The 72,089-nt window shown below is 36.4% G+C and overlaps 1 protein-coding gene and 1 pseudogene across 1 annotated transcript; one reads left to right on the top strand and one right to left on the bottom strand.

The window, feature by feature from the left end:
* The first annotated feature begins 25,940 nt into the window (after positions 1-25,940).
* Positions 25,941-50,727, top strand: LOC112824924 (26S proteasome complex subunit SEM1). Its single transcript, XM_073898854.1, has 3 exons — positions 25,941-26,139; positions 44,353-44,446; positions 50,526-50,727. The coding sequence occupies exons 1-3, from the start codon at positions 26,064-26,066 to the stop codon at positions 50,566-50,568; spliced, it is 213 nt and encodes a 70-aa protein (XP_073754955.1). The 5' UTR covers positions 25,941-26,063; the 3' UTR covers positions 50,569-50,727.
* Positions 50,728-56,341: 5,614 nt separating this feature from the next.
* On the bottom strand, positions 56,342-56,442 carry LOC112825351 (small nucleolar RNA U3; annotated as a pseudogene).
* Between the last annotated feature and the right edge of the window lie 15,647 nt (positions 56,443-72,089).

The following is a 72,089-nucleotide window of genomic DNA, read 5'->3' as shown; positions in this document are numbered from 1 at the left end:
TTCCTACTATCTTCTTTTTTTTTTTTTTTAACATATAATGTATTATTTGTTTCAGAGGTACAGGTCTGTGATTCAACACTCTTACACAATTCACAGCGCTCACCATAGCATTTGTTTAATTTTTATCACTCTCCATCCAAGCTAGGGAGCTCTTCCCTATCTGACTCTGATCCAGAGCACAGGATGGTTCCTTGCTTTTGAGTTGATACGATTCTAACACCTGGACCTAATCTTCTTCTATCTCCCAGGAGCTCCTCACAGTTTCAATGTCAGGTTCTAGGATTCCTCAACCTTTTTTCTTTCTCTTTTGGTATCATCAGAAATGGGTTAGGGGAAAGCCAGCCCCTAGAGCTACTTTACTCTCTTAACAGAATCAGCTAAGTATGGCCTGGGTACTCCCAACTGTATCCCAGTCCTCACTTACAAAATATGTCTAAGAAAATATGTTTGCCCAGAAATGTGTTAAGGCTGAGTTTTTAATCCAGAAAGCTGTACTTCTACAATGATAGAAGAGGGTATTTCACAGGCTTGAGGTGGCAGTTTTGTGCCAAGGTGTATAGTTTTTAGAAAGAATATAGCTGGGCCACCTGGGTGGCTTAGTAGGTAAAGCATCTGTCTTTGGCTCAGGTCATGATCCCAGTGTCCTGGGATTGAGCCCTGCATCCAGCACCCTGCTCAGCAGGGAGCCTGCTTCTCCCTCTCCTCCCCACTCCTGCTCTCTCTTGCTATCTCTGTCTCTCTCTCTCTCTCAAATAAATAAATAAAATATTAAAAAAAAAAAAAACAGAAAGAACATAGCCAGGGCAAGACAGTATGACAAGCTTTGATAAGTACATATACCTCAGTCATATTTTTTGGCCTCCAGTAACCCTGCAGAGAATTTTTCATTCATTTTCCTCTTGCTCTCCTTCTTTTCTTCTCCTCTCCCCACTCCCACCCCGCCTTCCCTCCTTCCTGCCCTCTTTTTCTGCATGTGAAATAATCAGAAGCTGCTTGCCTGAAGCAATATGATTCCACACAGTGGGACACAGGTAAAAGCAGATTTGCAGCAGGAAGTTTGGTGGAAGGGCAAAGAAGCACTTTCCTCCGTAGTCGGAGGATTATGTCTAGACAAGGATGACTGATTTGACTTCCAAATTAAAATATTGCAATGCAATTTCCCCAACAACAATAGGTGATTCTTATAAGCAAAGCATTATATGGTTCTTCTTTGCTCTTCTAATTGTAATGTCCCCTCTGATTTCTTCCATTAATGTGCTTCTTACCAGAAGCAAGCCAGATAATTGAGTAAAGACAGCCAGATTAGTCACTCCAAATTACCTATACTCTACAAAAGAAAAAAAATTACCAGAAATCGACAGTCAATTTTTATTTTCTCTCAAAGTAAAAATGTGCAGGAGACTATTCAAAAAATGTTATTTTATTTATATTCTACATTTATGTAAATTCACAAGAATAAATGGTTTCCAATGACATCATCCTCCCTCCTAAGTAGATAATTAACTGACTGGTACACTTTCCAAAAGAAGGATTTTACCAAATAAGGACCATTGCGAATGCAAATGCACAAAGCGAACACTCGCTGAATAGAAAAATAAGTCTACCCCCAGAAGAGAAAGAATATACCGAAGTAACTGCTTCTTAAGAATAATAATGTTATTCATTTACTTCAGATTTTCTTATTCAGATATTCTCGATTTATTCAATAAAGGAAAAAAGGTTTTTAAAGCTATTCTTTTGCATTTTTAACATATAAATTTATTTCATTATAGCCAGAACCTATTTCAACCAATTAATTTATCCTTCAAAAGTATGTCATAATCATTCCCTTCCTTCTTTCTATACCACTATCTCATCCCTCTCCCCCGTATCAGTTACTATTGCTGTATAACAAACACACCAAAACCCAATGGCTTAAAACAATTACTTAGTATTTATCATGTGTTTGTGGGCTGCCTGGGGTTAGCTGGGGTTCAACTGCTTCCCACCTCTCTCTCTATAGACTAACTAAGACATGTTCTTCTCTTGATGACCGCTGAAGTAAGACCAATCACACAAGTGCTTCTCGAGTCCTACTACCATTCTAGAAGCCAAAGCAGATCACATCATCAAGTCCAGAGGCAAGAGGTGAGAGATGTAGGGTGGAAAAGAGAGGGAATGAATATTTAGAATAGTAATTTAACTTACCTCATCTCCTTATTTATATATTATGATACATCAACCTCTTAACTGCTTTTGATGATGTAGAACCATCCCTGTCCAATGTTTTCTGTATATATTTCCCAGATCAATCTTTTTTTTAAGATTATTTATTTGAGAGAGAGAGAGAAAGAGAGAGCGCATGAGCAAGGGGAGGGGATGAGGGAGAGGGAGAAGTAAGCTCCCCACTGAGAAGAGAGCCCGATGTGGGGCTCGATCCCAGGACCCTGAAATAGTGACCTGAGCCGAAGGAAGACACTCAACCAACTGAGCTACCCAGGCACCCCCCAGATCAATCTTCTTCAAAAAGCACTTTTATTATGTCATTCATTTGCTCTAAAATCATGAATAGGTCTCAATTTCCAACTGTACTATGTCAAAAGCCCTGTCTTTCAAAACCCTTCATAATTTGGCCATTCTCCATTTTCTCAGCATATATCCTCCACTCTAATAAAGCTACACTCTTCAATATTTTATGAACATTTTTTACCTATTCTCCTCTAGGTACTTTTGTTCATACAGTTTTTCCCACCATAAATGCCACCTTGTCTGCCTGGTCCTAATTTCGTCTTCTCCACAAAGTTCCTGAGGTAATTTACCCTAGCTTGTATGCCTTTTATGCTATTGAATCAATGTGTTACTTCTCCCAGGGGAAGATTTGTTTTTCACTTATTGATTCAACAAGGTTTTACTTAGTATTTACTAAGCATTTCCAGGCATTATAATAAATGTTGGAGATAACACAGGGAAAAAACCCTAATCCCTATATAACAACAAATTGGATAACCTAGAAGAAATGGATAAATTCCTAGAAATACCCAACCTTCCAAGACTGAATCATAAAGAAATAGAAAGCCTGAATAGACTGATAACAAGTGATAAAATTGAATCAGTAATTTAAAAACTCCTAAAAAACAAAAGCCCAGGACCAGACCACCTCACAGGTGAATTCTATCAAACATATAAAGAGTTAGTATCTATACTTCTCCAATTATTCCAAAAAATTGAAAAGGAAGGAACACTTTGAAGCCAGCATTACCCTGATACCAAAACCAGACAAAGACCCCACAAAAAGAAAATTACAGGTTAATATCCCTGATGAATGTATATGTAAAAATTCTCAACAAATGAATGGATGTGTATATATCCATTATATGTATGTCTACACACACACACACACACACACACACACAATGGAATATCACTCAGCCATAAAAAGGGAACAAAATCTTGCTATTTGCAACATGGTTGAATCTAGAGGGTATTATGCTACATGAAGTAAGATTCTAATATGTAGAATCCAAAAACCAAAACAAATGAATAAAACAAAACAGAAACAGACTTGTAGATACAGAAAAGAAACTCTTGGTTATCAATTGGAGCAGGGTTTGGGGAGTGGGAAAAATAGGTGAAGGGGATTAAGAGGTAAAAACTTCCATTTATAAAATAAGTTAAGTCATGAGGATGTAATATACAACATAGGGAATATAGTCAATAATATTATAATAACTTCGTATGGTGACACACAGTAACTAGACTTATTATGAAGATTATTTTATAATGTATAAAAATCAAATCTCTATGATGTACACCTGAAACTAATAGGATATATGTCCATTTTATTTCAATAAAAAATAAAATAAATATAAATAAAAATCAATAAATAGTTAAAAAAAAGTCCCAGTTTTGGGACTTGCTGATTGACAATCTCTTAGGAAATATTAAGGTGTGACAGAACTGCAGAGAGGTGAACATATAAGGGGGCACAGAAGCACACAGGAGGGGCATTTCATCCTGTCTTGGGGGACTATGGAAAGACTTGGAGAACAAGTTGTCTAGAGTTAATCTATGTGGTAAGTGAGAGTTATTCAGTTGAAAAGGGATTAGTAGAGCATTAAGGGTTGAAAGAACAAAGACGAGGAAGAAAGAACCAGCATATTTAAAGTGCTGCCCATAATTCTTTGTGGCTGCGGCACTGAATGTGAGAAAGAGAGAGGAGGGAAATAAGGCTAGAGAGGAAATCCATGCGTAAGGAATATGAAACTCATTGAAGTCAGCAGGGAAGTAAGTACTGTGCTTAAGCAGGGACATGACATAATCAGGTTAATGTTTGGATTTTTTGTTTTATTTTGCTTTCTTCAACTGAGATACAATTGAAATATAACATTATATTAGTTTCAGGTGTACAACATAATGATTCAATTTTGTATATATTATGGTATAATCACCAAAAATCTTAATATCCATCACCATACACAGTTACAATTTTTTAGAAAGATTTACTTATTTGAGAGAGAGCATGCCCACGTATGAGCAGGGGGAGGGGCAAAGGGTGAGGGAGAGGGAGAGACTCTCAAGCAGACTCTCTGCTTAGCATGGAGCCCATCACAGGACTTGATCTCACAACCCTGAGATCATGACCTGAGCCGAAATCAGGAGTCGGATGCTTAACCAACTGACCCACTCAGGTGCCCCATTCTTATTTTTTTTCTTATGATGAGAACTTTTAACATCCACTCTCCTAGTAATTTTTAAATATACAATAGGGTATTATTAACTATAGTCATCATTCTGTACATCACATCCCCATGTCCTATTTATTTTATATTTGGCAGTTTGTACCTGTTGACCCCCTTCACCCATTTCACGTCTCACTACCACCCGCTTACCTCTGGCAATCACCAATCTGTTCTCAATATTTATGAGCTCATTTTTAAAATTCCACATATAAATGAGATCATATGGTATTTGTCTTTCTCTGACTTATTTCCCCTAGTATAATGACCTCAAGGTCCATCATGCTATTGCAAATGGCAGGAATTCCTTTTTAGTCTGCATTCCATTGCATATATATAAGTACTATACATTTATGTTATAATTACATATATTATAGTATATATAAATATTATAGATATAAACATAAGTTATTTACAAATATTATAAATATATTATGATATATAATAATAATACATAATATATGTATATCATTTTCTTTATCCATTCATCCATTGATGGACACTTAGTCTGTTTTCATGTCTTGGCTATTGTAAATAATGCTACAGTGAATACATGGGTGCAGATATCTTTTTGAGTTAGTGTATTAGTTTCCTTTGGATACAGAATTCCAGAAGTGAAATTGCCAAATCATATGCACAAGTGTACAAGTATTCTCTTTTCTCCATATCCTTCCCTATTTTAAATCTTTTGACATAGATTAGTGTTTTAAAAGATCACCTTGGCTGCTCTGTGGACAATGGATTAAAGGGAGGTAAGAAGAGAAGGAAAAAAAAAAAAAAAAAAGAAAAGCAAGACCAGCTCAGGAGGCTGTTGTAAAAATCCAGGAGAGAGATAAGTGTGAATCAAACTATAGTAGTGGAGAAGAGTAGATTATTTTAGAGATATTTGGAAGTGGATTTAACAGGTCTTGGCTATTAAAATGAAATAAGGGTACAAAGCAAATAGCAATGCCCCAAAATAGTTTGGGGAGCTTGAGAGGAAAAAGAGAGATACAGAGAAGTGGAAAGCAGGACAGGAGCAGGATGAAGCGGTGGACGATAAAGGGTGGCGGGGGGAGGATGTCACGCCTTGATGCTAACTAAAGAATGATATTTGTTGCAGATATCACAAAGCAGGCAGGTAAGGAAGACCTTCCCAGCACCCCTAAAATCACTCCACATAGGTGGCCACCTAGCCTGCTCATGAATGGGTGTAAGTTCAAGTTGTAATGGGTCTAGGAGGAGTGCTATGGCCCAATATTGCCTGGGATTCAGAGCAGCCCAGTTGCGGATACCACAGGTGGGGTACAAATTTGCTGAAGCTAAGACTATGGGTCTGTGTGCACTTTCTCCTTATTCGACTTAAGAGAGTGATAGTTAACAATTCCTCATTCCTTAAATACATACCCACTGGTGGGGTTCCTGACACTTGCAGTTCATCCTTACTCACTTGATGTTACTAAACTAACAGTGTTCTACTAAAAAAGAAATGAAATAATTAACTCCAAAAATTTAAAGTCAGTTTTGCATTGAATGACAATTTATATTCCTTTTAAGGAGACTGAAATTAATAGTTAATCCTTTACATCCGGAGAAATAAAATTTTCTTTGCTGGAAGAATGGTCAAAATATATACATTGGATCTTTTTTTTTTAAACTTTTTATTTATTTATTCATGAGAGACAGAGAGAGAGAGAGAGAGAGGCAGAGGGAGAAGCAGGCTCCCAAGGAGCAGGGAGCCTGACGCGGGACTCGATCCCAGGACCCTGGGATCATGACCTGAGCTGAAGGCAGAGGCTTAACCATCTGAGCCACCCAGGCGCCCTACATTGGATCTTAAAAACAAAGACATACATGGAATTTTTATGGTAATATCAGTGATATTGGAAGGCTGCCCCCCCCCCCCCCAGTGCCTATAATAATGACAGCTACACATTCAAGGGAGGGAACTGCATACCTGGTGGTTTACAATGTGTTCAATTACTGGGTAGATCAGGGACTCAAGGCTCTTAGCAGTGCAAAAGGCCATTAGATCACTTACCAACCTCCCCCCGCCCCCATATTCCCACCAGTGCAGGATTCTTCTCTCTGGTATGTTCATAAGGACTCTGTTCAGTCTCGTTTTAAAGGTCTAAGGCTTGGTGGTTTTAATCACCTTCTTTAGAAACTCTTCCCTCCTATCATAGGAAGTATGTCCTTAAGGGAAATTCAGTGATACTTAACCCATATTTTACTTGTTATAATTTCCTATTACTCTAAATAATACCTTTCTCTGAGCTTTTCCTTGTGACTCACCCACCATGTATCACCTCTTCCTCTGTGGTGTTTTTGCCATTTAGATCCCTTGCATGTGGACAGTTATCCTGAGTCTCTAGTCAGTCTTAATAGTTAGGAAATGTTTAAGCCTGTAGCACTAATAAATCAACTCAAGGTATAATTAGAGGCTTAACTCTGTGAAGAGAAGATGTAACCCATTTGTTAATAACATCACTTAGGTCTTTTGAAAACATTCCTGCCTAAAATAACTGAGTCAAATTAAGAACTAGCCTTAGACAAAATGTCAAAATAATGGCCTTCGAGGACATTAAGAGCCCAATTTCTCTATTGAAAGTGTAACTAAGAATGCTCTGCAGCTTTCTGCTAGTTATTCCACAGGCAAGTTGACTTTTAGCTTCTCCAAAGTTGATTAAAATTCAGATGAAATATTAATTGATGTGCTAGATGTTTTTATTTAATCCCCACATTATAGTCATCTTATAGAGAACTACACCACAGCTAAGAGATATCAAGTAATGTTTACAATGCCACACAGTAGAAAGTGACAGACTTAGGATATAGAACCTGGTCTTTTGACTCCAAATACTGAGCTCTTAAAATTTCATTCACCTGATTCAGAGATAATAACACTATTACTTAGTAGGCTTGAGTCTCTCCCCCACACCATGAGGCTTTAGCAAAATATCTGCTTCGTATTTTCTGCTGTGTCACAGAGCATATGGGCATTAAGAAAAACACGTTTATGGAGGTATAAGAGCTATGGAATTCATATTCTCCACCTGATAATAATCATGCCTCCTTCCTCCACCTACTTCACATTTACTCCTTTTGTGTTCTTATACATATGGCCACTGTTCCCTTTTATGGACAAGGTACTCTCAAAAGTTTTCCAAAGAGCACTCAGTAGAAAGTGACTAAGTTCAAAATCAAACACAAATCTCCCCAAAGTCCTTCCTTCATTTGTTTAAAGTGAATGAAGGAAGCCCTACTTTGCTTCCTCATTAGAATGGGGGGGAGGGAAGGGAGATAACCAAAGAACAATTGCAACATGTTTTGCAAAGTAAAATATGCTAGTGAACTGATTTTATCAACCGGTTCCAGAGGAATCCTGCACATGATAAACTTTAAGACTCACTAAACCAGTTTTTCTGTTGTGTAATTCCTCCTCCTGTCACCCTCCTAAATATGCAATGTCATCTCTTATGTATTGTAACCTGTTCAGTGATAGCTAGTTCTAATTCTATTGCTATTTGGACAAATTACATTTAAAATTAAAGTTAAGAATTTTTAATAAAAGAACATTCTCTATGATTAAATGAAAATTCAAAAGAGCACGTAACCTGACAAACACTGCCTGAGCTAGGTGGCCAAGGTGATCAACAGTGATAAATCATGGGATTAAATTGGCACTTTATGTCTGAGGTTTTGCTTCTAAAGATTGTTAACTTCCATCTAATGGAGAGAAAAAATATTAGAAAAATCTCTATAGAAGGACATTTTACAAGACAGCTAATATAGATATAGATATAGCCAAAACCAAAATACCTAAGTATTCCTTAAAACTGTCAAGGTCATCGAAAACCAACAAAGTCTAAGAAATTGTCACTGTCAATAGAAGCTTAAGGACACAGGATGACTAAATGTAATGTGACATCCTGGATGATATCCTGGAACAGAAAAAGGACATCAGGTAAAAACTAAGAAAATCTGAGAAAAGCACAGACTTTAATTAAAAAATAAAGTATTGATATTGGTTCATTAATTGTGACAAATATATCATACTAAGGTAAGATGCTAATTGTTGTGGGTTTTGTGGGAAGCTCCATACGCTCCTCATAATTTTTCTATAAATCTAAAACTGTTCTAGAAAATAAAGATTATTAGAAAAATAACCAAAATAAAAGAGCATGTAAATAGGGTTTTGTTTTGAATAAATTCCTTAAAATCTATGTTCTCCTGTTCTCATGTTTTTTTTTTAAATCACAAGCACACAGAATAGCATTTTTAAAAATTCACAGGAAATGCGTTTATCATGGAAGTGTAATAAATTACTTTCCCATCCTGCCATCATAACAGAGATTAAGAAATTCAGGGCTATTTTTATTTAGGTTTAGTATTGATTACGATCTTTAAAAAGTCATTTTTCCATTTGTAAAATAGATAAAATTTTACCTCGTGGGAGGCTTATAAAGTTTAATGCAATGAAATAGATAGTTTATAAAAAGAATTACTTTAGGGCTAACATTATAATATCAGAGCTTTTTAAAATAATCAATTTTCATCCATTTCATCCAGTGACCAGAATATTTGATTTTCCTGTAAATGATGATTCCTATAATGATTTTATTCCTTTGTTGAATTTTCTTCACACAAATCAGCATGCACTTAAACTCTGCTTAAATACCAAGACATGCTGACACAGGCTGGGGACAGAATTGCATAGACAGTGCACACCCTGGCTCCTGCTCAGTTTTTTAAATCCAGGACACAGTGTAACCCAGCAAGTCACTGTTTCATGAATCAGCCCCTCGATGTGAGGGGAAAAGTCTTTGGCAACCTGACTGTGCTGTTTTAAGGTAGGAGAGGTGATTGCCTAGGGAAAAGACATCAAGGCCTCCACATGTACAGACTTGCTCTGCCCAGGATGTGGGGAATTTTACTTTGCTTGGAATCAGCCCGAGAATTCGGAATTAAGCTAACTACAGCTTGCTTTTCTAGTATCCTGAATGCTTTTCATAAGACCCTAGGTACTGGCTCTTTCACTATCCGTGCTTTCTTTGCCTCTGCTCACCATCCCTGAGCCCTTGGAGTTGACACACCATTGCTTGATCTTGTCAGGTAATGTGAAACAGAGTGAGGCAATCAGCTATTCAATTCAGTCACAGGTGTGAGTGTAGAAACAACCCCACATGTAATCAAAAGTCACAAGACAGTAAAGATGACTGCAGGTTCTGAAAAGAGACCTGATTAGGTCTATATCAGAAACGAGGCAGCCAGGGGGTATGGTCATCACTTCTGTGATGTCTGTTGTTCTTATGGTTTGTGCTATCATTGCCTAATTCAAGAGAATCTCACTGGTAGGACCAACAGGAGACAAGCAGTTTCTCTGTGGAACCTGCTGGGTCCAGTCTCTGGCCTAAGGTAATTTCCAACTGCTCCTTTTCTTCCCTCATGTAGGTCCATGGAACTCATGGTGATTAAGACTTATGACTCATGGTAGCTACTGACAAGAATTTTATAGAACATAAATTCACCACATGACTTTAAAGTTGTAAGACTTGAATTCCATAGCTTGCATTCCTTTTCTCTTTAATACTACGCCTACTGCATCTATCCCTAGAGATTCCTGTTTCTTCTCATCTCCAAGATTGGCTGTGAGTGGATCATGTACTCCCTAGTACTTTATTGTTAACTGTATGGACATGCACACCATTTCTGCTTTAGAAGTTTAGATCTAAGTACTATAGGAATGCTGACACCAGAAAAGAATGTAATAAGCATGGAGGAAGTTGTAAAAATTAATAAATTATATAAAAGTCTTCCAGTCATAGTCCCTAGTCTGAGGTTGTGGGATAACACCCTTTGGTTTTTAGTTCTTGTTCATAAGAGTGAAGTTCATAAGAAATAATAAGGAAAAATGTTGATTGGATTCTTATTTGGGGGTAATGTGTATTTTTCAGAAACTTTCAACTGCATGTTACCAAATTTAGTGGGTATTTTCACAGGAATAGGTATTTAAAGAATTACTACCTCACTTAAACATACTGAGGTACTTACATCCCTATCCAGAATTCTTTGAATGCTAAGGAGTTATTAAATTAATTTACTCAAAAAGAAGAATCTGACTTCACATTTTATTTCTATCATTTGACTCATTATAGTAACTAATGAGAATTTTATTGAGTATATATGTGATTCTGAAACAAATGTACAAGGCTCTATGGCCTGGTTTCTAATTTCATTATCATGTTCTACTCAGCAATGTTGCGTGGACTCAATGCTAGTCTAGGATCTTTTCCTTAGTTCTTAGATCCAGAACTTCATCTAACAGAGTTTAGGCTTATGTTCCATAGTCACTAGAAAACTTTATTCATTTACAATGCAAAGTATTTACATTAAGAAATTTTTTTTTCTCCAGATGTTAATCTCAGAAATGAACCAAGGACAAACATAGGCTTAATAACTATGGAGGCAGGGAATAAAGCAAAGAGAATGTTTTCAAGCTGAAACAGCTTGATGAAACTTCCCCTTACAATTATGGCACCACAGACTTTTATCTGCCCAGGAGCCTAAATATTCCTGTCACTGGTCTGGGACACACCAAAACATTCTTACTTTAAAATTCTCATTTTTCTGGATGCCACATGCACCCACACCTTTATATTTCTATATCTTCACCCCCACTGCAACCCTCTTACAACATTTGGACAATGTTTTTTACATTCCAGTTAGCTGACTTCCTATGGGAAAGAAGTATCTACGTACATTAATTACTGTCAGTCCCACAGTAGGACTTGTCTTTTTTCTCTCCTTTCTAAATTTTTTCCTAGCATTTATCTTATTTTGGTCTCTTTTGTATATTACTACAATTGCATATAGCAATAACTCACCACATTTCAAATTCGTTAGCTATCAGTTGAATAGGTACCATAAGCACAAACAAGAGTGGAATGGTATTATAAAATCACAAAGGAGAATCATATAGGATAAACATTCCTTTGTTCCTCATCCTATGTGTGTGAATGGGAGAATTAATATAGGTTGACATAATGGCAGGGATGTTGGAACTTTAATACATAACAGTAAATGAAGGAGTGCAATTGAACAAGCCTATCTTGTGGTCAGTCATTACTGACTTGAAGTTTTAATTCAGTGGACGTTTGTTTTGTTCTAAATACACTGCTTACAAAGCTTTGATGGAATAGCAGGGAAGCACCCAGAGGGGGAAAATAGTATTGTAATTAATATTAATAAACATACTATAATTAATACAGTCTCTGAAGTATTTTTACCTAAATTTTAAAAGGATCCTATGATCAGCAAATGGTGCTGGTATAACTGGATATCCATATGAAAAAGAATAAAGTTGGACCCTTATTTCACACCATGTACAAAAATTAACTAAAAATGGATCATTGACCTAAATCTTTCATGACCTTGGATTAAGCAATGGTTTCTATATGTGACCTTAAAGCGCAAGTGATAAAAAACAGATAAATTGGATTTCATTAAGATTAAAAACTTAATGGTAACTATGTGAGGAGATATGTTATTCTGTTTAATTGTACTAATCATTTCACAGTGTATATGTATACCAAATCATCATGTTGTACACTTAACTATATAGTTTCTATTCTAAAAATACATAAATTACAAGATTAAAAACTTTTTGCTTCAATGGACACCATCAAGAAAGTGAAAAGACAACCCACAGAATGGGAGAAATTGCAAATTATATATATTTAATAAGGAACTTCTACCCAGAATACATAAAGAATTCTTATACCACAACAATGAAAAGGCAACCCAATTTAAAAATAGGCAAAGGATTTGAATAGACATTTCTCCAAAGAAGGTATACAAATGTCCAATAAGCACTTGAAAAAATGAACATCATTAGTCATTAGAGAAATGCAAATCAAAACCATAATGAGACACTCCTTCATACCCACTAGGTTGGCTATAATCAAAATGACAGACAATGACAAGTGCTGGCAAGGTTATGGAAAAACTGGAGTCCTCAGACATTGCCAAAGGTAATGTAAAATGCTACAATGCTTTGGAAACAGTTTGATCTTCAAAAGGTTAAATACAGAGTTACCATATGAGTCAGCAATTCTACTCCTACTGGATCCACTCCTAGTTATATCCCATGAAAAAATGAAAACGTATCCACACAAATTCATAATAACCAAAAAGTGGAAACAATCCAAATGTGCTGATGAATGGACAAACAAAATCCGTGCACCACAAAAAATGGTACAATTTTATATTATTTGACCATAAAATGAAGTATCGATACATATTATAACATGGATGAACCTTGAAAACATTATGGTAAGGGAAAGAAATCAGACACAAAAGACCACATATATGAATTCATTTGCCTGAAATGTGCAGAATAGGCAAATCCATAGAGAAAGAAAGTAGATTAGTGGTTGCCAGGGCCTGAGGAAGAGGGAAATGGAATGACTGCTAACAGGTATTGGGTTTCTTTTTGGAGTGATGGAAATATTTTGGAATTAGATAGCAATGACAAGTTGCAAAACTGTGAACATACTAAAACCCTGGAGTTGTACTTTTCAAAATGGGAACTTTTCTGGTATGTGAAGTAGGTATATGAAATATCCACAGTTTAAGGTAAAGAAATTATGGTTCAAAAAGGTTGAGGACTTCATTAAAATTGGAGGCTGGTGGTATAAGTGTATTGAATTAAGCTAAAGGTTCTCAAAATGTGGTTTGCAAATCAGCAGCATCAACATCACCTGGAAACTCATTTGTTATGCACATTCTCAGGTTACACTCCAGATCAAATGAGTCTGAAACCTCTGGAGGGGAAGCTCAGCAATCTGTGTTTTAACAAGCTCTGCAGGTGATTCTGATGAACACTCAGGTGTGAGAGTCACGGAGTTAGTTACAGCTTTAAAGCCTTACTGCTCTCCTGGTCACTAGATGTGTACCCTTTGGCAAGCTTCTTGACCTTTTGGTGCCTCAAATTATTCATCCAGAGAAATCATTCCTCACAGGGTTATTATGAGGATTAAATGTTTAAATACAAGTAATTTGCTTGGAAGAGAGCTTGCCACTCAGTGAGCTGAGTACTCATAAGAACAAGCTATTATTATGCAATAGTACTGAGCTGATACAGGAAAAAAATACAGATCCCCTCTCTTGGGGATATTGAGCCACAGACAGACGTTTAAATTTTCTAGTAGCCACATATAAAAAGTAAAAAGAAGTAAGAAAGTAATAACATATTTAACCCAATGTGTTAAAAATATTATCATTTCAACATGTAATCAACATAAAAAATGTTTAGATAGTTTGCATTCTCTTTTTCAAATTGAGTCATCAAAATCCAGTTTACTTTATACTTAGAGCACATCTCAATTTGGACTAGCCACATTTTAATTGCCCAGTAGTCACTCATGGCTGGTGGCTGGTATATTGGACAACAAAGCTCTTACTCAAATGTTACGCTCTTTTCCTCACCTAAGTTCTTAAAACTTCAGCATCTTGTCTGTGCCTGAGGAGAATGACCAGATGGGGACAAGTCATGACGCATCCTTTCCTGACATATCCCATCTTAAAAGGTGATGTTGGGTTGCAGATGAGCGTCCAACCTATGTCCTCAACTGTATATTGTTACAAAAGGATGATCTGGTGAACTGCTTGAGGAGAATCTTAAGGGAGAAACACAGCAGACTGCAGCCTTTCCTGTATTGTTCGCTCTTGTATCCACAAAGTCTAGAAAACTTGCCAGGCACACAGCAGGCACTCAGCACAATTTTTTCAATTAATGAATGAACATTGAGAGTGCTTTTCTAACTTAACTTTTAATTTTATTATAATTTTTTCAAATATCTGAAAACATCTAATAATTCCTTTCATAATGTCTTTACTTCTCATAAGCAGATCCATTTATTTTCTAAATTGATTTTTTATGCTTCTCCTTACATTTAAATATTCATCACCTAATAAAGATTAGGTTTCAAGATATGAGCCCATAATAATATTGCTGATATTAGGGGTTTATTTTCTGTTACAGAAGACATACTTCATATACGTGCAAATAACATACAAAGATCACAAATATAACTGTTTGGATTTTTTATTGCTGATCTAAGAATAAATGGAAGCAAATATTCAGAGTTCCAATATTGATGAGTCTTCCTCATTCTCAGTAGCAGTAACTACAGGACATATTTTTATATTAAGGGGCCATATCCCTGGATAATGCTGACATTACTGAAGCTTACAGACTGAAGTAACCTGCAGAAACACTGTTGACATGTGGGCGGAGTGGTTTCCCAGGAAGGTTGTTACCTGGCATGAATTAGTTTCTCACTGAGTTCCTAGGATCATAGAAGCAAGATGCTGTGGGTAGTTAACTCAGAGTAAAAGACAAGGTCCTAATAACCTAGAAGGCTACCTTGACTCACTCCATACTTTTCCTTATGCTCATTCCCCTCCAGCCACACTAGCCTCCTTCCTGTTCCTCAGACATAGCAGGTTTGCTCCAACCTTCCTGCTACACTGAATGTTCTTCCCCCCACAAATTCACCTGGCTACCTCCTTTCACTTCCAGTCTTGCTCAGGTGTCTCTCCTCCCTCAGTTCTACCCTGGTTGCACTATTAAACACAATCACCTCCCCAGATTCCACCCCCTGCCCCTCATCTTCTTAAACCTGCTTTTTACCCACTTAGCACTTACTACCCCTTAACTTATGATATACCATCCTGTGTTATTGTCCCTCATACTAGTATGTAAGTTATCACAAGAACAGAGATCTTGTCTGTTTTGTTCACTGAGGTACCTTATCCTACAGTAGTGGCTGGTGTACAGCAGGCACTCCATAAATCCTTGTTGAATGAACAGTTCACTCATAGACCAGATTCTTTAATAGATTTCTTTCCCTTTTCACTTTTTAAGCCTTCTCTAGTATTAAGATATCTGGGAGGTTTTGCAAGCCTGACTGAGAAGTTGAACTCTCCCCACTTTTTGGTTGGGCTTGCTCACTGAAGGGTACTGTCTCTGGAATTCATTCCTCTGGGCAGGTTGCCAGAGCCTGAATTTGTCGTCTTTGGTGTATGATGCAAGATTTAGGGTTTTTGTTTTTCTTTTTGGAGGGGCGTGTTTCAATTTTGGCTAACTTTATTGTTTTGTCTGGGGTTTTATTCTTGTGTTGAGTTTTGTTTGTCTGGGTTGATCAAGCAATTTAGCAACTATTCTTCACAGAGCTATGGAATACTAGAAATTAGAGCTGGAAAAGACCTCATGGTTGATCCAGTCCATCCCCCTTGCCATTGAAGTCTTGCTCTCCATAATACAATGTCCATGGCTTTGTTCAATGAGGTTTTAAATGTCTTCAGAGATTCCTTTAGGCGCCCGCTCAACTAACCTAATACTCTCAACTATTAACAAAAATTCCCAGTGTATGTCTAAACTCTCCTTTTCATATTTTCATTTTATTTCTATTTGTAGTCCAAGGTAGCAAGGCTTCTCTTACAGGATTTTATATCTTTCAAAGAAGTGTGGACTTATATTACTGCTCTTAACAGTTCTTTAGCCAAACGAGCTATACACGCATTCCTACCTTTCTTCATTCTCTTCAATTTTGGTTTTGCTTAGTGAATTCTTTCAAACTCCTCACCTTGATTTTTAGTATGTGCAGTTTCACTATACTGAATGACTATAAAACAATGCTTTTCCTTCTGAAACCTTAAGACAAAGCACTGCCATCTACCATATGAAATTGCAAATATATCCAATTTGCTGCCATAATCAAGCTAGGCTGTTTTTATTTTATTCATCAGAATATTAAACAAGTTCTGTGCAATGCTCTTCCCTTGACTTTAAAATTTTGATGGTAATTGTGTAATATCAGACATCTCACTTAAGCCCTTTGTACTTTTGTTCTTATATCTGCAAAAGGTGAGAATATCGGCTTCAGCTTCCTTTGCTATAATTTATGAAAATAAAGATGTTATTATAGGGCTAGAAAGAGATCTTTCAGAGATAAAAACCTTTCACTTCCTAGCTTTCAGACAGAATCAGATAGGATAAATTATTTTCAATACTCTGAAGTTCAAATAGCACTCTTTTTTTTTTCCTGGTTTATAGTAATTTATGCTAAATCAGTGCAACTCAAACTAATTGTAGTAAAGGGCAAATTTCACAAATTCCCAAATGCCATGGACTGATTTTTGTAAAATACAAAATCACAGGGTTGGATGAAGTGGCAATGTCAGATTGCTCTAAAGTCACTTTTTGTATTTATCTTTTCCTAGATGGGCACTGGTCCATGGACCCTACTTTGAGTAGCCCTAACAATCATTTTCCTCACTTTCAGATTCAGATACTTTATAAATATTTCTCTTCTGAAGATTAACGTAATACTTGCTTTTACTTTTCAGTTTGTTTTCTGCTTCACTTGAAAATCAACTTTAGAAAGTAGAAGAGCCAATCAATTAATCATTTTCCCAAAACATTTGGTTGTATGTTTCCCATTTATCTTCACTTTTTTCAAAGTATAATAATCCCTAACTTATTTCATAAAATCAAATCTGAATGAAAAATACTTTTACGGAAGAAAAAAAAAACAACCTCTTGGAGTTTATATCAAGTCAGTACCTTACAGGATAGTCTCTTGGTCACACAATGCCGGCAGCCTCAATTCTCAAACTGTCTCTAGTCTCTAGCAATCCTGACCAAGGCTAGGGTAACACTGTTAAGAGCAGAAATCCACCAGTCCAAGAAGGTAAAAAACACTCTGGCTTATTCCACCCTGCCTGGCACTCTGCCATCAACCTGCACTTTTTGGATTTAAGACACAGATTATATGTCAGCAATAACTGGAGTAGCTATTACATAAGTTGGTTATGGGATGCCATGTGCTTTCAGCCGGCACCTTTTATAGTTTGGGCATTACGAAAATTTAGTTTTAGCACTCTTTTCTGAAATAAGCTTCTCTTATTTTTAGTGGGTTTTAATTACTTTGAGAGGGAATTAAATAAAAATATACTGAAATATCATTTCTCCAGGGAATTAAAAAAATAAAGTTTATGGGAAAACATGAAATATGAGGAAATATTAAATATAGTAAACTGCACAAATGTATACATAAGTTACACACTGGGCTTTTTATGATCTAAAAATCTATTCCAAGAAAAAGAAAAAATGAAATTTGAAGACTTATGAGCTTGTTCAAAAAATACTAAAAATAAGTTCCAGCTGGTATGAGAACATGGTAAAGGTATAACATGGTACCAGGGTAAATAATAGCACAGGATGGGTGAGGCATTGGCAGAAGGAAACTTTAAATGCAGAACATTTTATACTGCTTTTTAAAGGGATTTTTACAAAAGTAAGAAAACATATATACACACATCAACAGCAGAGAAAATGTATTGAAACAATTTATCAGATGATATATTTACACAATTTTTCAAGAGTAAACACATGGCCAATACAGATTAATCACTAATGAATTTAATAAAGTGAACAGATTATTAGCTCCTAAAGCTAGTTACTTTATTTTCTAATGTTTCAATGGGCCAGATGTTTCATAAAAATAGTTTTTACTATTTAAAATGATTTATGAAGCTAGAATGCCCAACTTTTATTTCTGTGTTAAAATTTAAGAGTTAAAAACCGTTAACAAACAGAATTTGCAGTTCAGTTAGCAGTCACTGAATGTAAAAAGAGTTCTTAAAATGCTCCTCTTCAGAGCCATTCTCGTTCCCATAGAAACCAATGTGAGATCCTGGAAAACAAGGTAAGTTCTAAAATAATCACCGTTATAAATACCCATTATATAAATGTAAATACAGGCAATTGAAATGATTTAGATGATTTTGAAATTGCATATCATTTCCCAAACCATAATGATTCCTTCAGAGTGGTTCTTGTCTGTCATATAAATACAGCATTTACAAAATTTTTAAAATTCTTATGATTTACTTGTGAGACCATAATCGCCTTTTCAAACAAGTCTTGGGCATGCAAATATCGATTTTTGAACATGTATTTTGGTGCAAGAAGGGTATTTTGGCTGGGCTTTTCCTTTGTGGTAGATTACGTACTTATCATTATCAGTATTTGGATTTCATATAACCATTCTGTTATTCATTATTAATTGTTCTACAGTGGGATCTAGATATTCTGGAGAGTTATCTTACAATTATAATTTTTACATTTTATTTATGCAAGCATTTTGTCATATTAAAAGCCAAAAACTCTTCTTTTATTGGGACTGTAATTCTTCTGAAAGTCCAGAACCAATCACTGAGTATAGAGCACTCATAATATTAACGAAGATGTGAGTGTGCGTTGTTCACAGATGTATATGCCTCTAAGAGATAAGCCTCCTAATGTTTAAGGAGCAAGAGCATTTCAGGGGTAGAGTTCCACTAGCAAGAAACAAGTATTTTAATTTAGTATGGCTGTTGAAGGAGTTCTGGACATGCCACCCCAAAACATGTCACTTTGGTATAGTGATTATTTTGAAGTAAAGGCAGATACAGGAGGAGGCTTTCTCTGAACTTCCCTTTTCTGCCTAAAAGAGCCTTTAAAAGGAATTCAATTGTTATAAATCCCTTTTCTGGGATTGACTCCTACCACTGGGAGGAAACTAGAAGTCAACTCAACACCCACACAAACTTTGTCACAAATTATCATATCTCCTATCTATTCTTCTAACAGCCCATTCATCTTTCCTAAAAATAATTTACTCTCCCCTAAATTGCCTATATCCCCTCTTTCCTCTGTTAAAGATGGCATATAAGCTCTCAAATCTCACCACTTTTTTGGGTGTTCACTTTTTTTTCCTGTGATACCCTGGTGTGCATAATATTAAAAATTAATAAGTTTGTTTACCTTTGCTCCTGTTAACCTGCCTGTTGTCAATTTATTTTATAGACCCAGTTATTGAACCTAGGAGAACAAAGGGAAAGTCTTTTCTCCCCTACACTGTTAAAGGAGCCACAGGTTATAGACTAGTCATGCAGTATTGTTAGCTGGATCAATGATCAGAAAGTCATGTATTTTCTCTTCCATTTCATCTAAACCCTTGCTTCTTAAAATCTAGTCCCAGACCAGCAAAATGAAAGCTTGGTAAAGATGTAGAATTTCAGGCCCTAGGTAGACCAGCTGATTCAGAAACCGCATTTTAACAAGATCACCAGGGGAAAATGCACATTAAAGTTTAGAAACACAGTCTCAAATATTTGCTTCAAACAAATTTTAGCTTTATTCCAGATGGACTGATGGAAGCTAAAATACCTAAGAGGATGTAAACTCTAAGAGGGGACTATGTCTGCAAGTGGCATCTGCACATCATGTAGTTTAGAGCAAAATCCATAAACAATGTTAAATCATTTTGACAAAAGAGAATGAAACATATCCCTTTATTTCAAGAATGACGTATTTCAAGTTTTATGTTTTTAAAAGAAAATGTTCTTATATTTCATTTTGTTTTTCCCACTCCCCCAAACCAAATGATTAAACATACATCACATACAAAAATCAACTCAAAGTGGAAGAAAGATTTGAATGTAAGACCCTAAGTTAGAAAACTCCTGAAAGAAAACATAGGCAAGAGCTTCATGACATTGGTCTAGGCAGTAATTTCTTGATATGACACCCAAAGCACAAGCCATAAAAGCAAAAATAGTCAAGTGGGACTACATCAAACTAAAAAATTCTACATAACAAAATAAATAATCCACAGAGGCAACTTACAGAATGGGAGAAAATATGTGCAAACTATATGTAACTAATAAGGGGTTAATCTCCAAAATATATATGGAACTCCTTACAATTCAATAGCAAAAACCCAAATAACCCAATTTAAAAAACGGGCAAAGGGGGGCTTCTTGGGGTAGCTCATTCAGTTAAGCCTCTGACTCTTGATTTTGGCTCAGGTCATGATCTGAGGATCATGAGATTGAGTCCCACACTGAGCTCTGCACTGGGTGTGGGGCCTGCTTAAGATTCTTTCTCTGCCTTTGCCCCTCCCTCCACCTCATGCATGCACATGTGCGCGCGCTCTCTCTCTCTCTCAAAAAAAAAAAAAATAATGGGCAAAGGACTTAAATAGACATTTCTCTAAAGAAAACATAGAAATGACCAGTAGGTATATGAAAAGATACCCAACATCATGAATCATCAAGGAAATGCAAATAAAAACCATAATGAAATATCACCACCTCACATCTATTTGTCAGGGTGGCAATAATAATAATAATAATAACAATAATAATAAAAGGGTAACAAGTATTGACAAGGATGTGGGGAAACTAAAACCCTTATGCACTGCTTTGAGGAATGTAAAATGATGCAAGCACTACAGAAAACAGTATGAAGATTTTCCCAAAAATTATAAATAGAACTATTATATGATCCAGCAATTCCACTTTTGGGAATTTATTCAAAAGAACTGAAATCAAAATCTCAAGAAAATATCTGCACTCCCATGTTTTTTGCAGCATTGTTCATAATAGCCAAGACACAGAAACAACCTAAATTCCCATTGACAAATAAAGGGATGGAATATTACTCAGCCTTAAAAAAGAAGGAAATTCTGCCATATTCAACAACATGGATGAACCTGGAGGACATTATGATAAATAAAATAAGCCAGCCACAGAAGGACAAATACTGCATGATTCCACTTACATGAGGTGTCTATAGTAGTCAAACTCATAAAAAGAGAGAATAAAATGGTGATTGCCAGGGTTTGGAAGAAGAGGGAAATGGGGAATTCCTGTTCAATAGGCATAAAGTTTCAGTTATACAAAATAAATTCTAGAGAGCTGCTGTACAGCATCATGCCTCTAGTTAATACTACTGTACTGTACATTCAAAAATGTAAGAGGGTAGATATATTAAGTGCTCTTACCACAATAAATTTAAAAAAATAGATCATAGCAGGGTTTAGAGCTAGCTGCAGGTGTTCAGAGTCTGACCTCACAGTAATAGTCCACTTTTTTAAAGACCTTCAAGATCTGTCTTAGGGGAAAGTGATTAAGTTTTGAAGGCCCAGAAAGAATGAAAATGTGAACATGGAGCTATGGACTTATATGAAATAAAAGATGTTCTATAAAAGATATCCCAAAGTCTACTTTCTAAATTTCATCCTTTCTACATTTCCTGCTTTATTTCCATATGCTGCAAATTGCATATGGTTTAGTTTGCCCCACTCTTTCAAATTTCCATTTTCTCCTAACAGAGTTACACCTGCATTTATCACAAATATATGTGAAATTCTGATGATGGTGTTGGTTAACTACCTAAATGTTGTGACCTGGTGGGGAGAGGAGGGTCCTGAAGGTCTGCTTTACAGATTTAATTTCATCTAGGACCTGTCCTTTGGAGACTCAGGGAGAAGCTCCAGCAAATAGTTGTGTTCTGGAGGTTAGAAAGGGCAGATAAAAAGACAGGGCACAGCAAAAGTTCAGGACTTCTTGATGACAAGCATGTAAGCTGTTGGAATTAAATTTTTTTTTCTAACCTTGAGGAGTTTTATGAATTGCTAGAGGGTAGAAATCAACATTATCATTCTCCTTTCTACTTCAAACTGTTACTATTTATTGCCTGTTCACCATATGCCAGGCATCCTTCTGAGTGTGTTTCATACGAAATAGTTCATTTAATCCTTTCAACAACCTTATGGAGAGAGTAATGCATTACTCCCATTTCAAAGATGAGTAAACTGAGGCCCAAGAGGGAAAGTAATTTTCTAGGGCCCCACAGGTGGTAAGAGCCTGAGTTAAGTAGAATGATTCTGGCACCAAAATTTTTTTACATACCCTGAAAGGACATCCTAGAGACTTGATGAGTAGACCTGTCTCCTCAGTTCTTCATGGTTGGCTAATTAGCTGTCACTTCCTGAGGTCAAAATGAAGGTGACTTTGAAATCAGTCCTTCCTCCAGATATCAGGCATTTAGCAGTCCCTCACCATTTCTTCCTGGTTAGAGATAGATACAGGAAGGTCAATCTTGTAGAATCCATTCTGCCTAGCTAGTGAATGGTCACTCTATAGCAAACTTAGATTCAGGTATTTGTGGTATAACTAAAACTATATAAATCCCAAATGCAACTTTAGGGAAAAAAAAGATTTGCTAGAGACAAATTTAATCATCTGCTATAAAATCTGCTGCTAGCTTGATTTCTTGTGAAGTTAAATATAATCAACCAATTACAGATTTCATATGTAGATAAAGGCATAGTTTTGACTGCAGTGCTTCTCTCTAATGTTGTAGAGGGTTTCCTAGCCATACACAGCTAAGTCAATTCTAAGATTCGATTTTCTTCTTCATTGTACCTCTTAGCCCTCTGCACTTCTGTCTGCATTTATGTGTTTCTGCCATTTTCCTACATGTGCACATGCTCAGTAGTGTTAGAAAGAAATGATTCCAGGGGTTCTTCTGTCAACTGTCTGCCTCTCTACACACTGAGATGGTTTTATTCTTATTCTTATTCTTTAAAAAGCCCTTAGGATACAATAGCTCCACCACTTAGCACTGTGACTTCGGCCACATTACAACCTCTCTGTGCCTCAGTTCCCTCAAGTATTAAATAGATTTAAATTGTACTCACTTAATACAAAAAAGGACTTGGCCACAGTGCCTGATACAAAACAAACACTAAATACATGTTAGCTATTATTATTACTATTATTAACTTGTGGAGGAACTCACTTCTTCCCAAAGTATTACCAAGATATCATTTAGGAAACAAAACCCACATTTAAAGACTTTTAGGGTTAGTATGGAGGATCTGAGATATTTTAAAATTTAAGACCCTTTTTAAATAAGAGCTAACATGTATTGATTACTTATTACATGCCAGGTATTGGGTTATGCCACGTGTTTGTATGTATGACATACACACACACATCTGTGTATATATATAGTCACTTAATCTTTGCTGTAACTCTACAAATCACTAAAATTACTTCAGAGGAATTAAACAATTTGCCTAAACCTCCTGTTGAGTAGGACTTGAGCCTAGGTTTATATCCTAGGCCATCAAATATGTATTCTTACGTGCTTAAGTTAGCAAAGCAATAATGCCTCTTACACTTTAAGAGCTATCATTTTCCAGAGTTTTTCCATGTGCCACGGCCATTTAAATGAGAAGTCGCTCACTGTGGCATGTATCATGATGATTAAAATACATTATTTCAGGGGCGCTTGGGTGGCTCAATCAGTTAAGCCTCCAACTCTTGATATCAGCTCAGGTCTTGATCTCAGGGTTGTGAGTTTAAGCCCTGAGCTGGGCTCCACACTCAGTGTGGAGCCTACTTAAAAAAAAAAAAAAAAAAAAGTTATTTCTGTGGTTCCAGCATTCTGGACTTCACGGATCAGTAAATTTTTCAAAAATTGGAGACAATACAAAATTGTGTTATTCAATTTTTTTATGGGGGAAATCACTGTAACACCATTGATTTTTTTCTTTTGCTAAGAATATAAACATCAGTCACATTATCAGATAAATTATACACTTAGAATTTGGGATTCCTGACTCCTTGGCCAAATTTTTTATAGCATTTTAAAAAATTCAGATACATTTCACATAACATAAAATTTATCATTTTTAAGTGTACGCTTCAGTAGTTTTTAGTATATTCACTCTGTTTTGCAACCATTATCACTACCTAATTCTAGAATATTTTTATCATCCCACAGACCCCATACCTATTAGCAGTTAGTCCCAATTCCCCCCCTTCCTCATCTCCTGGCAGCCATTAATTTTTCTGTCTCTATGGATATGTCCTTAGGCAAATCTTTTATTTCTGCACAAAATGACTGTCTCAGATCTGTGATTTGTTTCTTATTCCTTGCTGCCTAAATCAAACTGCCTGCCCAAAGCTTTACCTTGGTGTGTCGTTCCCAGTGGCATATGTAATATATATGATAGACGGCATCAAAGTACAAAATTCTAAGAGGTCCCATCAAGTTAGCAAATGTTGCCGTACGTATGGATTTTAATATGAAGAAATATACTACATACTTTCTACATTTCCACTGTCCACATTTACTTACAGTTTTAGTTTACTTCTAATTTTAATTCCAATTTTAGATTTTCCTCATCTTTTATTTCTCTTCTTTTGGTATTTATTCATATGTCAAATTACATACACTTTGAACTTAATCTGAAGGCTGCTAATGTTTTCAGTAACCACTACAAATCAAAATAGTATTATGAAGGCCATCTTTTTTTTTTTAATTTACATCTAATTGAGGTTCCCAAATTCTGGTCCAAATCTGTGCTATATTTAATTGCTCTATTCTCTGTACATCCATACACTCAGTTCATTTCTCAGATTAATTTCCTTTTAAAATAGAAATTCAAATGTGTTACTATGTTCCACTGTGATTTACCTATTTACATGTCTCAGAGTGGAATCTGAACTCCTGGAAAGTAAAGACTTCGTCTATACAAGTTTGATTTCCAGTACGGTGCCTGGTGCGTGGTATGAACTAACATAACTACTGCTGTTGAATGAAGGAAGAGGTTTTAAATATATACACAAGCATATGCATAAAAATTTGTAACACCCAATTATATGTTATATTACATAATATCCATATGTAACATACACATGTAAGTTCACAGCTACATTAAAAATATTTAATATTTGAAAAATTCAAATGATATATTTGAACATCATAAAATGTTAAATATATCGAGTTTTACATAGTATGACTTTATAATAACCTGTAAACTAGTTATTACACACACAGAAACACACTCTTTAACAGGATATTCCCCACAGCATAATTACAAGATGGAGGAACAACGAATCGAAGAGGGTGGAGATTCAAGTCAGGTAAACAAACCTGCATTTGGATTGCCTAGCGCTACTTGACTGACTTTGGCTATTTCTTTCTGAACCTAAATTTTCTGTGACGTGGAGATAGTTATTACCATGCTTAGGGAATTGGTTTAAGGATAGGGCTAATCTATATTAAGGGCTCGACACTTTCGCAGGCCCTTCAAGAATCTTAGCGGGCACTTTACCCCTCAGACTTAAGTAAAGGTGTTTAATTTTTCTACATATTATGAGTCTTTTCCAGTGAGGGGAACCTACCCAGATGCCAAATTTGTCAATTCAGAGAGTCCAGATAAACTAAAAGCACAAAATGATGCATCTCTAACTCTGACGTATTGCTAAACCCGGAGGAAGCGCAGGGTGGACCTCCACTATCCCAGCATTCCCCGCGCTGCTCCCGTTGCTCTTCTACCGCGTCTCTATGGTAGAGCCGGCCTCTGAGGCGGCAGCGGCGTTGGTGGCTTCGGTGAGGAAAAGTGAGAGTTCTAACTTTCCTCTTGGCCTGAGAGGTTTTTGGCGCGGAGCGTCGTCATGTCGGAGAAAAAGCAGCCGGTAGATTTGGGTCTCTTGGAGGAGGACGACGAGTTCGAGGAGTTCCCTGCCGAAGGTAACCGGCTGGGCCCCGGCCTCTGGGCCAAGCGGACGGTGACTCAGGCCTCCGGGTGGAGTCGGCGCGGATGCTTGGGCTCGGCCCCGAGGCGCCCGTGGGAAGTCCGGACCCTTGCGGCCGGCTCTTGAGGCTCTGCACGCGCGACCCTCCATGCGACCGGCTTCGGGTTCGGAGTGTTTCGGTGGGCCTCACTAGTGAGGCTAAATGCCTTCTGCTTCCTCATTGGGAGGAGCCACGGTGACCTGGGCCTCTAGCTCTGAGTCCGGGATGGTTGGTCCTTTTTTTTTTTTTAAATTGTTCAGCCGAGTTACCCGCCACTTCGTTCATGGCTATATAAACCTCTTTTTTCTTTATTTTCTTGTAGTGTAGCAGCCTTCCTTTGTCCCTAAACCATCCAGAATTAAATTGCTGTACCTGGTTAGGCCAATATTGCTTACTTTTAGGACTTTACAAATGAAGCCTCTTAAGTAGAATGGGAGGATCAGGTGTTGGTGGGTAAAAACACGTTATTACCCTATCCTTGTTTCTCATTTTTGATCACTTCAAACTAACAAAGTTTAAGGATTTATAAGATCCTAAAACGTCTATTTTTATTAGCTTCATGGTTACCAAGAGGAACTTTAGTTTTCTCATTGTAAGTGAAAGCAAATAGCTAACATTTACTGGTTAATTACTTGTCTGAGTGTTTTGCTTGTATTCATTTTCACAGTTCTAGCAACTAGGTACCGGTATTACCGTTTTTCAGATAAAGAAATTGAAGTTTGGAGCTATTAAGAAACTTGTCCAATGTCACATAGCTGGCTAGAAATGATGGATACCTTCTAGGAATGATGTACTGCTTCTGTTTATTTTTTAGATTGTTGTTGGCAGATAGGTTTCCAGAATTATTTGCTTTATTGTCTGTTATGTGTAGGATAAATATTTGTCTTGTAAGAAAAGGGTACTGTTGGGTAGCCTTTCTGAAGGTGGTAGGAAGAGAATTGTGGTTAATGGTGTACAAATCTGTTATGTTAAGCAATTGCAACTTCACTAAAATTGTCCTAAGTTGTACCCCATCGTGATCCTATTGTGCATAAAAACCACATAGCTTGAACATTTGTTCTTTTTATGGTGTACTCTATTATTTTGTTTAGCGGTAGAAGACATTAGTGTTCATAGGACACAAACTCATAAACTAACCCAAAGCATATTTCAGTTATGGGATTCATCATATATTGAGGGGATTGTTTTGTTTTTGTTTTGGTAGTGGATTTATCTGTCCAGACATGTTTTCTCTCTCTTTTTTTAATAAGATTTTATTTATTTATTTGAGACTTGCGGGGGCAGGGAGAGAGTGAAAAGGAGAAGCAAGCTCCCCGCTAAACAGGGGGGTGGGGGGCTGGATCCCAGGACCCGGGGATCATGACCTGAGCTGAAGGCAGACCCTTAACTGACTGAGCCACCCAGGCGCCTTTCCTTTACCTCACTGTCAGGTTGATTCATAATCTAACATTGAGCTATACAGTAGAGAACTGACTTAGGACAGGATTAACTTTTTACTCAAACTTCGTATTTCAAATAGCTTTTATCCATTGTTTATCACAGTGCTAGGCACTTTGTTTACATTATATAGTCCATCACCACAACTGGTGAGGAAACTGATGCTTAGATTTAAAAAACTTGTCATTTAGTCAAGCCAGGATCTGAAAGGTCTGTGTGACTCTCCAACATAAGCTTTATTTTTAACCTTTAGCAAAGTGCCTGGCACATAGTATGTGGTTAATATATGCTTGTTTAATGAATAAACCTGCATTTAAAGCAAGTAGTTGAGAATTGACTGCTTAGAACGTTCTAGAGATAACTGTGTACCTAATGATACACATGATTTTTCTCAGCAACTTTGAGTTCAGTTTTTGCAGAATATGTAGTTGTTTTTATTCTAAGTTTATGTTGTAAGTTTATTATTTGTTCAAAGTCTTGGTAGTCATATAGTAAAAAATCTCATTAAAGTTACGAGGAAAAGCAGAGAATATTTTTTAGGGGGTAGGGGCTGAGGGAGAGAGAATCTTAAGCAGGCTCCATGCCCGACGCAGGGCTTATCTCACAACCCTGAGATCATGACCTGAACCAAAATCAAGAGTCGGTCAGTTAAGCAATTGAGCCATCCAGGTGCCCTGAGAATTTTTTTTTTTTTTTTGAAGACCAAGGCCTCTCATGATCAACCAGTTTGTTAAAATTAAGTAACTCACCACTTAACCGGTCACCTTATAGAATATTTGTTAGAATATTTGTTGTCTTCCGGTTTGGATGTGTAGAACCTAATTCATTTAGGACTTTTTCCATTTAGAATGAGAAATAACATTGAAATGTTCAGGTTTCTATATTCTGTGGTTTATAATTTAGACAGGTTTTCCTTTCGTGTTAATTTGAATTGAGATTTTGCTGGGTACAAAATTAGCCCAATAGGTGAAACCAATCAATATTTACTAATAAAAACTGCTCTTATAAAAAACAAAACAAAGAGAAAAAACCTGGAAAAATATCACCAAGGAATTACTGAATTATTTTTCTTTTGAAACTATACATTTTTAATTTGTTTGTTTTTTATGGCCTAGTCATGGTTTAGTCTCTATTGCTGTTCAGTTGTGATCCATGGACCAGCAGTTTTGGCATTAACTGGCAGCTTATTAGAAATGCAGTGTCTCAGCCTAGACCTACTGAATTAGTTTGGACGTTACCAAGATTCTTTAAAGATTTGTATGCACATTACAGTTGGGAGAATAAATGGCCTATTTTGAATTTTTTAGTATTTGAATTTTCGGTTCAGTGATTATGCCTTGAATTACTTTCCAAGTTCTCTGTCTTCTTTGGAAATTCTCTTTCTTGTGATTGTCCTTTTGGTAAATGTGCCATTGACAAACACAGTAACAGATAAAACTTAAAATGGCCTATAATCATCTTTTCTGTCTAGAGGAGATCTGATTTTCACAGGCCTTGTTGCCTCTCTGCTCCAGAAAGTAGATGTAATGGATTGTCCATCTTTTTTGGGAGTGTTGTTGCTACATCTTATCCCAGATAGGAACTTGTTTGGTAGGATGTCATTCAGTCATTTTAAAGAAGGGGAATTTCTATTTTAAAAAGGAAACTATGGTAATGTGTTTTCATGGAGCCTCTTTGTTTCTTCTGAATAGTTCTTCAGTGGTGGTGGGGCACAATTCTCTGAAGGTCCAGAGGAACAAATGCTTCTTTTTTTAAAACTTGGCATTATGTGGATCTGTTACATTGGCAGTTCTTCACAGTTATTCTAACTGATGGGTATATAATCTGGTCATTAAGAACTGTTTAAAAATCATGTTTAGGGGACACCTGGGTGGCTCAGATGGTTAAGCGTCTGCCTTTGGCTCAGGTCATGATCCCAGGGTCCTGGATCGAACCCCACATCGGGCTCCCTGCTCCACAGGAAGCCTGCTTCTCCCTCTCCCACTCCCCCTGCTTGTGTTACCTCTCTTGCTGTGTCTCTCTCTGTCAAATAAATAAATAAGTAAAATCTTTTTTAAAAAAATCATGTTTAGGATCTTTGTGAAATGCATTCTGCAACTTTTTGACTATTTAAACTGAGAATAGGCTTTGTTAGGAGGACATTCAACATACTGGGTGTAATTGATTATAATTAATTTTGGAGGCTTTGTCATGGTTAGAACTGGAAAGCAACTTAAAATCTAGGGAAGATAAAACTTGTCAAGCTCATATAGCTAGGTTGGTAGTAGTAGAGCAGGGTCTAAAACCGAAATCCTTTATAATTTGTTTGAAATGTCAAAAAATTTTTCATCAGATATTGAAAGGATAGTTAAAATATTTTCATTAATCGTCTTCCTCTGACAATTAGAAGTGGGTGAGAAAAGAAAAGTGGGAAGAACAAGTGGGCCTTTAGGTTCTTTTATTCTCTTCTTTCTGTGCCAGAACTGAGAAGGGTTTTTGTTTTGTTTTTTGTTTTTTTTGGGGGGGGGGAAGCTTTTTAGAATATTTAAAAGGAAACTCAGTTTGCCTCCAGAAGTAATGATATTTACAAGAGAATTCTATTATACTAAGTATTCTATAATTTTTCTATGATCAGTGGAACTGCTTTATTATCTGATGAATTCAAGAGGAGTATACTACCTACCTTCCCACCCTCCTTGAGAAATTGCTGGGTAAAAGACTGTTACTGATGGAAATCTGTCTGTTGAGGCAGACAGTAAACAAGCTAGTGGTCCCCTCTGGAATAACTGAGGTACTCTCACCTGACAAAGTAGGGCATCTTACAGTGGGTCTTATCCAGAGAAGTATTTTTGGATGTCACATTTAGCTGACAGGTGCAGATGTGAAGTAATGACATTTAGGGGTAGAGGCCAAGGATTTTAAATGCTTGTTGTGCATAGACCAGTACTGTACAAGAATTGTCCTATGAAAAATGCCATGGAGAAATATTTACATTGATTGGATACCAACTGGACTAAACCATCAGGATTCCTGAGAATCTTAAATATAAAAGTAGATACAACTGATATTGACTGTGTCAGATAATGTACTAGTCAGTTAACTAATGCCCAGGGGGGCTGTGCTATTTTCAATTATTAAATGTAATATAGTAGACATATAAATAACACTATCACACATTTAAATTAGTTACATGGTTGTGGCAAGAAATGGAGAAATTGTGTTACTAAAAATTTAAAAAAAAGTAAATATGTATGGCAGAGTGCCTGTTGAGTGTCCATTCATGGTAATCATATGTAAGAAGAAAGTTTTTGAACCCTGGGATGGAAAAAGCACAATGAATCTAAGATCAGATCTAGGTTCAGAATCCATCTCTCATCAACTTGTAGCTTGTCAATGTTAATGTTAGTTACTTAATTTCTTTAAAATGCTTTTTTAGTATTATATATATGATTGTACAAAAAACTGCTTAGAGTAAAAATTTAAGCCTATCAAAGGGCATAAAGTAAAAAGTAAAAGCACTGTTTCTCCCTGCCTGTCCCCCAAAACATTTGCCGTACTCCAGGGATAGCCACTGTTAATTGTTTTTTTTTTAGTATCCTTCCAGAATTTATGTATATATTGTGTGTTTATATATATTTTAAAAATACAGAGGACTGGGGCACCTGGGTGGCTCAGTCGGTTGAGCATCAGACTCTTGGATTCAGCTCAGGTCACGATCTCATGGCTCATGAGATCAAGCCCTGTGTCAGGCTCCACACTCAGTGGGAGTCTGCATGGATATTCTCTCCCTCTGCCCCTTTCCACACACACTGTCTTTCTCTCTCTCTCAAATAAATAAATCTTAAAAAAAAAAAAATACAGAGGACCATATACTGTTTTTCATTCTAGAGCAGTTCTCAGTTTGTCTTTGACTTTCATGATTTTGACACTATTGAAGTTTACAGGCCAGTTATTTTGTAGGATGTTCCTCAACTTGGATTTGTCTGATTTTTTTTTTCACCTGATTAGATTCAGGTTCTACACCTTGGCCGGAAAATCATAGTTGTGATTCTGTGTTCTCATTGAATCCTGTCAGCTGGAACATGATTCACATTTGTTCCATTACTGATGATGTTCACTTTGATCACTTTATTAAGGTAGTGTCTATGAGACTTTTCCAACATTAGATTACTCATTTTCCCTTTGTAATTAATAGGCATTTTGTGAAACTATGGAAATATAAAATTCCATTCGTTATCAAACTTTCAGTTTATTAATTTATATCCATACAGACTCGTGGATTCTCATTTAATGGGTTATAATATGGTGCTATTATTTATTTTGATCCTCAAATTGTCCTGTATTTGAACATGGGATGCCCCTTCATACTGTCTTCTGTGACCATTTGACATGGCACCATCATTCTCTGTGCATTTCCAAGCATTCTGACACAAAAAGGTATTCCAAGTTAATCTTGTTCTTTCCCTGCTCTAATCCTGGAATCAGCTGTTTCTCCAAGGAGCATTTCTTTTAGTGGAGAATGATATTCAGAAGGCAGGATCTTAACTCCAGTTTTGCTAGTTGCTTTGGGGATCCTCTCAGTGGAAGGAACTAAGAAATGTGCAGATGTGTGTATACATTTATACACTTTTATATTTGTGTGTGTGTGTATAAAACCATGAGTTCACACAGTATCTCCAATTACAGTTCAACACCACAGGGTTCATTCTAGCTCTTTTTCTTTCCATATTTGTAACTCCCTTCCCCAGCAGTGACAAACCTGGCTTTCGTTGTCTTAAATATATTGTCTGTTTGGTCATCCTGCTCCCTAGCCAATCTTTGTTGCCCCCTCCACCCACAGTTGCCTTCCTTATGTCACTTGGGCTTCAACATTCTTTGCCAGGCCACCCTCTCCTCTCCTCACTTCAGCACGGGAAGACTTCTTCACCCTGTTCAGATCTGACACACCAGTCACTCTATGTTCTGCCTCTGTAGGAATGCCCTCTTGGCTCTGCCACCTCATCTGGTACCAGGTACATTTTGAATTTTGACATACAGCCTTAAATTGCCTTAGAGAATGGTTATACCAGTTAAAATTTCTATCACAGTTTACCTCTTCCCTCATAAGGTTACCTATTCTTCATATTAAGCATTTTAGTTGTTATGAACCTGATGGATGAAAAATGGAATGTCATCATTTTGATTTTGGGATTGATTTGAGTGGGATTGACCGTTATGTTTTTTCTTGAACTGTTAACCATTTTAATCCTCAGTTTCTTCATATGTAATTTGTGGATAATAGAGTTATGTATTACATGAGTATGTTAATCTGTTGTAGCTGCCATAGCAAAATACTGTAGACTGAGTGGCTTAAGCAATGGAAATTTATTTTCTAACAGTTCTGGGGGCTGGGAAGTCCAAAATTGAGGTGTTGGCTGATTCAGTTACTGGTGAGGACTCTCTTTCTGGCTTGCAGACTGCTGCCTTCTTCTCACTGTGCCCTCACAAGGTGGAGAGAGAAAGAGCAAGCTGTTCAGTGTCTCTTCCTATAATGGCACTAATGACATCATGAGGACTTCACCATCATGACCTTACACAACCCTAATTACTTTCCAAAGACCCCCATCTCCAGATATCATTACATTGGGGGTTAGGGCTTCAATCTAAGTATTTTGGGATTGAGGGAAGGATACAAACATACCAGTGATAACATGTAAAATGCATAACACAGAGTTTGGCACAAAGTGGTATTCAATAAACATTAGTCCCTTTTCTTTTCTTCCCTCTAATCTTAGGCAATTGGATTTTGGATATTTGGTATTAGAATTTGAATTGTTTCTGACATATTTTATTAGTAATTTTAGGTATATCCAAAATTAAGCTTGTTGAGTTTGTTAGTTATTTAAAAATTGATTTATTTTCTAGTATTAAAAACTTTTAATTTCCAAAAGTACTTTAAAAATAGTGTATTCATATAAAATATAAAGATACATAAAACAATAGCATATATTGTTTAAGGCTGCATACAGATGTGCAAGAGGTATAAAGAAATACAGTGGAGTTAAAAAAAAAAAAGACCCAAATCAAGATACTGGTGCTTGGGGACGCCTGGGTGGCTCAGTCAGTTAAACGTCTGCCTTCGGCTCAGGTCATGATCCCAGGTCCTGGGATCAAGTCCCACATTGGCCTCCCTGCTCAGTGGGGAGCCTGCTTCTCCCTCTGCCTGACGCTCCCCCTGCTTTGTGCTTTCACTTTCTCTTACAGATAAATAAATAAAATCTTTTTAAAAACTTATTTAAAAAAAGATACCAATGCTTGGGAGGGGTTAGTGAGAGGTATGGTTCAGGATATGAAGCAGTAAAAATTACTTTGAAAAACTATTTGGATTAGCTGTTTCACTGATTCTACAGAATAAACAAGCAGTAAGCAGTTGCGACTTCAGTATTTAACATTATTACTGGATTGTTGTTAAACATTACTCATTGAAAGATGTGATGAATTGTTGAGAATATTAGGGGAAAATAAAAGTTTTGAAGACTATACTTAATACTCTTCTTCTGAAGTATTAAAAATTCACCAAATATATTTTTTTCCTGTGTTGTGTTGTACAAGTAATGTTTGGTAGAAATAGTATTGTCTTTATTCTGGAACATTTTTCTTCTTACTTTCCTTACTCCTCAAGTTCCTGTGAGGTGATTGGTGCATAATAAATGATTTATTCATTCAATATGTATTTGTTGAATGCTTCCTATAAATCTGGCACTGAATGGTAGTGAGTAGTAAGTGCTTTAGATACATAGTCTCATTTAATCCACATAGCAGCTTTATGAAGGTTTTATGCTTGGGGCTCAGCAAAATTTGGTAATTTACCAGGTCACAGTTAACTAGAGGTGGCACTGAGGCAAACTTGACTCCTTAGGTAGATACTTGTCTTTGAACTTAGAAATACCAGCGAGGCAGGGCACAGTGATTTTCATAGTAAACTTGAACTTTTTAGTATTTTGGAAGTGCGTATCTTGGGAGGTGGAGCTCCAAGCCTTTCTCTCTCTACCCCCAATAAAATCAGAGCAACTTTGCTTTTGCTTATCTTTATCTGTTGGGCTTCTGGGTAAGATTTCACTTGAGTTTCCTTCCAGTGGTGGGGCAGGGTTAGGGAGGGCAGGGAATTAGACAACTGGTAGTAAAGTGTAACTAACAGCAGTTGAAAATAAGTGGAAATTATTTCTAGTTCTGTACAAGGTGAGATAGCAACATTCAAACAGAGCTTTCAAAAAGACAAATGTAGAACAAGGATTTCCAAAAGAAGGGGAAAAGAGTAGATACTTGGAGGTGAAAAAATGATGTTTGTGTGTTTTATTTGACCATAAAAATAGTGATTGTAAATGCAAGTAGTTTGGGGCCTAATATTGGAAAGCTTTAAGCCAAATGTCCAGTTTGGACTTTATCCTTAGATACATGAATAGAGTTTTTTTGGTTTGGTATGTGTGAGCTTCCTTTAAGCAGTAGGCAGTTTAGGAAAAATCAACCCAGCAAAATTAATTTGGAAAGATAGAAAAGAGACCGAGTCAGGGAAACTGATTAGCAAATTGTTGAAGTAGCTTAGCTGAGGACGAAGGGCCTGAGAAAGGTAGCTATTAGGAAAGAAGTGAGGAGAGTGACACAAGAATAACAGGTGAGCTCTGGCAACTGGTTTGATAAGGACTGTTGGGAATAAGAAATTGGAGGTTGTGATTTTGCACTTGCATATCTAGTGGAAGACAGTTGGTGGGGTTCACTTCTTAACTCAGTCATATGAGGATCAGAATGAGGGAATTGAGACAAGTGTAGAGCATGAAGGCTTGCAAAAGATGAGAGTAATGGCTTTGGGGAATTTTATAAAAGTACAGAAAAAGAGAAGCAAAGTCAGCAAGACGTTATGGTGGAACCATTCTCCCAGGGGCATGTTTTTTTTTAAGATTTATTTATTTGTCAGAGAGCGCGCAAGCAGGGGTAGCTGTGGGCAGAGGGAGAAGCAGGCTCCCTGCTGAGCAGGGAGCCCGATGTGGGACTTGATCCCAAGACCCTGGGATCATGACCTGAGCCGAAGGCATTCGCTTATCTGACTGAGCCACCCAGGTGTCCCCAGAGGCGTGTATTTTTAAATTATCGTTGAAAGGAATTGTGTTTGAATTTCCTTCTTTTAAAATATAAGAAAAATTATAAATGGTTATGTAAGTTATTTTGAGCCTCTGTTTCAGACTTCTGACAACAAATAACTGAAAGCTCCCAATGGTCTGGTAGCAACATCACTTATGACTTGCTTTTGGTTGTTTGGTCTGAAGTTCCTCACTGACATTTTTGGTCCTTACTGGAGAAAATACAGGAATATTATGGTGCTGTGCTAGGTACTGATTTTTTAGCTACTGAATAGACGTTAGATCTCTAGGATATAGTTGTGTTTATATCATGATAACCTGTAGAATTACATTTTTTTGTTTTAATCTATTTTATACAGTTTAAGCAAGAACACATATATTTATCTCAAAATGACTAGATTTAGTGTGGCTTCATTATCATATTCATGAGCATAAAGATGATGTTTGCAACTATTGCTGTTCTCTTTTACTTACCTATGATGATAGGTAGTTCTCTACATTTACCTGTGGTGGTAAGTGTACAGTTACCAATTTTTCAAACTTTCACTTGTTTTTTAAAATATTTTTCTGCATTATAGATGCGCATTTTTTATTTGAAGAAACTTTGTTGAGGATTAGTTTGTTTATATTAAGGGTAGCTTTACTATTAAGGATTGAATGAGAATTTGATGTTCCTACACATTGGTATAGAATAGGACATTTGCAACCCTATTTGATATAAGTGGAATTTCTTTTTTACTTTTCTTCAAAATAGTATACTTCATACTTTTAAGAAATTTTGGAATGTGTATTGGAGAGTGGGGAGAGTAATTTCAAAAATACTAAGTTGAGAGAAAACCCTTTCCATACTTAAATGTCAAGGTGATACTTAGATGAAGTATGTGGGATCTTTGGTAGTTCAGATTTGTGAAATTTAAGGCTAGTCACAGATATAATTCTCACTGGCAAATGTAAACAAAGCCAAATTTGGGGCAAAGTCCTAAATAATTTAGAATTCCTAGAAACTTATGTATTAGGCATCTGTTATTGGTTACTTCCAATTCTGACTTCTTACAATATGATAATTTTTTTACCAGTACACATCTGGAGGCCTGCACACCGAAGTAAACACAGCTGTGGTTATTTAAATGATTAATCACAATCCTGGCAATGCATTTAGTGTTGAAGATAAAGTGTATACTTTATGAAGTCAGCTAAGTATTGAAGGAAAGCATAGACGTGAATCAGGTATCCTTTGTTTCGTTTTATTATTTTGCCCTTTTCAAAAACTGTTTGTGGGTTTAAGGCTTTAAAAAGTGATTAGATAAAATTGCATAGTTATCGGTAGTTACAATTGAAAAATAAAACACAGATCAGGGAAATACTGCAAGAAATGCCAGATACCAGAGATTACAACAATCATGGCTTTTTAATTTACACATTCACTTAGTATGATTATACTTGTGTTGTAATTTACATATATTGCAACATGTACAGTGTGGAAGATTTATAAGTGTTTGGAAATAATATTTGGATATATACCTTATCACTTAAACTGTTTACATAATATGTTCAGTACATTCTTTGTTAATCTTTAACGTTTCCACCTAAAATAGGTTATGGATTCCCGTTTGTCAGTATGAATGAACACATGCTTCTTCATTGGTGCTTTTGTTAAATAATTTAAAAATGCTTAATAAGTTGTAATTCAAAAGATTATATATTGTCTTAGATTCTTCACCTGTGGTAATTGGAAGGATAGTATGTCATAACAGATTCAGTGTGTCTTACTCCTAAGATAAGGCAGTAAGTTTAAAGAGTAATATATTGAAATTCATATGATTTGTGAAGAATTTAACCAGCTTTTCTATTTTTGTATCTTTGTAACTCAATAATGTCATAATTATGAAGTGCTGTATAATACTACTAAAAAAATACAGAACTATCATTAGCAATTTTTTTTGTGTGCTCTACCTGAAATTTTAATCACAGTACTGTCCTGCCCCACCCTCAGGATCTAGTTTCTTTTTTTTTTTACTTTATTTTTACCTTCTTCCTTTTCCTTTCCTTGCCATTAAAATAGCACAAGATGGTTTTTAAAGGAGGGAGAGATACTTTATCTGTATGCTAGATGATCATCAGAATTCAACTTTTTAACCCAAAACTTGTACCACTCTTAAAATTTTAAGACACTGTTCAAACTAATATCTTTCATGTGAAGAATTCTGACTTTTTCTATCCTATTTGGAGTTAAGAATTGGGAGCTCCTACAAAATAAGTTATTGAATCTGTTGTTTCTTGTTGGTGATTCTCTGAGGAACTGGATATATATTAACATGTTTGATTTTGTGTTTTGTTTTTTTAGTCTCTTTAGTTAAAAATTCTTCAGTTAAAAGCCAGCTTGAATGACATCAAATAATAACAGTATTGAAATCAACATTTTGAATCAAGTCATAGTAAGATTAAAAGTTCTGGGGGTGGGGAGAGCTATGTTTTTACTCTTCTTGGAAGGGTTGGCCTACAAGATTAGCAGAGAAATGTTAACTATTCTTTTATATTTCTAACCGAAATCTTTTGACACATTGTTGTTTATTAGGGAGTATTTGTATGTCAAATAGTATAACAAGTAACTAGGTTATTTGATAGAAATAACCTAGTTAACAATTTAGGAAGCTGTTTAATTAGAAGTGTTGCAGGCTGATATGAGGCTTTGTTCTTAGAACTTTAAAACAGTTCTGTTGTGACTTATGTCACCCCCTTTACTCAAGAACATATTATCCAGTCTTAATATATTCAGATTATTTTGTGGAGCATTATACTCCATTAGATATCTTTATGAAGACTGCTTGAAGTATCAGTAAAACAAATGCTTAATTTGGCAATTCCTATTTTTAGGCTCAACACAGATATCATATTTAAAGTCTAGGATTTGAGGTCGTGAAATATGGGTAGAAAAAGTTAAATATTTTCTTGTTAAGACAGTCTTCACCTTCTTTGTTTTATAGTAGTGGCAATGGTGGTGGTTTTCAAACAAAGTGGGTATGATGTACAGTGATCTCCAAGGCTTTCTCTAAAATTCTGTAATTTTAAACAGTACTTCATCTTAGCCATTTTATAAAAACTTGAAGTGTAAAACAAACCTTGCTACACTGCAGTGTAATGATAGTTTTATGTGAATTTTTTATACTGGAAGACCTTAGTGTAATTAGCACAACACAGGAAAATCCTAAGCTGTCCATTAATACTATTAGACACTCAAAGAAGTATAGGTTATAGTAAGACTGGAGGGAATGTGGAAGAATGCATATAGTCGTTGTTCACTTGCCATAAGAGGAATTATGAATTTAGTTGTCCCAACACAAGTTCAACATACAAGGATACAGATTTCTATGAAAATTAAATTTGAGATTATTTGAAGTGCTTTATTCAATTTCAGTCATTCAGTATCACAGAGAAATATATCTACCGTTTGAAATGAGTCTCCTTTTTAATTTAAAATTTTATCTTAGCTGCACCCAAAGCTGCACCACCTTTACTTAATGTTCCTCTCATGTACTTAACATCGCAATTTCTGCCCCCTTTTTTCCTTTAGCATATCTTCTTTCTTAGATTTCCCTCTTAGAAGAATAAAAAGAAAGTTTATACATAATATTATAATGTATATAGTGAAAGGTTTATTATTGATTGCAACAGCAATGTGAGAATTAATGGTACTATTTTATCCCAATACCAAATGATTAACTCTTAACTAAGTCACTTTTCTAGTCTATAAAGGTGCAAAAAAATTTTTTTTTCAGTTTATTTTAGCTTTGGGAGTGTGTGTGTGTGTGTGTGTGTGTGTGTGTGTGTGTGTGTGTGTGTAAAAATGGGTTGGGTGCCTTGGTGGCCTCTGCCTTCAGCTCAGGTCGTATTTCCAGGGTCCTGGAATCGAGTCCTGCATTGGGCTCCCTGCTCAGCGGGGAGTCTGCTTCTCCCTCTGCCCCTCCCCCTGCTCGTGTGCACTCTCTCTCTCTCTCTCAAATAGATGAATAAAATCTTTTAAAAAAATAAAAATGGGTTGCAGTTTCTGATCACACTTCCACAGACTAAGGGAAATCCTTAATGTGGTTCCCTAATTTTTTTTTAAACTTTTTTACTCTCATTATAAAAATATAGCTAGTTTCACAAACAGAATAAAAATTTTCAGTTTGAGTTTCAAGGTACTATAGAAAATGTAAGGCTGTTTCTAGCCCAGTCAATATTGATATGTAATTAATACTACTGTTAAGTATTACTGTTGTTAAGGACCTCAGAGAATAGCGTAGGATATGAATTTAGGTAATTATAGTATTCTCTCTTTGAAAATAATATTGCTGAGATACACAAGAAAATTTATGTGGGTAAAAATACTTTTGATTATTGAGAGCTTTTATTAATGAATATACATTTACTGCCTATATACCCAATAATTAAAGTCGGATATACATTTTGTGTATGTGTGTGTTTTAAGTAAGCCCTACACCCGATGTGGAGCTTGAACTCATGACTCTGAGATCGAGTTGCATGCTCTGGGGTGCCTGGGTGGCTCAGTGGGTTAAGTGTCTGCCTTCAGCTCAGGTCATTATCTCAGGGTTCTGGGATCTAGTCGGGCTCCCTACTCAGCAGGGAGTTTGCTTCTCCCTCTCCCTCTGCCACTCCCTTTGCTTGTGCTCTCTTTTAAATAAATAAATAAAATCTTAAAAAAAAAATCACACGCTCTACCAACTGAGCCAGCCAGGTGCTCCTAAAGTTGGGTATACATTTGACTGAGCTTCCTAACAACCTGAAATGAATTGCCTAAGAGAAACTTTTTCATCTTTTCAGGTACTGGGGTCTTAAATTTCCCCCATGATCTCTCCTTGGGGAGCATTGGTTGAAATGATCACTATTCTCAAAGACATTATTAAATATAATTGAGAATTTTACATGACCAGTTCATAATAATCTTGTTGATCTCTTCTATGTTGAAATATATACTCTTGGCTTCACTGAAATGACACTGGCCTCTGTTTTCTTGAGATTGACCACTTGAAGGGCACTTGAGAAGTATAGCTCCATTTACCCAGTGTTTTATTGAGCATCTGTGGTGTGCCCGGCACTCAGCTGTATGCATTGGAGTTGCAGATTTAATAAAATGTGGTTCCTCCCTGAAGGTTTTGAATAGTAATGGACAGGAATGGCGGTTGCATTTTAGGCATCAGTGGAGGAATGGTATAAACTGTGTAACACTGGGGAGGAGAGGACAGAAAGAAGACTACAGTAATATTTATGAAGGGAATAATCCTAAATTAATAAGTGGCAGTAAGAATAGGGAAGGAGAGACTTATTCTGGAGATAATTGGGAGTTGAAATGGAAGGGACATAATGAGTGATTGTGGTAGTTGAAGGAGAAAGAGTAGTTAAGAAGCCTCCTAAGTTTCTGTCTTGGGGGACCAGATAGATGTACTTTCTTCTATTCTTAAATCATGATGATGACATGTATTGCATTCAGAAATTTTTGTTAGGTATATAACGTAATGAATAATATGACCATATTATGAATGATTGTTGAATAGATTTAAGTTTATATGTACTTTATAAGAAATACCTAAATTGTACCTTTTGTTATTTTTCTTTTCAAGTTGAAATGTTCTTAGCCATGTCTCTTATAAGTAATTACTAAGGTGAAACTTATGCCTAGGACATAATTAAGAGAGAGTATAACTTCACTGTTTTGGGAGGGGAGGGGGTTATAACTACAACAATATACAAGGTGTGATCTAAGAGTTTTGTTTATTTTTCATAGCCATTTGTTGTGCATGATGCTAGGTACTGTTTGTAGTTTAAGAATACAAAGGTAAATAACACAGAGTTGTTACTCTCAAGGAGCTCAGACACCAGTAATGGACATAGACATATAAACTGATAATTATGGTTGTACAGTATGTAGGTGCTCTAATAGAGATAGAGACAAAAGAGGGCACCTAATCTCCGAGGGTAAGGAGGAGGAGATGGGCATAGGGAAGGCTTCCAGAGTTGATTTCCAAAGTGATTTTTTTTAAACTACTTTTCCCACCTTTTAATTTTGAAACTTTCAACCTTATAGAAAAGTATTTAAAAAGAGGACAAGGTAGGGGATGAGCAAAATGGATGAGGGGTCAAAAGGTAACAAACTTCCAGTTACAAAATAAGTCAGTCGTGGGAATGTACTGTATATAGCATGGCAACTATAATTAATAATACTGTATTGCATATTTAAAAGTTGCTAAGAGTAAATCTCAAAAGTCCTCATCATAAGAAAAAATTTGTAACTATGGTGATGGATATTAACTAGACTTACTGTGGTCATCATTTTGCAAAATATACAATTACTGAATCATTATATTGTATGCCTGAAACTAATGTAATGTTATATGTCAGTTGTGCTTTAGTTAAAAAAAGACAACAAATACCTAAGGTTTATCAGTTGCTAACATTTTGTCATGTTTATTTCTATCATATATGATAGAAATATATATGATATATATCGAATATTTTTGAGAACCACTTGCAAGTAAACTGTTGACAAAACAGCTCTTAAATATTTTAACATGCATGTCTTAAGGGGGGACATGCCCCTCTAAAACAATCTTATGATCATGTTTAAGAAAATCAACATTAATTCAATAATATCCAGATACACAGTCTATATCCAGACTTTACCAACTGTTCCAGAAAATGTCTCGTCACTTTTTTCCCCAATCCAGAATGGTCCCTTCCTTTTTTTGTTTTGTTTTTCATGACATTAGCTTACTTGAAGATACCAGTTATAAAGAGTTTCACATTCTGGATTTACCTGATAGTTCCCTCATGATTAGATTAAAGGTCAGCATTTTTAGTGAATACTACGTAGGTGATGTTTATTTCTCACTGCATTACATCAAGAGATATATGTCAGGTTGTCAAAGTTTATTGGTGATGTTAAGTTTAATCATTGGTTAAGATTGTGATTACCAGATCTCTCCATTTTTCCCCTCATTTAATAAGTATGTAATCTATCCTGTAGTCCCAGCTATTTTTCACTCAATAGTTTTAGTGTCCATTGTTGATCCTTGCCTGAATTGTACTGAGGGTTGCAAAATGGTAATTTTCTAATTCTGTCATTCTTTCTGCATTTATATACCTGGGAATTGTAAAGAGCATCCCCTCCCCATCATCCCATCCCCCCAGCATATTGCTATGGACTCATGGATTTTTTACATTTAATTCAGTGTGTCATTCTTTGTGATTCTTAAGTTATTCCAGCTTTGGCCAGTGGAAACACCTGAAAGCCAGTTTTTGTACCTTTTGACATGTTTTTGGGCATTATAAAAAGGAATCCTTAACTTACCTATTAACTTCCTTATTCCAGATCTGAGATCACCCATTTCTTCAGGGAGCCATAGTTCCTTTTAATGGGGAATGGTATTTTAACTAATTAAGGTTTTTTAATTAAGTATATGTCAGGCCAACTAGTAGGTTCAAAAGATGGCAGAAAGACAAAGAGATGAGGAACAGCATGTTTGATGAATAGAAAATTTTAAGCAGTTTCAAAACAAGTAAAGTTAGGACTGAATAAAAATGAAGATCATGTGGATTGCTCTTCACTGTTATTTTTTACGAGGAGGAAATGTGTATAAGAGAGTACTTCAAGCTGCATGACTAACGTGAGTGAATCATCAGTGAATTTAAATTTAAATAATTAAAAATATTTGTTTTAAAACAAGTATATCACACAAAATCATAAATTTTTTTATAATAAAACAAAGCTATGTCAAGATTATAGCAGGTGGTACATCTTAAGTAGGACAGCAAAGTATGCATAAACTGTCTTCTGGGATGGTTTGATGTCATTTAAAAAAAATACATAATGACATTATCATCCACAAGGCTAGATTTTTATCAGGATCAAGAGAGTAGAAGCAAGAAGAACCTGATAGAAGAATATTGCCATTGTATAGGTAAGAAATGATAATGTGAATATCTGAGGTAATAGGGAAGGAGATGTTAGTTTATATATGTTTTCTGAGTCTTCTAAACAAAAGCTAAAATTTAACCCCCTCCCCACCACCAAAAGGGAAGGAAGAAAAGAAGAAAATTGAGAAAACTAAAAACTACAACATCCTCTTTGTACATATTTATATTTGTCCTCCCTTTAAAAATAAAAATTTTATATTGATGATAGGCAGATGTTAGTGATGCTTATAATTTGGTCCATTTTTTATTTATGTATGACTTAATCATTTTTTATGTTTAGAAGTTTTAAATTCCAGGCTGGTATCTTCCTGCTCCTCAACTTGCTTTTGCATTGTTAGTGCTGTATTTTGGAAGATTGTGAAATAGACCTTATAAAAATTAGCCCAAGGAAAAATCAGGAAAGTAAATAATCCTCCTGAAACTATAATACATTTTCATGGCAAATAGAATTTTTTTGTATTAACTTCTGTTTAAGATTATCTGCAAATTCAAGAATTGAGAGAACAAGACAGCATAAATTGAGATCTAGAGAGGAAGGTTACCATTTCTTATAGATAGGGTATTAGATGTTTTGAATTGTGTCTTAAGTGGCAAACTTTCTGAAGTTTCTGTATTTATGGAAATAGCGTGTGAGAAGTATTTAGACAGCATCTGTTTTTGTTTTTAGACTGGGCTGGTTTAGATGAAGATGAAGATGCACATGTCTGGGAGGATAATTGGGATGATGACAATGTAGAGGATGACTTCTCCAATCAGTTACGGTAAGTTTTAAGTCAGATTTTATATAGCTTAGTATTAATTGTAAGAATGGAATATGTAGCTTACATATGATAATTGACCTCTTTAAAAGATAATCTTTGAAATACATTTTTGAATTATGAAAAGGAAAACCTCTTACCTTCATCTGTGTTTCTAAACATGAGTACTTTGTGTAATTGCATAGAATTTTTATTCTTTCTAGTTTCTTTACAAAGGTAGTTAAATAGAAGCATACTTGCTGTTTTTTATTTTTGTGGGTTTAATTCTATCAACATTAATTTTCCACCAATGTTGAATAACTCCGCAGAAATTAGAACCAGAGTGCTAGGACCCAAAAGATTGGTGATTCTCAAACTGGAATGGAGATTGGGGTGATGGAAGTGTACTTTTTCGTATTCATGTACAAATTTACCTACTATGATCGATTGAAGTAAAGTTCATATATCATAAAATTAATCATTTTAAAGTGTACAATTCAGTGGCATTTTGTATAGTCACAATTTTGTCCAGCCATCATCTCTATGTAATTCCAAAGCATTTCCATCACCCCAAAAGGAAGCACCGTACCTATTAAGCAATCACTCTGCAGTCTTCTTTTCCTGGCCCCTGGCACCCACTAATTTTCTTTCTGTCTATAGATTTGCCTGTTTTAGAGAAGTCATAAAAATGGAATCATACAATAAGTGATCTTGTGTGTCTAGTTTCGTACAGTTAGCATAATGTTCTCACTTTTCATCCATGCCACAGCATGTATCATACTTCATTCCTTTTAACAGCTGAATAATATTCCATTGTGTGATATGCCACAGTTTGTTTATCCCTTCATCAGTTGATGGTCATTTGGGTTGTTTTCAGCTCTTGACTACTGTGAACTGTTTTACTATGAGCACTCATGTGCAAGTTTTTGTTTGAATACCTATTTCCAGCTTTGGGGATATAATCCTGGGAGTGGAATTTCTGGGTCATATCATAATTCTGTTAAGTTTTTGTGGAACTGCCAAACTGTTTTCTGCAGCAGCTGCACAATTTTACATTACTACCAATAGTGTATCAAGGTTCTAAATTGTCCACATTCTCATCAAAACTTAGACTGGTATCTCATTGTGGTTTTGATTTGCATTTCCCTAATGACTAATGAAGAGCCTTTTTTCACATATTTGGTGAGAATTTGTGTATCTTCTTTCAAGAAATAATCTAGTCAAGTCCGTTGCCTATTTTTAAGTTGGGTTGATTATCTTTTTGTTATTGAGTTGTCAGAGTTCTTTATACATTCTGAGTACTAAGTCCTTATCAGACCTATTATTTACAGATATTTTTTCCCATTCTGTTCACTTCCCTTTTCACTTTCCTCACAGTGTTCTTTGCACATAACTTTTTAATTCAGATGAAGTCCAGTTTATCTACTTTTTTTTTTTTAAAGATTTTATTTATTTATTTGAGAGAGAGAGAGAAACAGCGTGAGGGGGAGAAGGTCAGAGGGAGAAGCAGGCTCCCCACTGAGCTGGGAGCCTGATGTGGGACTCGAACCCAGGACTCCGGGATCATGACCTGAGCTGAAGGCAGTCGCCTAACCAACTGAGCCACCCAGGCACCCCAGTTTATCTACTTTTTAAGAATTTATTGCCAAATTCAAGGAAAATTTATCCCTATGTTTTCTTCTAACAGTTTTAGAATTTTAGTTCTTACATTTAGGTCTAAGATCCATTTCAAATTAATTTTTGTACATTGTTTGAAATGAGTCCAACTTCATTCTTTTGCAAACAGGTATCCAGTTATACCAGTGCCATTTGTTGTAGAGATAATTCCTTCCTTCCTAATTTTATTTTGTTTCAACCCATATGTATCTGTCTTGGCCACAGAGTTATCTAAGTAAACTGTTGTACTTTGCTCAAATCAAGATCTAGCAGTTCTGCAGTCTTCTAATTTTCTAGTTTAGTACATTTGTTCAAAAAGAAAGATGATTTATAATAAATTTAATGATGATACAGTACCTTTTGTTCTACACTGCATTTTTCACAGGCTCAAAGGCCCTACATTCTAAAGACATTTTAGTATTTTTCTGGGGACTAATAACAATTTTATCTATCACCTTTCTCCCCTTTTTGGAAATAGCACAATTTACCTTTCACTGTTATTCTGGTACTTTTACAATTCTCCATGATTTCTCAAAATGGCTGACTCTGTTTTTTGACTATATCTTTTCATTCTTTCAGTACCCTGAAATGTAATTATTCAGAGCCTAGAGGTTTTAAACTACTTTAATGCAGTTTAGAGTTCTCTCACCTTAGTTTTCAATTTTGTGTTAATGATGTTTTTCCTATTGCAGTTTTATGAACAAGATAGGAACAATAGCTGTTGAACAATAATTCCGCTTTTTCTCTAAATCTGTTAATATCACATCTGTTCCAAGCATTGGATCTATTCTCATTCTTCTTTATTCATGTATGGCTCTCAGAGCCTTTTTTGTTCTTTCTATAGCTCTCAATCCATTCTGGGATTAAATTCTGTGTGTACAAATTCTTGCCACTTTTCTTTTTGCATTAATTTTTGGTTTATATTCTTTTAAAATTGAGCAGTGTCAGAGAACACACTGCTTTTCTCTCTCTCTCTCTCTTTTTTTTTTTAGTAGGCATCCCCCCCTTTCTTCCCTCACTAGAATCATATGCCGTTAGAATATTTTCAGGCCTTCAAACTCTGTTGATCCCCATTCTGAGTTCTTAATCATCTATCAGTTTTATCTTTTCTGTTATCTTGAAAATTTTTTACATTGAAGCTAAATGAGTCTTCTTCCTTTGCTATTTACAAAAAAGTCAAATTTCTTCAAAATGGTTTTCTTTTTTGTCTTTCAAAGTCAGAAAACAGCACTTTTCTCTTAAAAAATTAAACTAAGACATTATTAAATACTGGGTTACCTGGGTGGCTCAGTCTGTCAAGCATCAGCCTTTGGCTGAGGTCATGATCCCAGGGTCCTGGGATTGAGCCCCACATTCAGGCTCTCCACTCAGCGGGTAGCCTGCTTCTCCCTCTCTCCCTGCTCGTGCGTGCGTGCGCTCGCTCGCTCTCATAATAAATAAATAAAATCTTTTTTCTTTAAAGACATTATTAAATACAGTGATCTTATCAGGAGACTTTTAGTAGTAAATATATTGATAATTGGATTTCTTGCCACTACTGCATCTTGCCTTTTTGCTGGTTTGGAAGTAGAGCATTGTTCATACATTATTTGTGGCTTGTTGTTTATACAGTACACCTACACAGTGTTCTTATGTTCTCTCTTGTGTTCTGCCTTTAGGTTTGTGGATTTCCATGAGTATAAATTTTGATACCTTTATTAGTGAATAAGATTTTTCTTTTTATTTCCCTGTTTGAGTCATGAGTTTTTTTCTACATGTGGTTTGATATATCACCAGTGCTGTAAACTAGAACTTATTGTATTGGTGGAAATGTTCTATAAACTCCCCTATCCAGTACAGAAGCCACTAGCCACATACGGCTCTTGAGCACATGAAATGTAGCTAGTGAAGCTGATGAACTGAATTTTTCATTTTATTTAACTTTAATAAATAGCCACAAGTGACTCCTGTATTGGACATTGCAGCCTCAGATAATATTTTTATCTTCACTTTAAAAAAGTTGTCATGATTAACAAGTCTCCTGCAAAGATGTTCTTCCTAGTCTTTGTAAAACATATAGAGGTCCTCAATGTGATACTATAAACCATGGTAAAGCACATGTTTTACTGTGTTGTGATATTGTATATGGGTCCGAATTCCATCTAACTTTGGAGAGGCAGTACATTTTCTAGAGTCACTCTGATTCCCTGGGTTCCAACTCTGGATCTCCCTTTTATTAGCTACAGGTCTTAGCAAGGACTTAGCCTTCCACTTTCCATGTTTTTCTCTTAAACTGTAATTACCTTTAACAAGTAAAAGTAGAAGGAAAAAGGCCACCTGTATCTCCAGGTAACTAAAAGTCAGAGAGAAACAAATGTATCAGAAGCAGCAAAAACAATGACTTTTACTTCTTCTTGGAGTTACTTGGAGACACATTCAGTAGAAATGGGTAAGATTAATTTTCCTGACCTTGCATCACATGTTACGTAAAAAAATCCAAGAAGCCAATATTGTTCTTGATTTACTATGTCAAATATAGCCACTGTCCTATAGCAGTTTCTTGGATAATAAGAGTTCTCAAACCTACCAGTGGCTATTTGTCTTATTCTTGTTTTGTTGAAAAAGAAAAGCTGCTGTTTTTGCTTCAAATCGTGTACATTGACTTTGTGGGTCCTGTGATATTGTTCCAATTGTGCCGGATTTCTTTCTCATCTCTTTGTTAGGTTTTTTTCATCCCACAGGCTGATGATGATACTAGTGTGTTTGTATTGTTTTGTGTTTTGTACTTAGTGGCCTCGATTTATTTCCTTTTAATTTTTTTATATGTCCTAAATTCTAGCAAAAAAACTTTTCATCTTCTCCAAAAATAGAGAAGCATATCGTAATCTCCTTTGTGTTTGTTAACAGTTTATAAATGTAATTAGTCACCACCTTCTGTCAGGAAGGCAGATGCAAACCTGGACAGATTTGGTGTACTTGTTAACTAAATTGTAGGCTGACTTTCAGGGATTTTTGTTGTTGTTGTAAAATAAGAGAAAGTGAATAATCTACATTGATTCTGTTAAAGGCAGCAGAAAGCTATTAAGAAACTTTTAAAATTATTTCCTTTTTAAGTAGAAAACATGAAGAACAGATAAAATTTTAATCTTCTGGAAAGGGGTCGGGGGTGGGGGGTAAAGGAAGCATTTTGGTTAAATTTAGCAAAGGAAGGAGTAGTGTCAGAAACTTGTGCTGATCTTTTGACTCCTAAATGAGTGATTTACCACCAGCCCATACTGTCCTCTACACCTGAGCAGAAGATAAAAATGTTTTATATGAATAATCTCTGGCTTTAATATTATTCATGGACTTTAGGTCAGTATTTGTATTATAAATAACTGTAAAACTTTTAGTGACATTGGGTAAATGAATAATAAATATTATACATCATTCCTACATGTATTTTTTTGTGTTGTGTTTACATTGGATAGTGTGATAGTGTCCAACCTAAATTATACTTGAGAACAAATGTCAGTTTATCTTATTGGATGTAATGGTGTAGGGCACATTAATCATACTTTACATTTATACAATGTTTTATCGTATTTTGGCCCTGAAATAATTTTGTTATGAACTTCTATAAAATTGAATTGTAGCAGAGAAGTTACTGATGATACTTGGAGTGGTAGTTCATCTGAAATTGATTATAGGGCTAAACTTTTTTGTGCATTGGTTTTATACAAAGCATATCAAAAATTGCAGTTGATATTCTTAAAGTATGACTGAAACTTCAGGTTGAATAAATTAAAATTATAAAATATCTTTTTAAAGGGTGTATATTTGTAAATTTTTGGAGGTTTTTATACACTTAAAATTTTTAAAGTAAAATCTTGTTTAGTATTTTATAACTTACTATATTTTGTCTACATATAGTTAATGGGGAATAATTCCCATGTACTTTTAAATTTGATTAATAATTTTTGTCTTGGTCAGAGCAGTAGATCTATGTCAATATGGAAAGCAGTCTGTTTATTCTTTATGTGCAAATAGCAATAATACCTATTATGATTATAAAATTCCTAAAAATTTGATGACAAATGTCTTGTTTTCTTAGCCATATGGTTGATAATTCTTAAAATTTGTTTAAATATTTATTATGAACAGGACATTTATTTGTATGGTATTTCAAAGATACTTGGAAGATAGTGGTTAATCTCATTTCTTCCTTAAATAGATTTATCAGAAAAGTAAGGAATATAAAATAGAAGTTTACTAATGGGAAAGCAGAATTTTATTAGCATTATATTGATTCACATTTGGTTTCCTTCTTATACAGATTTCTTTTAAGGGTATAAAGTAAAAGCTACTTGGTAGTATTTTATATTGGTGCCTAGGCTTGGCTCATTGTTTTATTGTATTATTTCTAAAAACATTGTTTCTTTATCATGAAGAATGTCCAGTGATGTTGTTCTTTTGTGTTTTATTATAGAGCTGAACTAGAGAAACATGGTTATAAGATGGAGACCTCATAGCATCCAGAAGAAGCGTTGAAGCAACCTAAACTTGAACTGTTTACTAAATTCTAGGACAGAGAACCCAGGATGGGACACTTAAAAAAAAAAAGTTTATTTCATTACCTGCTTGGATTTATTTTTGTTTTTGTAACACAAAAAATAAATGTTTTGATCTAATCTTGGTTTGGTTCAGAAGTCTCGATCTTTTGCTTCTCTCGTCATTAATTTTCTCAGACTGCTTATGATTTTCTAGGACTTTATTATATAGAGACAGTAAATTCATCCGATCCCCAATTCAGTACTTTTTTTTAACCACATCAATTGAATGTTGATCTTATTTATAAGGTTACTTCTTTTAAGTTGCATTTAACCTTAATCTCATCTGTATTTTGAAAGCTTAGGAAACATTTGCTGACATCTCTAAGGTGACCCTTTAAAACCTGTGTTTTAAAATATTAATCATTTTTAATTGCTATAATTAGCTTCTGAGCCATTAATAATAGTATTGATAGTTGATAGAGTATTATTAGTACTTAAAATCAAGTGGTTTGATCACAGTCTAAGAACTGTGTCCCCTGTCAAAATTGGTGAAGTAGGATCAAGATGCTTTGTTAACATGGGCATATTCTCAGGTACTACATAACAGTCATTTAGTATAATTAAGATTCTGCAAAGTGATTATCATTGGCACATCTACTTTTGTGAGTGGGAGATATAATTTAGTTGGTAAAGGATTCTTCCTCATAAGACTTAGAATGAAGCTAATGTATAGTTTTTATTAGGAATATTTTCAAACTTGAATGTGTTACTTAAGGAGAATTATCAGAACTGTTGAATAATTTAAAGTGTAAAATTTATGTGACATGATGTATTAACACCAAAATAAAATTGGGTGCCTGAAAGTTATGTCTCAAAATGATTTTGAACATAAGTTTTTCTCCTAAGACAAGCATAAATCTGCCTTGCCTACCTGAAGAACTGCTCGATGATCAGATAGACTAAGGAATAAGAGAACTTTGGAAAATATAAAAGCATCTTATATATTTATAATCCTGTAGTGCAGCACAGGCAACCATGCTACTGTTGTGGCATGTGAAGAAATATTTTGATGTATATGTTCTTGGTACTCTGGTCAGTGATTATCTTTAGACACCATATTAGTGGTCAGTTTGACAGTTTCAGATTATTACCCAGAAGGTTGGCCACCTCATATGACTTTAAATTGGTGCAAGGTACAATTTTGAAACCTTACAGGAATTGGGCAGAGGCTTTAATGGGTTTTCATTAGTTATCTAGTGTTTTGTTCTTAATGAAATTTCAAAATTTAGTTTGGGTGTTCTTTTCTGTTAAGGATTGAGTACCTGAAAATTGGTGTTTGGTGTCAGGATGATGAAGCCATCAATGATAGAAAGTGAGACAAGTCAGGCAGCTGAAGGAAATTATTTTTGTGGGACTTTACAAAAGTTAATAGATTCTTTAACTTTTGATCTTCACAACAGCCCTGCCAAAGCAGGCAGGAAGGGCCTATCTGTTGTAAACATTTCATCAAATAGAAAACCACCTCATAGAAAATAAGGAAGTGAAAGGGGCCATGGTTGCATAGCTAATAGGTGTCAGATAAAGACTAGAATCCTGGGTTGTTTTTTTTCCTTTGTCATTTTCCGTAATCACTTAAGTCCATTTGAAATCGTTTTGAATTTAAATTGTAGGTGTAATAATGGTCAGTATTTTTCATCAGGCCTTGGATTAGAATTGTTGCCACTGGATGCCATGTCTCCTTCCTGTTTTCACTAGAAATGTTTAATCTAGAGAACTATGATAATGAGCCAACACTCTTTTGAAAGATTGTATGGTGTATTAATAATGCCTTTTTATGACATATCATGATCTATCCTGTACTTTTTAAGGATAGCCATATCCTTTCTGTCCCACAGTTACCAAGTTGAGAGAGGGCACATCTTCCATTCTTTTGGCAGAGAGCTAACAATTTGCGCTACTCTCCATCTACCCACATGGATGATGCTGGGGAATTAGACTTGAGTTTTCTAGCTGCCTTAATGGCTCTGGTTGTATTCCAACTCTAAATCTTGGCATAGATCTAGATTCTATCCTGTATCTACTTCTTGCTCTATCCATACTACATTCTCTTTAGTAATTTCGTCCAGTCTCAGTTGCCTAAAAAAAAATCTCCATATGTATGATTTCATTTTCTATTTTGTTTTTGCCTCTCCTTGAAGTTCTAAACTTTCATATCCACTAACAACTTGATCACCCTTTCAGTATCTATAATGGGTGATTATTCCCAAACCTGATCTTTCATCCAGTCTTTCGCATCTCAGTAAATACCCCACCTTCTGCCCAATTGCTGAAGCCAACACTTTTAAGAACTGTTCTTGAAATCTTGTATTTAATCTAGTGGCAAGCCATGTCAACACCTGCAAAGCATTATCCCATGTAGTTGATACCCCTGCTTGCCTACTGAGCATCTATTTCCCCCTTACTCTTTTCTATCAAATCCTCATTTTTTTCCCTCAGGTATCTATCTTTGCACATAAGCCATGTGACTCAAGGCAAGTCAACCCCATACCCAGTTCAGGGTGAGCTCTGCTTAATCTTTAGTCAATCATAACTCCATCTCTCATACAAATGAATGGATGGGCAGGCTTAAATAAATATGGGCCAATAATCGGCGAGGGGCATCTGGCAAAGAGGAATCCTGGCTTATGAAGTAGGCACATAAAGCAAGCCTCTCTATAGGTATGAATAAGGAGCATGTAGTCTTCATTGCTAGTGGCAGTTATCTAACAACTATTCCAGTTTGAGGCCTAAGATAATTAGTCCGGAAGAATGTGATTCTTTTGATAAAACCGTTGACGCTGTTGTGGCACTAAACTTCCTGTAAAATAAGCATACAAATATCTTTATTTAAGACATCTTAGGTTGGGTATTTGGTTACTGGTATCCAGAAACAACTGATAAATTCAGAATCTATCTACTCCCGCTTTCTAGTATCTTAGTCTAAACCACCACTATCATTCACTAGGATTTTCTGTAATGATCACCTAACTAGTCTCCCTACTTTTACTTTTTCTGCCCTACAGTCTTTTCTGTAAAAAACGGATCTTGTTGAAATTTAGACCATGTCATCTTTAAATGCCATCAAGGACTTCTTAAAGCAGCATAATACTAAACTCATAAAGCCCATTATAATTGGCCTCTGCTTATCTCAGTTTACATCACTTGATTTTCAGTAATGTCTTATTGTGGTCACTTCTGAAAAGTAAATGAAAGATTAATCACTAAGCAGAAAGTCATTATACTCAATTGCTTGAACACACCAGGGGCCTTTCTACCAGTTGGTACCTGGAAGGCTTGCCCACCTCATCCTCAACAAGTCAGGCCCTCAGAAGGTCCGGCAGAGTCAGTATAGACCAGGAAATAGAGGAGAGACTTTTTTTTTTTTTTTTAACAGAGATGACTTTTACCTTCCTTCTTGGTTATAAGGCACAAATCCTTATAATAGGCCGTGTCATCTCATTGGTTGTACCTAGATAATTCAAACCTTGTATCTTGCCAGATGATCACCAATGACTGTGAGATATATATATATATATATATATATATATATATATAGTTGTTGCCTGCAGTGAATGTCTTGCAGAAAAATCTTTGTAACTTTTTACTTTGCCCAAAATATGACATCATTGTTCATAAATTATTCAATACATTAATGACGTGAATCCTGTGTTTTCAAGAGTAATCCTTAAGGTAAAATGATGTTCTCTTATCTACATTAGTGTTGATAAATGAAGATTACTAATAAGAATGTTTGAACTTTGCAGAGCTCATAATCAAAGACTCATTGCATTTTGTGTGTGGAAACCTGTGGTCCAAGTTGATAGGCTATATCCTAGTGATTTTGATGATGATATTTCCAAGTAGAGGAATGGACAGATTTTATGAAAAGAGCAATTGCTTTTCTTTGCTAGGGCTAAGAAGGTCACTATCATTAATCACAAAGATGACAGTTTGTGTTTAGGTCATTTAATATTTTTCAGTAATTTCCCCTTTGGTGGTTAAGAACAGGGTATATATATCTAAATATATACACATATAGATAGATAGATACAGATATGCTAAATTACTTTGGCTTTGGAGACATGTGTCTTTCCTCTGAAGCAGGACTATAGGAAAAACCTTTCATGGGATAAAGAAGTCTTGCTAAAATGTATAAAAATTATAAGCAGAATTTTATGTTCTATTGATTTATATATTGGAGAAGTTTCTTCATATTTTACAATTTAGCTCATTAAATTAGTAAAACATTTTGGAAGCTAAGTTTTCACTGATAAAATAGTCTCAGTCTGTATATTACTAGTTGACAGTAGCATAGGTGATTAATTGCTGTTAGATTTTATTTTGTTTTTCAAATTAAAATTGCTGATAGACTACAATTGTCTCTTTTTCAATGCCATTGAAAGCATATATACTTTTCCTTTTCCTTGGAAAGCTTTTTCCTTAATTTTTCTTGCATGAATGAAATTGGTAATCTCATTTTAGAACTGTCACAAGGTACAGAAAAGTCTAGGATATTCAGTCAGGAATTTGATGAGTGATGTCTAATAGTATTATTTCCAGGAGGTTGTGAATGAAGGTGTGAGGATAGGGGTCCACACATCCTCCTTTGTTTCATTTGGACCTTTTCGACTTTTACTTGTGTTAGACATTGGGATTCAATGTAGGATTTCATTTGAAAAATCGATTTCACTGCCTTTCTTTAAAGTTTGATAACAGTGATCTAGATTTTCTATGACATTGGCAATTTCTCCTAAGTACTGCCAAGTAAGTTAGGTTTTGCTTTCTGTCCAGATTCAGGGTATGACCACTACATACTGTGAAAATTATAAAGATTTTTTTTCTAAATTTGCTAAGTCTTAGGCATCTTTATATTTGTCACCATGATGTTAGACTTACAGAATTGGACAGATTCTTAAGGCGCATCTACCTCTACCACTTCATTTTGCAGTTGAAGAAATAAACCCAAATCAATAGAAGCTTTTCTTGCTTCTGCCCTATGTGACCTTGGGGACAGGTCACATAGGGCAGAAGCAAGAAAAGCTTCTACTCCAGTACTCTTTCCACTGCCTTGAACTTTCTCTTTTGGGGGTTCTAACTTCATCAATCTAGAATAAGGAATAGTTATTAAATATTAGGAAATATAAATGGTATAAAGGAAGTGATGAGAACAAATAGCACTGAAGAAGAAATTCGTTTAAAAAAACATTTATTGAGTAGCTACCATGCATCAGGCACTGTATATTTACTGAAACTAAGCTGTTAACTTACATACAAAATCTACATGTGCTCTATACAGTGTTATATAAGTTGTTATATATATATATAATTCTATATATATATATAATATATGTAGATGGTTCCTGGCCTTTGGGTTAAAACGATTTCTGTTTTAACACCACAGTGGACATTGGTTTCAACTTGGCCACCCACAAGGCATTGCCCCTTACATTGATAACAATACCCAGATTTCCTTATGGGTAGTTAACACCACCACCTCCCCATCATTCCCCTCCAGTCTTCAGGAAGCCAAGAATTAAGGTCCCCTATTCAGCCCAAGACAAAAGGATGAAAGCCTGTGGCCAGTTCTAGGCCAATTAAACTCTTTTCTCAGACTTTCTATCTCAGAGAGATAAAAAGATGGGAAGAACTGTCAGAATTCATTCCTGCTTCTGAGACTCTTCTCCCTACCAGGGTATCTTGGATTCTATCTTTTTCAAACTTGGCACTTCAACATCATCTTTGATTCTCTTAACTCTCACTTCATCAAAGTCCCTTTTAATGAACTATAGAAATGATCCCTGAAAGTATAGTCGTTCAAAGTCCCTTTTAAGTTAAGTTGGTTTCTGTCACTGACAACAAGTTAACCCCAATTGGTATCTATGTTTGTGAAAGATTCTGCAGTTCTTCATTGGATATGACAACACAAACTGCTAGAGCAGAACAGGACCTATGAAAGTTTAGACTTTTTGTCTCAAAGTCCAAAACCTGAGTCACTGTACCAAGAGCTGGTGACCCTAACCCCCAAGTGAAACTTCCACCTCTTTGTTACATGAACAAGCTTGGTACCAGAAGACCTGCTACATAATAAAGATAATTCCCTTCCCTCAATCATCTTCTCCCCTCTTGCTTAGAGGCAACTTCCTAAGAAGCCATACTGGGCCTCTTAGGACTGCGAAGCACTGCCATTTTTTTTCCCAGTCTTCATTTTGATCTGCTGAAGTACTATTGCACTGACCCTCTGTGGAGTGCTGTTGACCTTGCTCGCTGATTGCTTTTAGTGATTCTTTTCAGTGATTGATGGAATGACTGGACAGTAATGAAAACAGAGTTGGTTCACATTATCTTCTCAGGATTAAAGCCTGAAAACAAATCTAATTTTCTTTTATGGGAAGGAGAAGTAGAAACAAAAGATTTTGATCATCTTAAAGTAACATGAAAAGAAGACTGAAGGATTTAATATGGTAAAAGGAAAAGAAGCATAACTGTTAGATTCCTAATGGAAGAACTGGTGGTGCTCTAATTTCCTTGTTAACAATAAATACCATTTGCATACCAGGCACGGTATACATACTAGCCCACAGATTCTCCAGATAAATTTATGATCTAAGCTGGGGAGAAAAGACCTGCGGGAAATGTAAAAACTATCATGTGAAAATTGAAGAGATTAGAATGAGCTCTGGACAGCGTAATTGGAGATCTTTTCCCTTCCGCAGTATCTCTATAAAATTGGAAAAATTCAGTTTATAGGAAATTAAAGATACTTGGAAAGTTCTTAAATTCTTTGAGTTGTTTTTCTGCTAGTCATGATGAATATGAAGGGTTAATTAAAAACTAGTATAACACAGAATATTAGATATTTGTAAATATATTTTAAATTAAAATTCCAACCCTATTAATACTTGAATGCAAATTACAAGTACCTCGGACTGTGGTAGGCCCAATTATAGAAGGATGAACTGTACAAGAACATTCCTTGTCCTTTCACATTTTCCCTGCAGGAATAAATAGGTGGTTCAATCTACAGATAGAGAGAAAGGCAGCAGAATAGCCCATTGTAGTATCATTACATTACTGTAATCATAGTTTATATGTCAATGACTTAATCTCTAGGCCTCTGTTTTACAACTGAAAAATGGGGATCCGTATCAGTCAGGGGCAGGGCCCCTGCCCACTTATAAATTCCTCTAAGGAAATTGGAAAATGCCACCCTTGCCTTCAGCAGAATGTAGCCCCACAAGCTTGGCAAGTGGAGCACAGGCTAGATTTCAGCCACTACACTTTCTTTTCCTGGGTTCTCTTGTACAAAATACAGTTTAGATAGCTGTATGTCGCAGCCTTGGTCTGAGTTCTTGGTTGCCTGCAACAAAGACCAACCCTAAATATCTTAAGTCAAGGGAGAATTCACTGGCAGGGATTTGGGGCTGTAGGGCTATGAGAAAGTGACAAGAGCTAGGGCATCGCTGGCATCAGGACCTTAGTTAACCAAGGTTTCAAGTCAGGAGCTGCCTGATTCTTGGGCCCTGAGTACCACTACAATGAATTTGCCCTCTGCCTATGCCCTCCTTTGCATTGCCCACTCACTGGGATTTACAGCCCTAAGAGTGGTGTTTGATTGCCTGGTCCCAGGGTGTACTGGGGAGCTAGTGAAGGAAGGAAGGAATAAAGGAATAAACAGGCTCCCTCTTCAGAAATGGGAAATGGTAGTGAGAGGTGGTACTTGGTGCCCTCCCACTAAGACTACACACCACTTGAATTATCCCCAAGGGGAGATGCTATTAGGAAGGTGGGTATGTGTGGATACAGTTGGGTGCTGGATAAATACAAAATGGTAAATGTCTGGTATAGGTCTTAGGTATTTATATTTGCTATTTTTGCTTAGATAAGGTATTGTCTAGTCCTAGCTCCTATCAGATTCAGAGCCTTCCAAATGACCCTGTCCCCACTCCTTCTTCCTACTGTGAAAGACACTAGTGCTTGTGGACAGGATTACCAGAATGAGAGAATAATAACAGCGATTCTGGTTTTTAGGACTTGCTGAAGACCCTGGTGATTTTTCTCTTGGATGTGAATTTTTTATGCCCTTGGGTTTCTTCTGTGTACAAAACTTTTGTAGTAAAGTCTCTATACAAACTTCTAAGCCTAGCACCTAGTCCAGTGGAATTTTGTTTTTTTTTTTAATCCAGTGTGTTTTTTAAAATTTTATTTTATTATATTTTTGTGAAAACATATTTATTTTCTTTTTTATTTTATTAATGTTATGTTAATCACCATACATTACATCATTAGTTTTTGATGTAGTGTTCCATGGTTCATTGTTTGCATAAAACACCCAGTGCTCCATTCAATATGTGCCCTCCTTAATTCCCATCATCCAGCTAGCCCATCCCCCCACCCGCCCCCTCTAAAACCCTCAGTTTGTTTCTCAGAGTCCATAGTCTCTCATGGTTCGTCTCTCACTCCAATTCCCCCCCTTCATTTTTCCCTTCCTACTATCTTCTTTTTTTTTAACATATAATATATTATTTGTTTCAGAGGTATAGGTCTGTGATTCAACAGCCTTACACAATTCACAGCACTCACCATAGCACATATCCTCCCCAATGTCCATCACCCAGTCACTCCATCCCTCTCACCCCCCACCACTCTAGGAACCCTCAATTTGTTTCCTGAGATTAAGAATTCCTCATATCAGTGAGATCATATGATACTTGTCTTTCTCTGATTGACTTATTTCGCTTAGCATAATACCCTATAGTTCCATCCACGTCATTGCAAATGGCAAGATTTCGGGTTTTTTGATGGCTGCATAATATTCCAGTGTGTGTGTGTGTGTGTGTGTGTGTGTGTGTGTGTGTGTGTGTGTATACCACATCTTCTTTATCCACTCATCTGTCGATGGACATCTTGGCTCTTTCCATAGTTTGGCTATTGTGGACATTGCTGCTATAAACATTGGGGTGCACGTACCCCTTTGGATCCCTACATTTGTATCTTTGGGGTAAATACCCAATAGTGCAATTCCTGGGTCATAGGGTGGCTCTATTTTCAACTTTTTGAGGAACCTCCATACTGTTTTCCAGAGTGGTTGCACCAGCTTGCATTCCCACCAACAGTGTAGGAGGGTTCCCCTTTCTCCACATCCTTGCCAACATCTGTCATTTCCTGACTTGTTAATTTTAGCCATTCTGACTGGTGTGAGGTGGTATCTCATGGAGGTTTTGATTTGGATTTCCCCGATGCCGAGTGATGTTGAGCACTTTTTCATGTGTCTGTTGGCCATTTGGATGTCTTCTTTGCAGAAATGTCTGTTCATGTCTTCTGCCCATTTCTTGATTGGGCTATTTGTTCTTTCGGTGTTGAGTTTGATAAGTTCTTTATAGATTTTGGATACTAGCTCTTTATCTGATATGTCATTTGCAAATATCTTCTCCCATTCTGTTGGTTGTCTTCTAATGCCATTGTCCATATTATGGAACAACAAACTGCCTTCTACTTATATATAGTTCTTTTGATGGAGTGATATTCATTTATTAAAAAAAATACACTGTTTTAAGACCTCGTGATGTTCTAAGTTCTAGTTTATCTATTTTTTTAATAAGTAAAACCTAGATGATGTTATAGATTCCTTGTAACAGTCTAGTGGTGGAGAAAAGAAAAAATAAGTATACATATTTATAAATCTGTAAGTATAAATTATGTGGGGAATAATTTTAAATAAAAAAACAGGGCTCAATAATAGAGGATAGCAAGGGTGAGACCTTAAGAAATTATGGTCATTAGACTTCTCTGAGGAACAGATGAGTCATGATCTGAAGATTGACAAGAAACCTCTCACAGGTAGGTGGTGAGGTAGAGGTCAAGGATGTAGGGAGTAAGTTGAGGGTGGGGTTGGGGTATAAGTGGTGTATATTATTCAGTATGGGCCAGGCTTAAGCTGTAGTAACAAGTAGCCCCCAAATCATAATGTCTTAACACTTAAAAGTTTATTTCTTGCTTATGAAAGTCTTTTCTCTGGGACAGCTATACTCTTTTGGTGACTCAGGTCCATCACATGGACCTCCGTTTCCACACATGGTTGTTGTGTTCTCCACCAAAATGAAAGAGTGAGGGAGAAGGTTATGCAAATACTTTTCTCTGCTGTTAACAGACCATTGACCTGAATGAGTTCACAGCCCTATCTAACTGCAGTAAGCTGGGATGCTGAGGGAGGAGTGGAGAGCTGTATATTGTGGGGCACTAGTTATGCTTTCCTCAAAGAGTGTGGGAGTAAAAGGGGAGCTAGAGCATTCCAGGCAGAGAGAAAAGCCTGGAGGAAGGTCTGGAAATAGGATTATGATTAGCATACTGCAGTACTGTTGCGTTGTAAGAGATCATGCCACCTTCTGTAGCCATGTAGAAGGTGCACACTTGAAGAATGACACTTGAAGAATTGTTCCAGTTACTGGAATTCAGTAGAAAATCATGTCTTTCATACAAAAATATGGCTTCTAGGACTTCTGGGGAAGATGACAGAGTAGGAGGATCCTAAGCTCACCTGTCCCACAGATACACCTAGATAACACCCACATTAGTGTAAATAACCCAGAAAATTACCTGAAAGCTAGCAGATAATCTCTACAGCTAAATTAGAGAAGAAGCCATATCAATAAGAGTAGAAAGTGGAGATGTGGTTGGAAACCAATCTGACCTGTGAGAATATCCAAAGGAGGGAGGGACACTGCAGGTACAGAGAAGGAAGATGAGCAGACGCCACACCAGGTACCCCATGGCAGGAGGACCTGTACTGGGAAGACGAATCCCCATAATGATTGGAGGATTAAAAAACAGAGGGGCTTAACATCACGAGTTCTTACAATCAGTGGGGCTTAACACCTAGAACTTTAAAAATCAGCAGGCTTGGCTCTAGGAGAACCTGAAGGTGATAGGAAACTGAATCCTGCCCTTAAAGAGACAGCATAACAAACAGCCCTGCTGAGATACAGCATAGAAGCATCAGTTTGAAAAGCACTTGGGATATATGGGAGGAAGATTTGTTTACTAATCTCAGACTCTGTGTTGGAGGGGCAGGGATATTGGGAGACTTGTCCAAAAACAAAGGAGCTGGAGGGTACCATTTTCCTCCCCCACCACCCAGACTAGATACATGAACACCTCTGGGTACCAGCACAGTGCCAAAACTATCTACCTAGCTGCTAACAGCATACCCTGCCCCTGTACTGTTTTATGGACCCAACCCCTCCAACCCAACCTCAGAAAATATTCTCCAAAGTGGCTATAGGTCCCCTCCCATAGCAGGTGGGCTCAAACCTTGCTAACACAGGGCATCACAACTATGTGTTCTCCTGTGGACCCACCCCCTCCAACACACCCTTGGCAGAAGCCAATCCAAAGTGTCTCCACAAGCCTGGCCATGTACAAGTAGTCACAGTGGGGGCCAGCACCAATCCAAAGTGACTCCTGTCCTGGGGAGAGGAGAGGATAACCACACACTCCATTTTGACTGCAGCCCTAACAGTGGGCTGGGGCAGATGTCTGGTCTGACTCCAGGCCCTGCCCACTTACAAAAGCTTCTCAGAGGACAACACAGGGAGAGCTCCCTGCAGTTCAGTGTAACTGTAGTTCTGTCAAATGCCTGGTCTGACCCAACTCAAGTCCAAGGCAGCTCCATACTGGCCCATTAACACAGGGATCAAACTCTGCTCACAACAGGCAAAGAGAGCCATTGAAGATGGGACTGAATTGAAGGCAAACACAGCTCAGCCACAGCAGTGGGACACATGCAACACACACAGGAGACACCCGTGAAGTGCAGGACTCTGGTGAACAGGGGACATTGCACTGCAGGGCACTACAGGACTTCTATTTCATGAAGCCAGTACTTTCAAGAGCAGGAGACATAGCTAACTTACCTAACACATAGAGACAGACCCAGAAAGTTAGATAAAATGAGGGGACAGAGGGATATGTCAGGACAAAATCACAAAAGAGTTCAATGAAATGGATATAAGTAATATGCCTGATAGAGAATTTAAAGTAATGGTCATAAATATACTCACTGGACTTGAGAAAAGAGTGAAAGATCTCAGTGAGACCCTTAGCAAAGAGATAGAAAACATAAGAAAAGAACCAGTCAGAGATGAATAACTCAATAACTGAAATAAAAAATACACCCAATGGAATAAATAGTAAAGTAGAGGATGCAGAAGGATGGATAAAGCAACCTAGGAAGATAGAATAATGGAAAGCAAACAAGCTGAATAGGAGAAAGAAAAAGAATAATAAAAAATGAAAATAGATTAAGGGAATTCAGCAAAATCTTCAAGTATAACAACATTTGCATTATAGGGATCCCAGAAGGAGAAGAGTGATAAAAGGGGGCAAAAATTTTATTTGAAGAAATAATAGCTGAAAACTTTCCTAATCTGGGGATGGAAACAGAGATCCAGACCCAGGAGGCACAGAGAACCCCCAGTGAAATTAACCCAAGGAGGTCCACACCAAGACACACAGTAATTAAAATGGCAAGAAGTAGTGATAGAGAAGTTTAAATGTAGCAAGAGAAAACAGTTACATACAAAGGAAACCCCATAAGGCTATCAGCTGATTTTTCATAGAAACTTGACAGGCCAGAAGGGAGTGGCATGATATATTCAAAGTGCTGGAAGAAAATAAACCTGCAGCCAAGAGTACTCTATCTAGCAAATCTGTCATTCAGAATAGGCGACATAAAAAGTTTCTCAAAGTTGCTTTCCAGCCCCGGCCCCGGACATAGCAGCCGCTGAGATGTTGATGCCCAAGAAGAACCAAATTGCCATTTATGAACTCCTTTTCAAGGAGGGAGTGATGGTGGCCAAGAAGGATGTCCACATGCCCAAACACCCCGAGCTGGATGACAAGAATGTGCCCAACCTTCACATCATGAAGGCCATGCAGGTAGCCTGGGGGCTGTTTGAGTGGGGTGCAGATGGAGGGATTTTCCACTAAATGTCCAAGGCAGATTCCAAGGAGAGGTCAGAACAGCCAGAGCTGCTTGCTGCCTTGAAGGTTGCTGAGTCTCTCAAATCACGAGGCTATGTAAGGGAACAGTTTGCCTGGAGACATTTCTACTGGTACCTTACCAATGAGGGCATCCAATATCTCTGTGATTACCTCCATCTGCCCCCCGAGATTGTGCCTGCTACTCTGCGCTACAGCCACCCTGAGACAGGCCAACCATGGCCCAAAGGTCTGGAGGGAGAGCGACCTGCAAGACTCACACGAGGGGAAGCTGACAGAGACACCTACAGACGAAGCGCTGTGGCCCCTGGTGCCTACAAGAAAGCTGAGGCCAGGCTGGGTCAGCAACTGAGTTCCAGTTTAGAGGCAGATTTGGTTGTGGACATGGTCAGCCCACCTCAGTAAAGTTGGAGATGTTTTGTGTTGAATAAATTTGTAGCCAGAAAGAAATTAAAAAAAAAAAGAGTTTCTCAAAGTTAAAGGAATTCATTCACCACTAAACCAACCTTATGAGAAATGTTAAAAAGGAACTCTAAGTGGAAAGGAAAGGCCATAAACAGGAGTAAGAAAGGTAGGAAGCACAAAAGCAGTAAAATGAAGTATATCTATAAAAATCAGTCATGTGCCCCACTGCTGTGGCTGAGCTGTGTTTGCCTTCAATTCAGTCCCATCACAAAATAAAGGGATATAAGTACAACCATATATTTAAAATGTGCAGGGGGCAAAGAAGTAAAAATTAAGTGCCTTTAGAATGGGTTCAAACTTTTTTTTTTAAATTTTATTATGTTAGTCACCATACAGTACATCATTAGTTTTTGATGTGGTGATCCACAATCCATTGTTTTCGTATAACACCCAGTGCTCCATGCAGTACATACCCTCCTCAATACCCATCACTGGGCTAACCCATCCCTCCAACCCCGTTTGTTTCTCAGAGTCCATAGTCTCTCATGGCTCATCTCTCCCTCCGATTCCCCCCCTTCATTTTTCCCTTCCTTCTCCTAATGTCCTCCATGCTATTCCTTATGTTCCACAAATAAGTGAAACCATATGATAATTGACTTTCTCTGCTTGACTTATTTCACTTAGTATCATCTCCTCCAGTCCCATCCATGTTGATGTAAAAGTTGGGTATTCATCCTTTCTGATGGCTGAGTAATATTCCATTGTATATATGGACCACATCTTCTTTATCCATTCATCTGTTGAAAGGCATCTCGGCTCTTTCCACAGTTTGGCTATTGTGGACATTGCTGCTATGAACATTGGGGTGCATATGGCCCTTCTTTTCACTACATCTGTATCTTTGGGGTAAATACTCAGGAGTGCAATTGCTGCGTCATAGGGTAGCTCTCTTTTTAATTTTTTGAGGAACCTCCACACTGGTTTCCAAAGTGGCTGTACCAACTTGCATTCCCACCAACAGTATAAGAGGGTTCCCCTTTCTCCACAACCTCTCCAACATTTGTTGTTTCTTTCCCTGTCCATTTTTGCCATCCTAACTGGTGTAAGGTGGTATCTCAATGTGGATTTGATTTAAATTTCCCTGGTGGCCAATGATGATGAACATTTTTTCATGTGTCTGTTAGCCATTTGTATGTCTTCTTCAGAGAAGTGTCTTTTCATGTCTTCTGCCCATTTTTTGACTTATTTGTTTTTTGGGTGTTGAGTTTGAGGAGTTCAAACTTAAGTGACCATCAACTTAATATAGACTGCTATATCCATAAGATGTTATGTAAAAAATTAATTGTAACCACAAATCAAAAAGTGGAAAAGAAATGCAAAAAATAAAGAGAAAGGAATCCAAGCATATCTCTAAAGAAAGCCAGGAAACTGTGAGAGAAGAGAGCAAGAGAAGAACTACAAAAACAATCATATAACAAGTAACAAAATGACAATAAATACATATCTATCAATAATTACTTTGAATATAATGGACTAAGTGCTCAATCAAAAGACATAGGGTGATGAAATGGATTAAAAAAGCAAAACCTATCTATATGCTGCCTACAAGAGACTCATTTCCAACCTAAAGACACATGCAGATTGAAGGTGAAGGGATGGAAAAGCATTTGTCATGCAAGTGGAAGTGAAAAGAAACCTGGGGCAGCAATACTTACATCATACAAAATAGACTTTAAAACAAAGACTATAATAAGAGACAAAGAAGGAAACTATATAATCATAAAGGGAACAATCCAACAAGAAGTTCTAACAATTGTAAATGTTTATGCACTCAACATGGGAGCACCCAAATACATAAAACTGTTAATAACAAACATAAAGGAACTAATCCATAGTAACACAATAATAGTAGGAGACTCTAATACCCTATTTACATCAATGGATATATCATCCAAACAGATAATCAACAAGGAAACAGTGGCTTTGAATGACACAGTGGACCAGAGAGATCTAACAGATATATTTAGAACATTTCATCCTAAAACAACAGAATACATAATCTTTTCAAATGTTTATGGGACATTCTCCAAAATAGATCAAATATTAGGCCACAAAACAAATTGAAAAAGATTGGTTATACCATGCATCTTTTCTGATCACAATGCTATGAAATTAGAAATCAACCACAAGAAAAAATTTGGAGAGAACACAAATATATGGAAGTTGAAGAACATTATTCTAAACAATGAATGGTCAACCAAAAAAGAGGAAATCAAAAATACATAGAGACCATTGAAAATGAAAGCACAATAGTCCAGAATTTTTGGGATACAGCAAAAGCTGTTCTAAGAGGGAAGTTTACAGGCCTACCTCAAGAAGCAAGAAAAATCTCAAATAAGCAATCTAATCTTATACCTAAAGAAGCTAAAAAAAGAAAAACAAAACCCAAAACCAGTAGAAGGCAGGAAATCAGAGATTAGAGCAGAAATAAATGAAATAGAAACCAAAGAAACACAATAGAAAAGATCAGTGAAACCAGGAGCTGATTCTTTGAAAAGATCAACAAAATTAACCTTTAGCCAGACTTAAATAAAACAAAACAAGAGAGAGAGAGAGAGAGAGAGGACACAAATAAACAAAGTCAGAAATGAAAGAAGAGAAATAACAACCAACACCACAGATACATAAAGGATTATAACAATATTATGAAAAATTATATGCCAAAAATTGGACAAGTTAGAAAAAATGGGTAAATTCCTGGAAACTGAATTTCAAATTGAAACCTTTCCAAACTGAATCAGGAAGAAAGAGAAAATTTGAACACACCAATTACTGGCAATGAAACTGAATCAGTAATCAGAAAAACTCCCAACAAAAGTCCAGAACCAGACGGCTTCACAGGTGAATTCTAGCAAACATTTAAAGAAGAGTGAATATCTATTCTTCTCAAACTATTCCAAAAAATAGAAAAGGAAGGAAAACTTCCAAATTCATTCTATGAGGCCAGCATTACCCTGAGACCAAAACCAGATAAAGATACTACAAAAAAAGAGAACAACAGGCCAATATCTCTTATGAACATAGATGCAAAAATCCTCAACAATTTTCAGGGACTTAAACTTGAAGCCATTGAGTTTCTATTTGTCTTTCCTGATATTACAGCAAGCTTTCACCCAAAGAGGACACTGACCTGAGAGCAGGCACGAGCCATGTCACCAACCAGGAGACAATGGAGCATTTTGGTTTTCTAAAAATAAATCAATTTTTATAGAAGTTCTAGGACCAAATTCTTCATCCTGATATGGGCATCATATAATAGTGATAGATTTCCCAGTTATAGTTTACCCTATGAATTTAAAGCTTTTAAATAACATTGTCCAGACATTTAATTTTTTGTGTTTAGGAAGGCCATGAATTGGAGTTTTTAGGCCAGTAGTTCTGGTCCCTCTCCTCAGAGCACACTCTTCCAGCTTTCTTTGGTGTGACTCCACTCCTGCAGTTTCCCCAGGTAGGGATGCTCTTTCCTCCTCTCTTTAATTGGCTAAATCCTCTTGCCCCTTCGGGACTCCTTTTAGGCATCATCCCCTCCTGGAAGCCTTTTTTGGACTTCCAGGTTGTGCTCAGTGCCCCTCCTCCAGCTTCCCCTGGCACTCAATACCGTACCGTTATCTTATCCTTTAGCTTCACTTAATTGAAATTAACTGGGTTGAGGGCTTTTCCTCCCCCGTCATTAGAATCTCAAGTCCTCATGGATAAGGTCTGTCTTTATTCAGCCTTTTCAATTCTAGATCTAGTAAAGTCCTTAATAAATGTCAGTTGAGGGGCTCCTGGGTGGCTCTGTCAGGTAAGCGTCTGTCTTCGGCTCAGGTCATGATCCCAGAGTCTAGGATTGAGCCCCGCGTTGAGCCCATTTCCGGCTGGCTACTCAGTGGGGAGTCCCTCTCCTTCTACCTCTCCCTCCCCCTGCTTGTGCTCTCTCTCAAATAAATAAATAAAACCTTTTTTTTTTTAAGATTTTTTAAATTTATTTTTTGACAGAGAGAGAGAGACAGTGAGAGAGGGAACACAACCAGGGGGAGGGGGAGAGGGAGAAGCAGTCTTCCCGCGGAGCAGGGGAGCCCGATGCGGGCCTCGATCCCAGGACCCTGGGATCATGACCCAAGCTGAAGGCAGACGCTTAACAACTGAGCCACCCAGGCGCCCCTAAATAAATAAAATCTTTAAGTAAGTAAATAGTCAGTTGAACCATATTAAATGGGCAAAAGCTGGTTTCCAATAAGATGCAGTGAAAGTTCTATAATTCTATTGTAGCTTTGGAAGTGAGAAATGATTCTATATAGCCTTCATTGAAACAATGGAGCCAAAACAGCTCCACAATCTTGCCATCCCAGAGAAGGTAAGTAGAAGACACTAAAGCTGGATTTGAATCTTATTGCTGACTTTAATTCTAACCTGTTTTAAAGCAAGTTGTTTATTCCATGTGTCTTAATTTGCACAACTACCAAATAGCTGTGAATATTGCCAAAAACATAGCACATGCAGCTTAATCAATGCAGAAGTGAAGACCAAGAGTCTTGGATCAGTTGTACTGATTTGACATTTTCCTGGAATCGACAAGGAGAATGTATTTTCATGTGGCAAGCTACTAGATCCGCTCCCCCTCCCCCAAATTTCAAGTTATAAACACTTTTCTCATTGACGTTTATTAGAAAGTAACACAAAGCAGATTGCTGTGTTTGCACTCTGTGCACATTTTATGTAGGGCATATTGTATGTTCTCTGTGTGCCAGGCATGATGGCATCCTTGGAGGTTAAGCCTTCAAATCCTGTTCTACCATTTTAATAATTTCATTGACTTAACCTTTATATAGATGAAGTGTATAATTTCCTCAAAGAATACTTTGCTGCTCTGTGCTTGCTGAAAGAATGTTTCAGGTTAGAAATTTGGTCTGTGATCTGTCAGGTGATGATACAAAAGGTTTAACTTAAACACAAACACTAGGTCACAGAGGGAGAGGATCCAGATGGTTTTGTATTTGATTACACCATCCTCCATCTCCCTGGCATCTCTATCCTTTCTTCTCTTTTCTGCCATCTGTCAGTGCACTTGAATGAGGAACTTAATCACATACGGTATCAACAAGTTGGTTGTTTTTTTTTTTTCTCCTAACTGTTCTTTCACTGGGTGTTAAGAAAAGAGTATATTACAAAATAGTATCTAGTTTTACATGTGTCTTCTGTTTTCCCCAGAAACAAGTAGTTTAAAACCAAGGCTGGGCCATTTGCTCATGTAACTCCAGTATTTGAGGCAAAGATATAAAATGTTATATTTGATCTAATTTAATGACTAGAATGAAGTACACTTCTTCCATTCTTTGTTGTTAATCATGATTTGTAGATTTTTTTTAAAGTTTTTATTTAAATTCCAGTTAGCTAACATACAGTATAATATTAGTTTCAGGTGTACAATATAGTGATTCAACACTTCCATACAATGCCTGGTGCTAATCACGGTACACTCCTTAATCCTCATGTAGATTTGATTATTAATGGTTATTATTTATTTATTAATAAAATTGTGGGGTTTGTTATGAGAAATTATAATTATTATAGTAAGTTACAATATATGTTTGGAATTTGAACATTAAAATTAATCTTAACAAGAAACTAACAACAGTATATAAAGCAGTTTAAATTACAAATCTTGTAGTCAGAATCACCTGATTTATACCTGTCTCAGTTATGTATTAACTGTGTGGCCTCAGGCATATTACTTAATCTTTCTAAGCCACATCTGTAAAGGGGATAAAGGATGTGTAACTCATGGGGTTATTTTACAGTTAATGAGATAACTGTATACAGCATTTAGCAGAGTGGTTGGCACTCTGTAATTGCTCAATAAATGGTCATATTTGTTATTATTAATATTTGTTCTATTAAACTAACTTTTATCACTAAAGAGATAAAGTAATGGAATGTAGTTTTTAGAAAAACTATTATGTAGCCAAATTATGGAAAGAGCCTAATGTTTATTGACTGACGAATGGGTAAAGAATATGTGATATATATATATATATATATACACACACACACACACACACAATGGAATATTACTCAGCCATATGAAAGAATGAAATCTTGCCGTTTGCCATGACATGAATGGAGCTAGAGAATATTATGCTAAGTGAAATAAGTCAGAGAAAGACAAATATGATGTGATTTCCCTCATATGTGAAATTTAAGAAACAAAAACAGATGAACATCGACGAAGAAAAAGAGAGACAAACGAGGAAACAAACTCTTGACTACAGAGAACAGGGTTGCTGGAGGGGGGAGAAGTGGGGAGATGAGCTAAATGGGTGATGGGTATTAAGGAGGGCAGTGTTGTGATGAGCACTGGATATTGTAAGTGATGAATCACTAAATTCTACACCTGAAGCTAATATTACACTGCATGTTAACTGGTGTTTAAATAAAAACTTGAAAAATATATTATGCATTTTAAAATGTGATAGTTTTATAAAAAATAGTTTTATTATAGAGAAATATAGTTTGATGAACATAATTATCAGCATCCACATGAAGTCATGTTGCACAGCTCATCTGTCTTGGAGAAAAGGCTGCATATCTTTTTCTATTATGCTTTCTGCCAAGTTGGCCAAACTTATGGTAACAACTTGAAACAGGGTTTAGCAAACTGTAGCCTGCAGACCAAATCTAATCCCCTGCTTGTTTTTGTGTGGCCTGGGAGCTAAGAATGGTTGTTATATTTCTATATGGTGGGGAAAATTTTCTTTTAGAGAACAGTGTTATGTAACAGGAAATTAAATGAAATTCAAACTTTAGTGTCCAGTATGTAAAGTTTTATTGGAACACAGCCACACTTGTTTATTTATTTATTATCTATGATATTTTTGATCAGCAGAGTTGAATATTTGTGACAGAAACCACATGACCTGCAAGACTTAAAATATTTATTATTTGGCCCTTTACAGAAAAAGTTTGTTGACCCCTGAACTCAATAATAAAAATATATTTATGGAGGAGGCTTACAGAGTCCAGCCCTCTCAATTTAAAAGATTGTGTTTGAATTTCCTATGGCTGCCAAAACAAAGTATCACAAATTAGATAGTTCAAGACAACAGAAATTTATTGTCTCATAGTTCTAGTGTCTAGAAGCCTCAAATCAAGGTGTGGACAGGGCCATGCTCCCTTTGAAATCTGTAGGGTTATCCTTCCTTGCCTATTCCCAGCTTTTAGTTGTTTGCTGGCAATCATTGGCATTTCTTGGCTTGCGACTCTTTAAGTCCAATTTCTGCCTTTATTGTCACATGGTGTTCTCCATGTGTGTTTGTCTTCAATGACTGTCTTCTTATAGGGACACTAGTCATGTTGGGTCAGATGCTCATCCTACTCCAGTATGATCTCAACTTAACACTAAATAGGGCAAGGGCCCTATTTCCAAATCATGTTATATTAGGTAGTGAGGGTTAGGATTTCAATATATCTTTATTTTTATGGGGTTGGGGAGTACACAATTCAAGCCATAAATGTCAGGGAATTAGATCCCGAAAATGTGAAGGGATTCACCCAATGTCACAAAGAGAGTTAGTGACAGAATCAAGATGAGACTTTGAAGTCATATAGACTTTTTAAAAAATATTGTATTTATTTATTTGAGAGAAAGAGTGAACGAGCACAAGTGTGGGAGAAGGGGCAGAGGCAGAGGGAGAAGCAGATTCCCCACTGAGCAGGGAGCCAGATGTGGGGGCTCCCCAGACCCTGAGATCATGACCCGAGCTGAAGGCAGATGCTTAACCAACTGAGCCACCTAGGTGCCCCTGAAGTCATAACAGACTTTAACCAGGACCTGGGAAACTGAATTTCTAATTGATGACTAATCTTTCCACTATACCATATGGGTTCAAAGTGATTTAATTTCCCATATCTAATGTATATGCAATACAGAACTGTTTTGAGTCCTTTTAGGACATATATATTTAAGCATTAATAATGAAAAACATTATTTAAAGTTGTGGACTATAATTGACTAAAATAGT

This window comes from Callorhinus ursinus, unplaced genomic scaffold (assembly GCF_003265705.2).
Source record: "Callorhinus ursinus isolate GAN/ISIS: 27379988/994484 unplaced genomic scaffold, GSC_fseal_2.0 scaffold12, whole genome shotgun sequence".
NCBI lineage: Eukaryota > Metazoa > Chordata > Mammalia > Carnivora > Otariidae > Callorhinus > Callorhinus ursinus.
The sequence above is the reverse complement of the archived record's forward strand: the minus strand, read 5'-3'. Positions and strand labels throughout refer to the sequence as shown.

Bases quoted from the DNA above. Each gene is read 5' to 3' on its own strand.
- LOC112824924 (XM_073898854.1), top strand. From the start codon at position 26,064: ATGTCGGAGAAAAAGCAGCCGGTAGATTTGGGTCTCTTGGAGGAGGAC. The intron at 26,140-44,352 runs GTAACCGGCTGG...TTTTGTTTTTAG, and splicing joins CGAGGAGTTCCCTGCCGAAG to ACTGGGCTGGTTTAGATGAA. The intron at 44,447-50,525 runs GTAAGTTTTAAG...GTTTTATTATAG, and splicing joins GACTTCTCCAATCAGTTACG to AGCTGAACTAGAGAAACATG.